The following is a 72,089-nucleotide window of genomic DNA, read 5'->3' as shown; positions in this document are numbered from 1 at the left end:
TGAAGGGTGTTGATCGGGACACCATGGAGAAGGGGGCTCGGATGCTGAGGGACACCACCACTAACACAATGCGACTTTGTGTCACGACGACGGATGATTCAATGACACCTTAAACAGGGCGACACAGTCTTGCTGCTAAAGTATCGGTTGATCCTTTTGGGATGCTTTTATTTCTTGTCTTTTGGTCGTCTCTGTTCCTTGACCCCTGCATGGGCGTGTGATATGTCTCCAACGTGAGGTGCTAGTTTCTGTTTTTTCCACGTTTTGAGTATTGCAGATAAGGAATATTAAACGGAGTCCAAACAAAAGAAAATCTCCAAATTGATTTTTCTTGGACCAGAAGAAACGCAGCACACTTGGAGTAGGGGGAGGGCATCTGCCGGGAGGCCACAAGCCTGCAGGGAGCACCCTTGGGGGAGAGGGGGAGTGGCCGTGCCCCTGGTTTGTGGGCCCCCTACAGGTCTCGTAACCCTATTCTTTGGCCTATAAATTCCCAAATATTTCTGTATCGCCAAAGGGAGACACAAAAATAATTTTATGCCGCTAGGAGCCTTTGTTCCCATGAGATCCAATCCGGGAGCCTTTTCCGATAATCTGCCGGAGAGGGAATTGATCATGGAGGGCATCTACATCAACCCCATTACCCCTCTGATGATGTGTGAGTAGTTCACCACAGGCCTACGGGTCCATAGCTAGTAGCTAGATGGCTTCTTCTCTCTCTTTGATCTTCAATACCATGTTCTTCATGATCTTCATGGAGATCTATCCGATGTAATACTCTTTTGCGGTGTGTTTGTCGAGATCCGATGAATTGTTAGTTTATGTTCAGATTATCTATGAATATTTTTAGAGTCTTCTGAATTCTTGTATGCATGATTTCATATCTTTGCGAATCTCTTCGAATTATTGGTTTGGTTTGGCCAACTAGATTGGTAATTCTTCCAATGGGAGAAGTGCTTAGTTTTGGGTTCAATCTTTTGGTGTCCTTGCCCAATGACATAGTAGGGGTAGCGAGGCACGTATTGTATTGTTGCCATCGCGGGTAAAAAGATGGGGTTTTCATTATATTTCTTGAGTTTATCCCTCTACATCATGTCATCTTACTTAATGTGTTACTCTGTTCTTCATGAACTTCATACTCTAGATGCATGCATGAGTCAGTCGATGTGTGGAGTAATAGTAGTAGATGCAGAATCGTTTCGGTCTACTTGACATGGACGTGATACGTATATGCATAATCATTGCCTTGGATATCTTCATAATTATTCGCTTTTCTATCAATTGCTCGATAGTAATCTGTTCACCCACCATATTATTTTCCTTTGTGAGAGAAGCCTCTAGTGAAACCTATGGCCCCTGGGTCTATTTTCCATATTATATTTTCACATCTATAAACCAAAAATACCAAAAATACTTTGCTGCAATTTATTTACTTTTGTTTCCGCAATCTTTTATATCTATCTCTATGAAATCTCATCCTTGCAAATAACTCTGAAGGGATTGACAACCCCTTTATAGCGTTGGGTGCAAGTGTTTGATTGTTTGTGTAGGTACTACTATTGGGGCTCTGCTTCTTGCTCCTACTGGATTGATACCTTGGTTCTCAACAAACTGAGGGAAATACTTATCTACTTCGCTGCATCACCCTTTCCTCTTCAAGGGAAAACCAATGCAAGCTCAAGAGGTAGCAAGAAAGATTTCTGGCGCCGTTGCCGCGGAGGATACACAGCAAGATCATGCCTACCAAGTACGCATCACAAACTCATCTCTTAAATTTACTTTATTAGCCATTTGCCTCTCGTTTTCCTCTCCCCTGCTTCTAAAACGATCTTCAAAAAATACCAGAAAGATTTGCCTTTTTTTCACCCTTTTTTGTTCGTCTTTTTGTTTGCTTGCTTGTGTGTTAGATCTATCCGTTGCCACCACGTATGAATCTGGGGAGGTTTACATTGAAAAGGATAGTAATAATTTTGAAGAAAATAATGATTCCCATAGAGAACCAACTATCATTCATACAAAAAAAACTCTGCATAGGTAGTGGCAATATCATTGGAAAAGGTGTTATTCAAGATTTCTTTACTTGTTCTAGTACGCTACCTACTTTAGGAGGGTCTATCCTCAATAAAACTAATAGTCTTGCGGACGCCATAACACTACTAATAATTGAACTTGAGAGACAATTTGTTCATATGCATCCTTGCATACAAAGTATATTTCTTGAGTTCTCTAATATTCAGCTTGCTTCTATTAAGCGTTTCGCCACTATATTTCTAGCCCACGAGTTTAGATTCATTATGAAAGAGGCTAGTGAAATTTTTTCTCACTATAAAATTAATGGAGGATGTCCTCCCATTGAGGAGATCCTTTTTAATCAAGAATAAATAATGAGATTGGAGTCCCTAGATTATGTGGTTTATAATGAAAATTTGAGAAAAAGGGTTCTTATTGAGATTTTGGTTGATAAGATTTCTTAACTCAATGATGATTCCGCTATACAAAATAACGCATTAGAGTTTATACTAAGAGATAGAATTATGACCTTTCGCTAAAGGAAAGCCTACAATGATGAATTGAGCATACACTATAGAGGGCCGAAGGAGGAACCTATTCCTCCCGCACTTGATCTTAATGATCCTTATCCTATTCAATTCATCCCATTTGATTACTTTTGCTTGCCACAAAGGAAACTTTCTGCTGAAAGAAGGGAGTATTAGAAGAGCATTGATAATCTCCTTTACTACTATGACAATACCTAGATCTATTGCATTATGCCTAGCTAGGGGCGTTAAACAATAATGCTTGTTGGGAGGCAACCCAATTTTATTTGTTTTGCTTTTGTTTTTTCTTTATTTTTGATTGATGCACACATTATTACCTCTGTAATAATTGTGTTTTCTTGTTTTAATTAGTTTTATTTGTTTGCAAGTTGATTTTGCTGTAAAAGAGAAACTTTCGCTCTCAGTCCAGGAATTTTACAAATTCACTAGACGTTCTTTTAATATGAATTGTTTACACAAGATTGGTTTACACATTTCCCAGATTATCTTAATTTTTCAGAAGTTTTGGAGTTACAAAAGTATTCGAAGTAAACAGATTACTACAGACTGTTCTGTTTTTGACAGATTCTGTTTTCTTTGTGTTGTTTGCTTATTTTAATGAATCTATGGGTTGTATCGAGGGGTATGAACAATGGAGAAGTTGGAATACAGTAAATATAACATCAATATAAATAAATAATGGGTTCACAACAGTACCTAAAGTGGGGATTTATTTTTCGTATACTAACGGATCTCATCAGTTTTCTAGTTGAGTTTTGTGTTGTGAAGTTTCCAAGTTTTGGGTAAAGATTAGATGGACTATGGAATAACAAGTGGCAGGAGCCTAAGCTTGGGGATGTCCAAGGCACCCCAAGCCATATTCAAGGATACCAAAGAGCCTAAGCTTGGGGATGCCCTGGAAGGCATCCCCTCTTTCGTCTTCAATCGATCGGTAAATTTACTTGAGGCTATATTTTTATTCACCACATGATATGTGTTTTGCTTGGAGCGTCTTGTATGATACGAGTCTTTATTTTTAGTTTGCCACAATCATCCTTGCTGCACACATATTTTTAGAGAGACACGCTGAATCATGAATTTGTTAGAATACTCTTTGTGCTTCACTTATATCTTTTGAGCTAGGCAATGTTGCTCTAGTGCTTCACTTATATCCTTTAGAGCACGACGGTGTGGTGTTTTATGGAAATTTAAACTCTCGTACCTCACTTATATTTTCTGAGAGTTCTTTAAACAGCATGGTAATTGGTTTAGGTTATGAATTTAGTCCCTATATAATAGGCATCCAAGAGGGATATAATAAAAACTTTCATATTAAGTGCATTGAATATGATGAGAAGTTTGATTCCTTGCATATAGTTTTGAGATATGAAGATTGTAATATGAGAGTCATGCTAGTAAGTAATTGTGAATTAGAAAAAATACTTGTGTTAAAGCTTGTGATTCCCGTAGCATGCACGTATGGTGAACCGTTATGTGATGAAGTCGGAGCATGATTTGTTTAATGATTATCAACCTTTCTGTGGAGGTCGGGATCGCTCGATGGTTAACTCCTAGCAAACCTTCCCTTAGGAGCTTGCGTCTAATACTTTGCTTCGAAAACTAATAGGATTTTGCAATAAGTATGTGAGTTATTTATGACTAATGTTGAGTTCATGGATTATACGCACTCTCACCCTTCCACCTTTGCTAGCCTCTCTAGTACCGCACAACTTTCGCCGGTACATTAAACCCACCTTCCTCAAAACAACAACCATATATTTTCCTCAAAACAGACACCATATCTACCTATTATGGCATTTTCATAGCCATTACAAGATATATTTCCATGCAACACCACCGTCCCGTTTTTATGACATGACCATCACTTCCATATTGCTTATAGAGTCATACTTCGTTCTAAGTTATCGAGTTGTAATCCTTGAGTTGTGAGTAAATAAAAGTTTGATGATTTGCATTATTAGAGCATTGTCCCGTGTGAGAAAAAGGATGATGGAAGCTATGATTCCCTCACAAGTTGGGATGAGTCTCCGGACTTTACAAAAAAAAAATAAAAGGGGCCAGCGAAGCCCACAAAAAATAAAAGAGGTCAAAGAAGCCCATTCAAAAAAAAGAGAAAAAATGAGAGAAAGAGAGAAGGGACAAAGCTACTATCTTTTTCCACACTTGTGATCCAAAGTAGCACCATGTTCTTCATAGAGAGTCTCCTATTTTGTCACTTTCATATAACTAGTGGAATTACATCTTTTGCACAACCACTTAGTTTCCTTTTTTAGCTTTCATACACTTATAACTCTAGTGCATTTGTTGCATGGAAATCCCTACTCACTCACATTAATATCTATTGATGGGCATCTCCATAGCCCGTTGATATGCCTAGTTGATTTGAGACTATCTTCTCCTTTTTTTGCAACCTCCACTACACTCTATTCCACCTATAGTGCTATATCCATGGCTCACGCTCATGTATTGCGTGAGAGTTGAAAAGATTTAAGAACATAAAAAGTGTGAAACAATTGCTTGATTTTCATTGGAGTTGTAAATGATTTAGATACCTTGTGTGGTGAAGATGGAGCATAGCCAGACCATATGATTTTGTAGGGATAACTTTCTAACACCATGTTATTTCGAAGAAATTACCTTCTTAGTATGCTTGAAGTATTATTGTTTTTATGTTAATATTATACTTTTGTTTTGAATCTTATGGATCTGAATATTCATGCCACAATAGAGAATATTACATGGATAAATATGTTAGGTAGCATTCTGATGACCCACAAGTATAGGGGATCTATCGTAGTCCTTTCGATAAGTAAGAGTGTCGAACCCAACGAGGAGCAGAAGGATCTGACAAGTGGTTTTCAGCACTGAAATTATCGGTAATAGATAGTTGTGTGACAAGATGATTCGTAGAAAGTAGCAAGTAACAATAGTAACAATGGTGTACCAAGATGGCCCAATCCTTTTTGTAGCTAGGGACAAGCCTAGACAAACTCTTATAGGAGGTAAAACACTCCCGAGGACACATGGGAATTTTTGTCAAGCTAGTTTTCATCATGTTCATATGATTCACGTTCGCTACTTTGATAGTTTGATATGTGGGTGGACCGGCGCTTGGGTAGTGCCCTTACTTGGACAAGCATCCCACTTATGATTAACCCCTCTTGCAAGCATCCGCAACTAAGAAAGAAGAATTAAGACAAAGTCTAACCATAGCATTAAACTAGTGGATCCGAATCAGCCCCTTGCGAAGCAACGCATAAACTAGGGTTTAAGCTTCTGTCACTCTAGCAACCCATCATCTACTTACTACTTCCCAATTCCTTCCTCTAGGCCCAAACAATGGTGAAGTGTTATGTAGTCGGCGTTCACATAACACCACTAGAGGAGACCCAACATACAACACATCAAAATATCGAACGAACACCAAATTCACATGACTACTTATAACATGACTTATCCCATGTCCTCAGGAACAAAAGTAACTACTCACAAAGCATAATAATATTCATGACCAGAGAGGTATTGAATAGCATCAAGGACCTGAACATATAATCTTCCACGAAGTAATCCAACTAGGATCAACTACAAAGAGTAATTAACACTACTAGCAACCTTACAAGTACCAATCGGAGTCGCGAGACGGAGATTGGTTACAAGAGATGAACTAGGGTTTGGAGATGAGATGGTGCTGATGAAGATGTTGATGGTGATGAGTCCCCTCCTATGAGAGGAGTGTTGGTGATGACGATGGCGACGATTTCCCCCTCCGGGAGGGAAATTTTCCCCGGCAGGACGACCCTGCCGGAGCTCTAGATTGGTTCTGCTCAAGTTCCGCCTCGTGGCGGCGGCGATTTCTCCCGAAAGCCTCCTCTTGATTTTTTCTGGAACGAAACCCTTCTTATAGCAAAAGAGGGGGCCAGAGGGCCAACAGGGAGCCCACAAGCCCCCTAGGCGCGACCAGGGGGGTAGGCCGCGCCTAGCAGGCTTGTGGCCTCCTGCTGGCTCCCCTCTGGTACTTCTTCAGCCCAGTATTTTTTATAAATTCCAAAATAATTCCTTGTTTATTTTCACGGCTTTTAGAGTTGTGCAGAATAGGTATCTCAAACTTGCTCCTTTTTCAGGCTAGAATTCTAGCTGCCGGCATTCTCCCTCTTCATGTAAACCTTGCAAAATAAGAGAGAAGAGTTATAAGTATTGTACCATGAAGTGTAAGAACAGCCCATAAAGCGATAAATATCAACATAAAAGCGTGAAGCAAAGTGGACGTATCAACTCCCCCAAGCTTAGACCTCGCTTGTCCTCAAGCGGAAGCCGAGATCAATAAATATGCCCACATGTTTAGAGAGAGAGGTGTCGACAAAACAAGATACGGACATGCATGCATCATGATCATAGTCAGAACAGCAATATCATCATATCATCTCTCACGCTAAACTGATAATTCCTTCACAAAGTAAAGTAAGGATCAAGAACCTTATTGAGAATTAACAACCAATAGCCTTTAGTCATTGAAGCAATTGCAATTTATCATAACATCGGAAAGAGTCAAATAAGAGCTTGTAAAGCAAATCCACATACTCAATCGTCCTTTTGTCTTCTACAATTGCTACAACTCGTGTGGTACTCATGAGAACAAAGTTTCAGTCGGACACAGAGAAAGGTAGGGGCTTATAGTTTCGCCTCCCAACTACTTACCTCAAGGGTAATGTCAACAATAATAATTCATGAATACTTACTTCCAAGTTGACATATGAATATAGATCTTCCCCTAGCATATGACGTTAGCCAAGATAAAGGCAAAATAAGGAATTGGTGTAGATCACCATGACTCTTTTAGGGACAAAAAGTAAAGGTACAAGATAGGCCCTTCGTAGAGGGAAGCAGAGGTTGTCATGCGCTTTTGAGTTTGGATGTGTGTCCTCTTAGTGTGAAGGAATGTCACTTTATATTGCCTCGTGTGATAAAGAACTTTATTATGCAGTCTGTTGCTTTTATGTCTTCCTCATCACAGGTTCATACAAAGCTTATTTTCTACACACTAATAGATCATACATAATTAGGGAGCAATTTTTATTGCTTGCACCGATGACAACTTACTTGAGGGATCTTATTCAATCCAGAGGTAGGTATGGTGGACTCTCATGGCAAAACTGGGTTGAAGGTTTATGGATGCACAAGTAGTATCTCTACTTAGTGCGGGAGTTTTGGCTGATATGGGTGGAAGCAATCGTCACATGCTAAGGGATATCTTGTCATATAATCATTATTCTGAACCAAGCAAGCATAATTCGTTATATTATCTTCCTTGTTCAACATGTACTTCTATGCATGTAATAGTTTAATGAGTGTTCACAATCATAGATGGTGTCAAAGATGATATATTTATATGTGAACCTCTCCTTCTTTATCACTTCCTATTAATTGCAACAATGACGAAGGTCTGCGTTTGTCTATCCTCAACAAGTTTCAATCAACATTCTTTTTATATGTGAAGCCATCACTTTCCATAAGATCATTACATGATCTTTCATGCTTTTGTTCTTTTATCATTCTTTTCTTTCAGATCATGGCATGAATCAAGGCCCTTAACTAAGACACTCTTTATTATATGGCTCACGAGCTCGAATACATCGGGGGTGACACAAAGCACAACTCAAGCCTAAAACACTAAGAACTTTATCCTACTAGAGAAAGATAAAACCAAAAAGGAACGAACTAAGAAAAGGTAAAGGCAAAAGATGTGATGGTGATACGATACCGGGGCAACTCCCCCAAGCTTGGCACAAGCCAAGGGGATTGCGCATACCCATGCTTAATTATCTTCCTTCGATGGTGATGGTGGTGGAGTTGTGGCAACATGGGTTTGATCCTCCATCTTCCAAGGCATAGGTGCTCCATCATGGAAAGATGACCGAGTCTCCGGAATCCTCAAATCTGCAGCCAACCGTATTGATTTAAATCTATACTCATACTCACAGTTTTGGTTTTGCAGGTCATAGATCTGGGCATGGAGGTGATCAATTCTGTCATAGAGCCTGGAGAGGTGCTTCTCGATGTCATTGGCATCGATCTTGTGCTTGTTGGTGAACTCTGTGATCATCATGTGGTTGGCGTTGAGTCCATGCTCCACCATCCCTTGGCACTTGAAGACTTGTTGCTCCATTGCTTTGAGCCTCGCCTCCATGCTTCCGGTCTTCTTGGGCCCCTCAACATCACGGATGTGCAGCATCCCCTCACGCATCTCGATAGATTGAAGGTCTTGCAGCACCCCCGCGAGGTAGGGATTGATGACCTTCTCAAAGGTCTTGTCCTTCGGAGCTTTTGGGGACGTCATAGCAATCTAGATCTGCAGCAGAAACAGGCTCGAAACGAAAACAGAGGAAATTTGCGTGATACAAGGGTCAGACCTTACGGGAGAATATATAATGATTTTTTTCCGACTAGAAGGAGTACTCCGCAAGAAAACGGAGTCCGGGAGGCACACGAGGTGGTCACAAGCCCCCCAGGCATGGCCAGGGGGGTGACCCGCGCCTGGCAGGCTTGTCGCCTCCTCGTGCGCTTTCCGGACTGCTTTAAATTTTTCTATTTTTTCAAAAATTCCAAAACGGAGAAAAATTCCTACTAGAAAAGTTTTGGAGTCGGTTTACTTACCGAATCACATACCTCTTTGTTTTCGGAGTCTCAAATAGGCTGATAAATATCCCTCATGTACTCCTTCGGAGTTATGGTATTGATAATATTGCTTTCAACATTTATGGGAGTACCTGAGATATAATGCTTGATTCTCTGCCCATTTACCACTCTCGGAAAATTACCTTCCGTGTTGTTGATCTTGATGGGACCGGAACGATATACTTCCTCAACAATGTAATGACCTTCCCATTTAGAGAGAAGCTTGACTGCAAAAAAATCTTTAACGAGAATTATATAGCAAGAAATAATCACCTACATTGAACTCACGTTTTTGTATCCGTTTATCATGCCACCTCTTAACCTTTTCTTTGAACAACTTGGCATTTTCATATGCCCGAGCTCTCCATTCATCAAGTGAGATAATATCAAATAACCTCTTCTCACCAGCAAGTTTGAAATCAAAGTTGAGCTCTTTGATTGCCCAATAAGCCTTATGCTCTAGCTCAAGAGGTAAATGACATGCTTTACCGTAAACCATTTTTTACGGAGACATGCCCATGGGATTCTTATAAGCAGTTCTATAAGCCCACACTGCATCATCGAGCTTCTTAGACCAATTCTTTCTAGACCTATTGACAGTCTTTTACAAAATTAGTTTAATCTCTCTATTACTTAGCTCTACTTGACCACTGGACCGAGGGTGATAGGGAGATGCAATTCTATGATTGACATCGTACTTAGCAAGCGTTTTACGGGAAGCACCATGAATGATATGTGAACCACCGTCAGTCATTAGATATCTAGGGACTCCAAATCTAGGGAAAATAACTTCTTTAAGCATCCCGATAGAGGTGTTGTGATCAACACTACTAGTCGGGATAGCTTCTACCCAATTAGTAACGTAATCAGCAACAACCAGGATATGAGTATACCCGTTGGATTTTGGAAAAGGTCCCATATAATCAAAAGCCCAAACATCAAATTGTTCAATGACAAGTGAATAATTCATAGGCATTTCCCGACGTTTACCGATATTACCTATTCTTTGACATCCGTCACAAGATAAGACAAACTTACGGGCATCCTTGAAGAGAGCAGGCCAATAGAAACCTGATTGCAATACCTTGTGTGCAGTTCTATCTCCCGCATGGTGTCCTCCATAAGCCTTGGAGTGACACTTCCGTAGGATCTGTCCCTGTTCATGTTCAGGTACACAACGTCTAATAACACCATCTACTCCTTCCTTATAAAGGTGAGGATCATCCCAAAAGTAATGTCTCAAATCAAAGAAGAATTTCTGCTTTTGCTGGTATGTGAAACTAGGTGGTATGTATTTGGCAACGATATAGTTTGCATAATCAACATACCACGGTGTACTACATGAAGTATTGACGACACTCAATAGGTTGTGGGTCATCAAGAACATTCTCCAACCTAGACAAGTTATCTCCTACTGCGTTATCAACACCCTTCCAGTCGACAACATGCAAATCAAATTCTTGTAGCAAGAGAACCCATCTGATAAGTTTAGGTTTAGCGTCTTTATTTTCCATGAGGTACTTGATAGCAGCATGATCAGTGTGAATAGTAACTTTGGAATCAACTATGTAAGATCTGAACTTTTCACACGCAAACACGACAGCTAAAAATTCCTTTTCAGTAGTAGCATAATTTATTTGGGCACTGTCTAGAGTTTTACTAGCATAGTGAATAACATTCAACTTCTTATCAACTCGTTGTCCTAGGACAACACCAACACCATAATCACTAGCATCACACATGATTTCAAAAGGTAAGTTCCAATCAGATGGTTGAACAATAGTCGCAGTTATCAAGCCCTTTTTAAGTATTTCGAAGGCTTCCTCAAAATCATTGTCAAAAACCAAAGGAATATCCTTTTGCAAGAGATTGTAAGAGGCCTAGAAATCTTAGAAAAGTCCTTAATGAACCTTCTATAGAAACCAACATGACCAGGGAAACTTCTTATACCTTTGATATCTATGGGGCATGGCATTTTGTCCATCGCATCAACTTAGCCTTATCGACTTCAATACCTCTTTCATAAATTTTATGTCCTAAGACGATGCCTTCATTAACCATAAAGTGGCACTTCTCTCAATTCAAGACAAGGTTGGTGTCTTTACATCTCTGCAAAACTCGATCAAGGTTGCTGAGGCAATCATCAAAAGAAGACCCGTAAACGGAGAAGTCATCCATGAAAACATCAACAATCTTTTCACAAAAGTCAGAGAATATAGCCATCATACATCTTCGAAAGGTAGCAGGTGCATTACATAAGCCAAAAGGCATACGTCTGTAAGCAAAGGTACCGAAAGGGCAGGGAAAGTGGTTTTCTCCTGATCACATTGTGCAACTGGTATTTGGGAGAAACCAGAATAACCATCTAGAAAGCAGAAGTGTGTGTGTTTAGACAGTCTTTCTAGCATTTGGTCGATAAAAGGCAAAGGGTAATGATCTTTCCTAGTGGCTTTATTCAATTTCCTAAAATCGGTCACCATACTATAGCCAGTAATAATCCTCTGTGGGATCAATTCATCCTTATCATTAGGGACAACGGTAATACCTCCCTTCTTAGGGACGCAGTGCACCGGACTCACCCAATCACTATGAGCAACAGGATAGATAATACCTGCTTCCAGGAGCTTTAGTATTTCTTTTCTTACTACCTCTTTCATCTTAGGATTTAATCTCCTTTGATCATCAGCAACTGGTTTGGAATCAGGATCGGTTTTAATCTTGTGCTGGCATAGAGTGGGACTAATTCCCTTAAGATCATCAAGAGTATATCCAATAGCAGCACGGTGCTTCCTCAGGGTTTTTAGTAACTTCTTTTCTTCATGCTCTGAGAGGCTAGCAGTAATAATAACATGATATATCTATTTTTCATCTAGATAAGCATACTTAAGAGTATCAGGCAACTGTTTAAGCTCGAACACAGGATCACCCTTTGGTGGGGGTGGATCTCCAGGCAGTTCAACAGGCAAGCTATTCTTAAGGATAGGATATTGTTCAAAGATAACTCTATCTATCTCATTCCTTTCATCCATATGCATATCATTTTCATGCTCAAGCAAGTATTTCTCTAAAGGATCAGTAGGAGGCACAACAATATAAGCTAGAGAAATAATTTCATCCTTACTAGACAACTCTTTTTCATGAGGTTGTCTACCAAACTTGGAGAAATTGAACTCATGTGACACACCTTCAAAGCCAACAGTGACAGTTTGCTTCTCACAGTCAATATGAGCATTGCCGGTATTGAGAAAAGGTCTGCCAAATATGATGGGACAAAAGCTATCTTGTGTGGTAGAAAGAATGAGGAAATCAGCAGGATACTTCATTTTACCACACAAGACATCAACATATCTAACAATTCCCACATGGCAGATAGTATCTCTATTGACAAGATGAATAGTGACATCAATAGGTTCCATCTCAACAGGTGCAATCTCGTCTTTAATTTCATCATATAAGGATTGAGGTATTGCACTAACACTAGCACCCACGTCACATAGACCATGATAACAATGATCTCCTATCTTAACACAAACAACAGGCATGCCAAAAACATGCCTATGTTTGTCTCTAGCATGTGGTTTAGCAATTCTAGCAGCATCTTCACAGAAGTGAATATCATGGCCATCAACATTGTCGGACAGGAGATCTTTGATAATAGCAATACTAGGTTCAACTCTAATTTGCTCAGGGGGTGTAGGTGTTCTAATGTATCCCCTACGTATCACAGTTGAAACTTTAGAACGATCCTTTGTCTTAACAGGGAAAGGTGGTTTCTCAATGTAAGCACTGGGAACAATAGGATCATTATAAGCAATGACTTTCTCTTCAACTAGATTGGGTTTAACTACATTGACTTCTAAGGGAGGATGATATTTAAACCACTTCTCTTTAGGGATATCAATATGAGCAGCAAATGATTCACACAATGAAGCTACTATCTCAGAGTCAAGTCCATACTTAGCGCTAAATCACAAAAAGTATTTGTTTCAGCAAAGGATTTAACGCAATCAAACTTGAAATTCATACCTGACTCCTTACCTTCATCAAACTCCCAATATTCAGAGTTCCATTTAATTCTTTCCAATAAATTCCATTTTAAGTCAATATCTCTCTTCATAAAAGAACCGGTACAAGAAGTGTCAAGCATGGTGCGATCATCATGAGAAAGTCGAGCATAGAAGTTCTGAATGATAATTTCTCTCGAGAGCTCATGGTTGGGGCATGAATATAACATTGATTTAAGCCTCCCCAAGCTTGAGCGATGCTTTCTCTGTCACGAGGCTAAAAATTATAATTATAATTCCGATCACAATGTACTAGATGCATAGGATAAAACTTTTGATGAAATTCCAATTTCAACCGGTTGTAGTTCCATGATCCAGTATCATCGCATAGCCTATACCATGTCAATGCTTTATCCCTCAAAGATAAGGGAAAGACCTTCTTCTTGTCCTCATCCTCGGGCAAACCTGCAAGCTTCAATAAACCACAAACTTCATCTACATAGATTAGATGCAAGTTGGGATGTGATGTTCCATCTCTTGTAAAAGGATTAGCCAGCAATTTCTCAAGCATACCCGAAGGAAATTCATAGCAAATATTTTCAGTAGGTGCAGCAGGTTTAGGAGCAACTCCTTGTGCTTCCGTTCGAGGTGAAGATACCCCGAACAAGCTCTTCAAAGGATTAGTTTCCATAGTGACAAGTGACAGTAAATTTCAGCACACTATATAAATGTTTCCTTACCAAATTCCACTTACCAAAGGCGCTTCACTCCCCGGCAACGGTGCCAGAAAATAGTATTGATGACCCACAAGTATAGGGGATCTATCGTAGTCCTTTTGATAAGTAAGAGTGTCGAACCCAACGAGGAGAAGAAGGATCTTACAAGTGGTTTTCAGCAAGGTATTCTCTGCAAGCACTGAAATTATCGGTAACAGATAGTTGTGTGACAAGATGATTCGTAGCAAGTAGCAAGTAACAATAGTAACAACGATGGAGCAAGATGGCCCAATCCCTTTTGTAGCTAGGGACAAGCCTGGACAAACTCTTATAGGAGGTAAAACGCTCCCGAGTACACATGGGAATTTTCGTCGAGCTAGTTTTCATCATGTTCAGATGATTCGCGTTCGCTACTTTGATAGTTTGATATGTGGGTGGACCGACACTTGGGTACTGCCCTTACTTGGACAAGCATCCCACTTATGATTAACCCCTCCTGCAAGCATCCGCAACTACGAAAGAAGAATTAAGACAAAGTCTAACCATAGCATTAAACTAGTGGATCCAAATCAGCCCCTTGCGAAGCAACGCATAAACTAGGGTTTACGCTTCTGTCACTCTAGCAACCCATCATCTACTTACTACTTCACAATGCCTTCCTCTAGGCCCAAACAATGGTGAACTATTATGTAGTCGGCGTTCACATAACACCACTAGAGGAGACCCAACATACAACACATCAAAATATCGAACGAATACAAAATACACATGACTACTTATAGCATGACTTATCCCATGTCCTCAGGAACAAAAGTAACTACTCACAAAGCATAATAATATTCATGACCAGAGAGGTATTGAATAGCATCAAGGATCTGAACATATAATCTTCCACCAAGTAATCCAACTAGCATCAACTACAAAGAGTAACTAACACTACTAGCAACCTTACAAGTACCAATCGGAGTCGCGAGACGGAGATTGGTTACAAGAGATGAACTAGGGTTTGAAGACGAGATGGTGCTCATGAAGATGTTGATGGTGATGAGTCCCCTCCGATGAGAGGAGTGTTGATGATGACGATGGCGACGATTTCCCCCTCCGGGAGGGAAGTTTTCCCCGGCAGGACGACCCTGCCGGAGCTCTAGATTGGTTCTGCTCAAGTTCCGCCTCGTGGCGGTGGCGATTTGTCCCGAAAGCCTCCTCTCGATTTTTTTCGGAACAAAACCCTCCTTATAGCAAAAGAGGGGGGCCAGAGGGCCAACAGGGAGCCCACAAGCCCCCTAGGCGCGACCAGGGGGGTAGGCTGAGCCTAGCAGGCTTGTGGCCTCCTGCTGGCTCCCCTCTCGTACTTCTTCGGCAAATATTTTTCATAAATTACAAAATAATTCCACGTTGATTTTCACAGCTTTTGGAGTTGCGCAGAATAGGTATCTCAAACTTGCTCCTTTTTCAGGCCAGAATTCCAGCTGACGGCATTCCCCCTCTTCATGTAAACCTTGCAAAATAAGAGAGAAAAGGCATAAGTATTGTACCAGGAAGTGTAATAACAATCCATAAAGCGATAAATATCAACATAAAAGCATGAAGCAAAATGGACGTATCATATTCCACATCAAAAATTCTGTTTTTATCATTTACCTACTCGAGGACGAGCAGGAATTAAGCTTGGGGATTCTTGATACGTCTCCAACGTATATATAATTTTTGATTGTTCCATGCTATTATATTATCTATTTTGGATGTTTTATATGCATTTATATGTTGTTTTATATTATTTTTTGGGACTAACCTATTAATCTCGACCCCAGTTTTTGTTTTTCCACGTTTTTGAGTATTGTAGGTAAGGAATATTAAACGGAGTCCAAACGAAATAAAATCTCCGAATTGATTTTTCTTGGACCAGAAGAAACGCAACAGACTTGGAGTAGGGGCAGGGCATCTGCCGGGAGACCACAAGCCTGCAGGGCGCGCCCTTGGGGGGGGGGGGTGGCCGTGCCCCCTGGCTTGTGGGCCCCTTGTAGGTCTCCTACCCCTATTCTTTGGCCTATAAATTCCCAAATATTCCCGTATCGCCAAAGGGAGCCACAAAAATACTTTTACGCTGCCAGGAGCCTGTGTTCCCGTGAGATCAAATTTGGGAGCCTTTTCCGGTAATCTACCGGAGAGGGAATTGATCATGGAGGGCATCTACATCAACTCCATTATTGCCCCTCCGATTATATGTGAGTAGTTCACCACAGACCTACGGGTCCATAGCTAGTAGCTAGATGACTTATTCTCTCTCTTTGATCTTCAATACCATGTTCTTCATGATCTTCATGGAGATCTATCCGATGTAATACTCTTTTGCGGTGTGTTTGTGGAGATCCAATGAATTGTGAGTTTATCTTCAGATTATCTATGAATGTTCTTTGAGTCTCTTCTGAATTCTTATATGCATGATTTCATATCTTTGCAAGTCTCTTTGAATTATTGGTTTGGTTTGGCCAACTAGATTGGTAATTCTTGCAATGGGAGAAGTGCTTAGTTCTCGGTTCAATCTTGCGGTGTCCTAACCTAGTGACATAGTACGGGTAGTGAGGCACGTATTGTATTGTTGCCATCGAGGATAAAAACATGGGGTTTTCATCATATTGCTTGAGTGTATCTCTCTACATCATGTCATCTTACTTAATGTGTTACTCTGTTCTTCATGAACTTAATACTCTAGATGCATGCAGGAGTCGGTCGATGTGTAGAGTAATAGTGGTAGATGCAGAATCGTATCGGTCTACTTGACACGGACATGATGCCTATATGCATAATCATTGCCTTGGATATCTTCATAATTATTCGCTTTTCTATCAATTGCTCGATAGTAATTTGTTCACCCACCGTATTATTTTCCTTTATGAGAGAAGCCTCTAGTCAAACCTATGGCCCCGGGGTCTATTTTCCATATTATATTTTCACATCTATGTAGCAAAAATACCAAAAATACTTTCCTGCAATTTATTTACTTTTGTTTCCGCAATCTTTTATATCTATCTCTATTAGATCTCATCCTTGCAAATAACTTTGAAGGGATTGACAACCCCTTTATAGCATTGGGTGCAAGTGTTTGATTTTTTGTGTAGGTACTACTATTGGCGCATTTTTTGTTCCTCCTACTGGATTGATACCTTGGTTCTCAAGAAACTAAGGGAAATACTTATCTACTTTGCTGCATCACACTTTCCTCTTGAAGGGAAAACCAACATAAGCGCAAGAGGTAGCAGGAAGGATTTCTGGCGCCGTTGCCGGGGATGATACATAGCAAGATCACGCCTACCAAGTACCCATCACAAACTCATCTCTTGCCTTTACTTTACTTTCCATTTGCCTCTCGTTTTCCTCTCTCCCACTTCTAAAACAATTTTCAGAAAATACCAAAAATATTTGCCTTTTTATTCGCTCTTTTTCCATTCGTCTTTTTGTTTGCTTGCTTGTGTGCTAGATCTATCCGTTGCCACCATGTCTGAATCTGGGGAGGTTTACATTGAAAAGGATAGTAATAATTTTGAAGAAAATAATGATTCCATAGAGAACCTACTATCATTCATACAAAAAACTCCGCATAGGTAGTGGCAATATCGTTGGAAAAGGTGTTATTCAAGATTTCTTTACTTGTGCTAGTACGCTACCTACTTTAAGGGGTCTATCCTCAATAAAACTAATAGTCTTCCGGATGCCATAACACTACTAATAATTGAACTTGAGAGACAATTTGTTCATATGCATACTTGCATACAAATGATTTTTCTTGAGTTCTCTAATATTCAGCTTGCTTTTGTTAAGCGTTCCGCCACTATATTTCTAGCCCACGAGTTTAGATTCATTATGAAAGAGGCTAGTGAGATTTTTGCTCAATATAAAATAAATGGAGGATGTCCCCCCATTGAGGAGATTGTTTTTAACCAAGAAGAAATAATGAGATTCTGGTCCCCGGATTATGTGGCTTATAATGAAAATTTGAGAAAAAGTGTTCCTATTGAGGTTTTGGTTGATAAGATTTCTGAACTCAATGATGATTTTGCTATACAAAATATATCTCGTGGAGGTGCAATGAAGCCGAAGCTGAAGACACCTCCTCCAGCACTGTGTAATCCGTTGAGGCCACTTGCCGCTCGGATGCGGTGGCTACGACGATGGGGATATGTGATCCCAATTCCGAGGGGGATTGGGTGGAGAACGCCCGGAACAGGTCTGGATCGGAAGGGGAATCAATAACAACACCTCCAGGGCGCCGCGAAAGGTTCCTCCTCTACGTTCGGGGGACCGCATTCTTGCTCAGGTGAACCCAACAATGAATCCTTCCCCTACCTCATTTGCAAGTCCCCAAAACAATGAAAGCTACTGTAAATTAGGTCACGTTGCTTTTGTGTGCATTGAATTTTTTCCATGGGAATGCATTGCCCCGATGTGTGTTTTTCTGCCAAAGGGCAACGGTTCTATTACATTCATGATTCATGCATCACTAAACAAATGAAAGAACGTGATACTAGTGTGGTTATTACCATTGTCGAAGGAAAAACTACTACCAAAGAGATGGAATACGATCTATCGCAGTACATTGCCACTGCATGGAGATGTACTGCCCCTCCCATTGGCCGTGCCATGTACATTGTGATGTTTCCTAATCGACATGATCTTTCCAAAGCCTGCTACAATGGTAGAATGACTCTAAAGCCTACTGGTATGGTAGTGAAAATTGATCCCTCGACTTCGTCTTTGGGAGCCAAAGGTCTTTTGGAAAAATCCTAGATTAAAGTAAGGAATCTTCCTTCGGAGAAAAGAAATGAGCGAAATCTGGCATTTGTCTCCTCTTTGGTTGGTGTGTGCTTAGTCTCGCTAATGCGTTGGTTTTCCTCCAAGCTTAAAGGGTGATGTAGCACAATGACGACAAGTATTTCCCTTAGTTAAGAAACCAAGATACCAATCCATTAGGAATATCCACAAGACTATGTAAGGGGTCCCTGTACACAAATAACAAATCCACGCAACCCAACACGTGGAGGGGTTGTCAATCCCTCATGGGTAAAGAAAGGATATATTGATAGATGCAAATAAGAGTGATAACAAATAGAATGCAGCAAGGTATTTTTGGATTTTTGATAATATAGATCTATAAACAAAAGAGCAAATAAAGTAGAACCGCAAATAGCAAAGCAGAGATTACAAATAGATGATGTGAAGTAGACCCGGGGGCCGTAGGTTTCACTAGTGGCTTCTTTCGAGAAATAGCAAACGGTGGGTAGACAAAGTACTGTTGGGCCATTGATAGAAGAGCAAATAATTATGACAATATTCAAGACAATGATCAGGTATATATGCATCACGTCCAAGATAAGTAGACCGACTTCTGCCTGCATCTACTTCTATTACTACACACATGGACTGCTATCCAGCATGCATCTAGTGTATTGAGTTCATGGAGAAATTGTTGGGGAACGTTGCATGGGAAACAAAAATTGTCCTATGCACATACATGATCTATCCATGGCGATAACCATCTACGAGAGGAGAGATTGAATCTACATACCCTTGTAGACCGCTAAGCGGAAGCGTTCAAGAACATGGTTGATGCAGTGGTACGTCTTCACGATCCAATCACGAACCATCCCGCGAACTCCTGATCAAGTGCCAAACGGACGGCACCTCCGTGTTCAACACACGTAAAGCTTGGTGATGCCTTCACCTCCTCGATCCAACGAGTGATGGTGAAGTAGCAGCCCGAGTCCTCCGACAGCATGATGACATGGTGACATGTTGGTGGTGACAGCTCAGCATGGCTTCGCCATGCGGTATATAGACGTGAGAAACAATGAGGGATAGGAGGAGCAGCATCGTGGCAAGTTGTCGTGTGGCTTCCCTCTCTCTACCTCTCTCTATATATGGGAAGGGAGAGTGGAGGTTACCCTAGGGTTTCCCCTACGGGTCTACGGCCAAGGGGGCGACGACTAGGGTTGGTGGCCCCTCCACTTGGGCGCCTTCTCACCCAAGTTGGGCTGGCGGCGCCCTAGGAGGAGGCCTCCTCCCCTTCGGCCAAAGTGGGAAGGGGTGAGGGGCTGCGACCAACCCCCTCGTGGGCTACGGTTATCACACCCTGTTTTGCACCACCTTGTCACTATTGTTTTCTTTCCAAATTTTGGAATAAACTAAAACTATTAAGAAAGTGCCATGAGTGTCTTGATTGTAATAGCGTGTATGTGTGATTGTGAGTGGATCACTAAAAACAATTTTTATAAAATATTATTTGTGCAAAACCCTTTTTATTATTTTTGTAGCTTCAAACCCCTCCTTTGGGATTTGCACTACAAGTCCCTGATATGATGGAAGTGCTTTTACCCAAAGATTGAATTCTGATTCTATTATTAAAATAACTCTTCAAAACCATACAATAATTATTTTAAAGTCATTTTTCTATTTTACTTATATGCTCTTTTCTAAGGCTAGAAATGGTATTTCTTGGTGGAAAAATATTTTTCTACTTTAGAAAAATCTCATAAAATTTAGGAAGACTTTGAGGGCATATATTTTCCATACATAAGAGTTTCAACCCCTTGTCATGTTCAAAATATTGGTCTGGACCCTTAAAGACCATTTCTGTCTATTTTGACCTTTTCAAATATTTCCAATGAAAATATTCTCAATAAATTCCAGGAAAATTCTAGCATGATCCACATGCTATATTTGGTGAGCATGCCAAGTTTCACCTCCATCCAAGGTGGTTTGGTTCACCAAATAATCCATAAAACCTTTATGTGTAGAACCAAGTTGGAACAACTCTACATTGCCAAGTTTCTCCAGTTGGTCTCAAACTTTGCAGGAATGTTCAATACCCCAAATAAGGAGGGCATGCCAAGAATTTGATTTGTGAGAATTGTTTTGACTACATTTTCTCACAAGATTGCAGATCTGCCCATTTGTGGGTATTTTCAAGTTTACATTGTCAAACTTGCTCAATTGAGCTCAATTTTGGTAAAGACTCCTAACTATGTCCTCCATCCAATCCTGTTAACTATCAAGGCTATTGGAGGAGGTTAACTTCCCCAAACTAGCATCAAACACCTTCTGCCAGTTTAGAAACCCAGCAACTAGCACTCCCAACACTTACTCCCTTCACTCCAAACTTGTGTCACAGGTTGCCTGGGCCTTCCCACAGCTGCAGCCGAGAGCTCCATTACCAGTTCAATGAGAGGGAGCCAAAATCCTCAATTAACCACCTGAATCAATGTTGATAGCATCTATTTAACACCCATCCTTTTGACCAGCTTGATTCCCCTTGTCCCCAAGCATCCCAAGGGCATCTACCACACCCCCAGACTCCCCCAGACATGGCCTAGACGTGCCAGAGTGCGCCAGCATGCCGTGGCATGCCAAAGCTGCGCTCTAGACACGGTACAATGCGCACCCGAGCCCAAGGAGGCTAGCCACGACCAGATCCTGCCCCCTCCCGTTGCCCCTCTTTGACTGCATCATTGACTGAGGACAGGGCAGCGACGGTCCCCTCTCTTACCCTCTCCTCTGCCCCTAGCAACGCGTGCCCGCGAGCGCCAGAACCGTCCAGAAGAACCCCACCACCGCGACGCGCCAAGAGCCTGCCCCCGCTCCTACTCAAGATGCCCCTCGGTCCTAAACCACGTACGCAATACCACGGGCTCACTCCCGAGTCTTTTTCCCGCTCTGGCCCGTGCAGCAGCATCGCCAGTGCACCACCCTTTGGTGTATCATCGTCCGCCTATATAAAGCCGCCAACCCACCTCACACCTCAAGTACCTCTCTCTAGCCTCCAATCGACCACCACCAGTGCCCCCTTGAGCTAAAGGAGCACCGGTGCTCGAGATCGACCGAGGCGCCGCCGCATCGGGGCTCCGTCGATCTTAGGACACAGGCACGCTCCAACGCTCGTTCCACCTCTCCTGAGACCACAAGATCTTCCTACTCCTCCTCCACCTCTTCCCCAACCTTCTCCACCCTCTTAGCATCATCACCAACACCTTCCCGAAAGCCTCTGTCATGGCTTCTTCGTCGCTGGTGACTCATGCCACCACTGACGTTCATTCGACCCTCATCCGAGAGGCGGGAGTGCAAGGAGTCCATTCTTGCACTCGTCCGTCCTCGACATCGCCAGAACTTCCGCCAGTGAGCTCCCCTCCCCTTTGTCCTGAGGTAGGAGACGACCCCGACAGGAGGGCCCCACCTATCGATGGGCGTCTCTCTCCCCCTCTCTCCTATTAGTCGCTGGCCACACGGCCCCATGTGTCAGGTTTAAACCTAACGGCGCACACACTAGGGCTGGCTGACTGGTTGGCTGGCCGGTTGACCATTTGGGCCGACCCAGCTGCTGTCCTAACTTGGCCAGTGAGCTAGCCCTTTTCTTTATTCTTTTTCTGGATTTTCAAAATGAATTTCCATAGGATTAAATATTCATCCAAATTCAAATATTTTTCCACCATAATTCTTGTAAAATTATGTAGTATTTAATATTGCTTGTGCAATTTTTATAGAACTTTTATACACAATTTTAATTTAAAACCTAGTTTAAGTATTTTAGCCTCTGTTAAAAAGACTTTTAAAAATAGTTTTCCACTCCAAAACGAGAAACAAATATTTTTTGAAATAATGTTAGAATTTTACAGAGTAGGTTAACATTTTAGATGTGAGTTTGTGCTCTGTTATTGGTTGTGGTTCTTATTATTGCTATTGTTATGAGTACAATAGATCACCTGTTTGACAAAGGACTTGGACCCGAAGACCTGAAGACCCCGGATACCTAGCTGACCAAGGCAAGCATCCCTTTGACCATGTCTGAGAAAATATTTTATGCTTGCCATGTTGTTTACTTTACTCCGATGCATATGATCATGATCAATCGGTAAACCCTCGGTATGATGTTACCGATGGCTCCTCTGGAGCACTTGCATTTGAGAATGACCTTACCATTTATGAGGGTAACGCTGATGAAAAGTTGACAAGTAGATAGTAGTGCTACGCATAGGATGAGCATATGCATGGTGATGGTGACACAGAGGTGGTTACAAAGACTTTCCGAAAACCCCGTCGGGTGCCACTAATGCCCGAGTGTGATGGTGTTGAGATGGTGACCACTTGAGAAAGAAGTGGTGTACCGGAAAAGGTTTTGTGTCTGTCGTTTCAGAAATGGGATTAGATTTAAGATTTGCTGACCATCCCAACCTTATAAGTGCGACCACGATACCCTTTTATGGGACTATGCTTTGTTGATTACTTTGGTCAGCGTTAGCAAAGAGCCCACATTATTAGTGATGGGAGTGATAAGGTCACTCTCGGAACGGGGTCGTGCCAAAAAGGGCGACTGATGGGGTCATAGTCCTAGGGTAGGGTCATAGGCCTGCCCTATAAGTCCTACCCAAGGACTACCCTTCATAAGGGATAAGGCCCTTAGTCAGTTCCGACTGAATTAAGGACTTCCCATCATCCAGTTGGTGACAAATCCACCATCATCCAGTCGGAGATGAGCATTCGGAGCGTATCAAACTTACCGACTGGATTCCACTTGGTACATCATAACCCCCCTGGAGGGTAACGGACATACGTTTCCATGTGCCTTTATTAGTATTTAAGACATACGTTACCTGTAACGTAGGCATTTATTCGCCACTACTCCACCCCTGTGCACCGAACCGTTGTGAAGGGCAGCGCACTCTATATAAGCCGCCCTTCCCCACTGGTGCAGGGGTTAGCAATTCACTGTAATCTATATTCCACTCGACAACAAGCTCCCAGAGCACCGAGACGTAGGGCTATTACCTCCACCGTAGAGGGGCCTGAACTCATACAACCTCGCCGTAGCTAAGGCTCTACCCATCCTTTCATACCCTACACATCTACTGTCAGACTTATACCAACGACAGTTGGCGCCCACCTTGGGGTAGGCGTCTAAGCGACTTCCGGCGAGTTTGCGACTACATCTTTTCGTCATGTCATCCGGTGGAGATTTGAGCATGGGTCACGAGATCCTCTTCGGCGCTCTCTCCTTCATCGTCGATGATTTGGCATGGCTTCGAGATGCTCCTCTCGACGTCGAGGCGCTCCCCCGTCGCGGGGCTCCGCACTTCCATGCCGGCGCTCGCGGTATTCTTCTTCTCCAGCAGTCGGCTCCGGTGTCAACCTACACCGCCGTCACGCGCCGCAACAAGCGGTCCCGCCGCCCGCGGCTCTAGCATTGGGTGCAACACACCCAGGCGCGCCAGCACGCGTCTTCACAAGTGGCGGTCCTAGAGTCGGTTGTAGTTGCCCCGCCGTCCCAGCGCTCGGACTCTGTTCCGACTGAGTTTCCTTCCGAGTACTTGGGTCGCGGGCCTGCAGCAGAAGTGCACATGGACAACTCCCATGAAAGTCCCCGCCAAACTGGCCGGAACGAGCACGAGATTGGCGAAACATCCGGCGCTCGCCGTCCGCCTCGCCGTTCTGCCAGTCGGCACACTCGGCGGAGCAACATGGAGGTGTTCCGCACACCCATCCTCAACCTGGCTGCCGCCGCCAAGATAGCCGATTCCCTTCAGCCGACTGATTCAGAGGCTGGCAGGGGGATCGAGCAAATCCGCGCCCTGCTGCACACGGCGCAGCAGCAAAATTCGGCGGTCTCCCAGTCGCACAACAGGATCCACAATAGTTATGTTCATGCGAACACGCATCGGTCAGTTCACAGCCCTGGTTCTCATCAGCGACACAGGGGAGGCAACCGTTCCATAAATCCCGAAGATCGTCGCCGTTCACGCACCCCTCCGCGGGGTGGGCCCTACGGGTCTCGACATCATGATGATCGGCGTTCAGTCGGTGACACTTACGATCCAAGGCCCGACGTGAGAGGGCATATCGCCCAGCGGAGGGTCGACAGGGGCCGAGCCCACCGCGATGGTCACGATATGGACCGTCCGAATGGAAGCAGGACCATCGTCTCTGGTCCCGAGTGCTTCAGTCGAGCCATCCGTTCGGCTGACATCCCTCCCAACTTCCGATTGGCGACGGGGATGAGCAAGTTTACACGAGAATCCAAGCCAGAAACGTGGCTGGACGACTATCGAGTGGCTGTCCAGATCGGAGGAGGGGACGACCACGCCGCCATGAAGCACCTCCCTCCGATGCTCGACGGATCGGCGCGAGCGTGGCTGAACCAATTGCCCCCCTCAAGCATCTACAGCTGGGCAGATCTGGCCTGAGTATTCATCAGGACCTTCGAAGGGACGTGCAAACGCCCTCTGGCCTCGTGGAGCTCCAGCACTGCGTCCAGAAGCAGAATGAGCCCCTGCGCGACTTCATTCAGCGTTGGACGACCCTCTACCACACGGTGGAGAATGTCATAGAGCACCAAGCAGTCTGTGCCATCAAGGCAGGTGTGCGGTACAGAGATCTGTACCTGAAGTTCGGTCGAACAGGCGACATCTCCATGAGCAAGATGATGGAGATAGCAGCACGCTATGCAAATGGCGAAGAAGAGGACCGCATCCGAAGCGGCAAGCACAAAACAGTTGCCGATGGAGATGGGAATAACACTTGGAAGCAGAAGCAGAAAGCTCCGTCCACTCCGCAGGCAGAAGCCGCAGCTGTTACCAATGCCAAGTTCAAAGGCAAGGGGAAGGCTCAGTTCACCCCCAAGAAGAAGCAGTTCAGTAACCCCATCCTGGACCAGCCATGTCCGATTCACACGAAGATGGATGAAGAGGGCAACCCCATATATCCAAAGCATACCACTCGGCAATGTCGCCTCCTGACTCAGGGGTTCGGTGAAGGGCAACCGAGTGAAAATGGCAATGAACATGATGAGGAGGACAAGGAGGATCCGTTCCCCCAAGTCCATGCAACACTGATGATTTTTGCTGACGTTGAGAGCAAGAGTCGACTGAAGCTGGTGAACAGGGAGGTGAACATGGCCACGCCGACCAACCCCATGTTCCTCAAATGGTCTCAGACTGCGATCACCTTTGATCAGTCAGATCATCCAACACATGTACCCAGCCCAGGGAGACAGGCTCTGGTCGTCGACCCGGTGGTGGAAGGAGTCCGACTGCGCAAAGTCCTCATGGACGGCGGCAGTGGCTTGAACATCATGTACGCCGACACTCTCAAGGGGATGGGCATTCCGATGTCCAAGCTAAGCGAGAGCAGCATGCAGTTCCATGGAGTCGTCCCTAGACGAAAGGCCAAGTCACTCGGCCAGATCGCGTTGGACGTCGTTTTCGGCTCCGACAAGAACTTCCGCAAGGAAAAGCTGACGTTCGAGGTGGTGGACTTCCAGAGCGCGTACCACACAATTCTGGGCCGCCCGACGTATGCGCGTTTCATGGCCCGTCCATGTTACGTGTACCTGAAGTTGAAGATGCCAAGCCTGAAAGGTGTGATCACTATCACAGGCAATCGACAGCGGGCCGAGGAGTGTTTGCAGCAGGGATCAAGGATCGCTGATCAGCAGGTGGCTGTCCTCGAGCTTGACGAGTACAAGAAAACAGTCGACCCCGCTGACTTGATGCGTTCGAAGAAGCCAGCTTCGGAGTTCGCATTCCAGTCGACGGGAGAGACGAAGAAGGTCAGCATCCACCCGATGGACGACACCGCTGCCCCGACGAACATCTCCACCACCCTCGATCCTAAATAGGAAGCCGAGCTCATCCAATTCCTCCATGAGAACTGGGACATCTTCGCATGGAAGCCCTCTGACATGCCAGGTGTACCCAGGGAGTTGGCTGAGCACCGACTGCATGTGGGTCCCACCGCTCGGCCTGTCCCAGAACGCATGCGTCGGTCCGCTGCGCACAAGAGGAAGGCAATCGGAGAAGAGGTGGCCAAGCTTTTGGCAGCCAACTTCATTTGCGAGGTACACCACTCTGAGTGGCTCGCCAATGTTGTCATGGTGCCCAAGAAGGACAAGTCGCTCCGAATGTGCATCGACTTCAAGCATCTCAATAAGGTCTGTCCGAAAGACCATTTTCCGCTCCCCCACATCGATCAAATTGTCGATTCGACTGCGGGTTGCGAGAGTTTGTCATTTCTTGATGCCTACTCGGGCTATCATCAGATCCGTCTGTATGGCCCCGACGAATTAAAAACAGCCTTCATCACCCCATTCGGGTGCTTCTGCTACATCACTATGCCATTTGGTTTGAAGAATGCAGGAGCAACCTTTATGCGCATGATCCAAAAATGCCTCCTCGACCAGATCGGTCGGAATGTAGAGGCGTATATGGATGATATCATAGTCAAGTCAAGAAAAGGTTCCGACCTGCTGACTGACTTGGCAGAAACATTCGCCAACCTTCGTAGGTACGATATCAAGCTCAACCCAGCCAAGTGTTCATTCGGTGTTCCCAGCGGAAAGTTACTCGGTTTCTTCGTTTCCGAACGAGGGATCGACGTCAACCCCGAAACGATCGGGACCATCGTCCGAATGGAGCGGCCGGTCAGAATACACGATGTTCAAAGGCTCACAGGTTGCCTAGCGGCTTTGAGCAGGTTTATCAGTCGACTCGGCGAGAAGGCGCTTCTTGTGTACCGACTCATGAAGAAATCAGATACTTTCGAGTGGACAGACGAAGCCCAAGTCGCATTCGACGACCTCAAAGCCCTACTTTCCACCGAGCCGGTTCTTACTGCTCCGCTCCGTAAAGTGCCCCTTCTTCTGTACATCGCGGCTACAAATCAAGTCGTTAGCACTGTTCTCACAGTTGAACGAGAAGAAGGCAAAGCATACAAAGTTCAGCGGCCAGTGTATTACGTCTCCGAAGTCCTGACTCCTTCCAAGCACAGGTATCCCCACTATCAAAAACTTATCTACGGGATTTACATGACTGCGAAGAAGGTGGCTCATTATTTCCAAGACCACTCGGTGTCTGTCGTTTCTGATGCTCCATTATCGGAAATCCTCCACAATCGGGACGCATCGGGTCGAGTGGCGAAGTGGGCAATGGAGATGTTATACTGCGACATCAAGTTCGAGGCCAAGAAAGCTATAAAGTCTCAAGCTCTGGCTGACTTCATAGCAGAATGGGTAGAACAACAGCAACCGACCCACATCTACTCGGATCATTGGACAATGTTCTTCGATGGGTCCAAGATGTTGAATGGCTCCGGCGCTGGCGTTGTGATCGTATCGCCAAAGGGCGACAAACTCAAGTATGTGCTGCAGATACACTTTGATTCCTCCAACAATGAGGCAGAGTATGAAGCTCTCCTTTATGGACTGCGCATGGCCATCGCACTCGGCGTCCGTCGCCTGATGGTCTATGGCGATTCGGATTTGGTTGTTAATCAAGTGATGAAGGAGTGGGACGTCAGGAACCCCACCATGACCACATACTGCAATGCAGTGAGGAAGCTCGAGAAAAAGTTTGAAGGTCTAGAACTCCACCATGTTCCGCGACTGAAGAACCAAGCAGCTGATGAGTTAGCAAAACTCGGATCCACTAGGAGACCAGTCCCGAGTGACGTCTGCCTCGAGCACCTCCACCTTCCCTCAGTTAAAGAAGATCCTTTCACAGAGGAACCAGTACAACCAAAGAGCTCGACTGATCCGACTGAAGTCGACGTACCTACTGTGGTTGATTTGATCATGGATATTCTTGCTGTCATCCCTGATTGGACTGTGCCAATCATTGCATACATCCCGAGGCAAGAATTACCAGAAGACGAAGTCCAAGCCAGACAGGTCATCCGCAGGTCAAAGTCGTTCACTGTCATCGATGGCCAGTTGTACAACGAAAGCGTTTCAGGCGTCCTTCAACGATGCATCTCCCCTGAGGAGGGGCAGTTAATCCTGGAAGAAATTCACTCGGGAACCTGCAGTCATCACGCCTCTTCAAGAGCAATTGTCGCCAAAGCATTCAGAGCTCGCTTCTTCTGGCTCATGCAAATGAAATGGCGAAAGCTATGGTCAACCGATGTGAAGGCTGTCAGTTCTACTCTAACAAGTCCCACAAGCCAACATCTGCATTGAAGACAATCCCTCTTGATTGGCCGTTTGCAGTATGGGGATTAGATACAGTCGGTCCATTAAAGATAGGCCAAGGGGGATTCACACATCTGTTGGTGGCAGTCAACAAGTTCACGAAATGGATCGAAGCCAAGCCCATCAAGAAGCTCGACGCCCTAAAGGCCATCAAGTTTGTCAGGGACATCATCTACAGATTCGGGGTACCTCACAGCATAATCACTGACAACGGAACAAACTTTGACTCGGACAGATTCAAAGGTTTCTGTACAGGCCAAGGTATCCGAGTGGATTTTGCATCTGTGGCGCATCCCCAAACAAACAGGCAAGCAGAGCGGACGAATGGACTTATTCTGCAAGGTTTGAAGCCTCGACTCCTTCGAGAGGTGGGACATGCCGCTGGTGCATGGGTCACCGAGCTACCTTCGGTGCTTTGGGGTCTCCGCACAACCCCAAATAGATCTACAGGGCGATCCCCATTCTTCCTCGTTTACGGAGCAGAGGCAGTCCTTCCGAGTGACTTGCTTCACAACGCTCCACGAGTTGAACTCTTCTCCGAAGCTGAAGCAGAACAAGCAAGGCAAGACGGAGTGGATCTTCTAGAGCAGGAGCTCAAGATGGCACTGACTCGCTCAACCATTTATCAACAAGATCTGCGGCGCTTTCACGCGCGACACGTCAGGAGTCATACATTCCAAGCAGGCGACCTGGTGCTCTGAGTGGATCAGCAGAGACCTCAGAAGTTGGCTCCCGCCTGGGAAGGACCCTTCATCGTCTCCAAGGTGCTGAACAACGGAGCATACCGACTCTAAAACATCGACAGGGAAACAGACGAGCCACGAGCATGGAACGGAGATCTCCTGAAGCGCTTCTACACGTGACCGTCGACTGAAGCAATGTAAAGAACAAGTATCGGTGAAATAATACAAAGCAGATTGAGTTTTTGCAGATTCAAAATTCTTCCGCGGTGGCAGACTCCGGTCTCAAAAAAAAAATCTTAGCTGCGATCCAGAATCGCCGAAGTACTAACTTTCTCCAAGTGTGCACTAAACGTCGCAGTCGGGGACTTAGTTGCGATCCAGAATCGCCTAAGTATTAACTTTCTCCAAGTGTGCACTTAACGTCGCACTCGGGGACTTAGCTGCGATCAAGAATCGCCTAAGTACAAACTATCTCTGAGTGTGCACTAAACGTCACACCCGGGAACTTAGCTGCGATCAAGAATCGCCTAAGTACAAACTATCTCCGAGTGTGCACTAAACGTCGCACTCGGGGACTTAGCTGCGATCAAGAATCGCCTAAGTATTAACTTTCTCCGAGTGTGCACTTAACGTCGTACTCAGGGACGTAGCTACGATCAAGAATCGCCTAAGTACAAACTATCTCCGAGTGTGCACTAAACGTCACACTCGGGGACTTAGCTGCGATCAAGAATCACCTAAGTACAAACTATCTCCGACTGTGCACTAAACATCGCACTCGGGGACTTAGCTACGATCAAGAATCGCCTAAGTATTAACTTTCTCCGAGTGTGCAGTTAACGTCGCACTCGGGGACTTAGCTGCGATCAAGAATCGCCTAAGTACAAACTATCTCCGAGTGTGCACTGAACGTCGCACTCGGGGACTTAGCTGCGATCCAGAATCGCCTAAGTACAAACTTTCTCCAAGTGTGCACTAACCGTCGCACTCGGGGACTTAGTTGCGATCACGAATCGCCTAACTACACACTTTCTCCGAGTATGCACTTAACGTCGCACACGAGGACTTGTCTGCGATCAAGAATCGCTTAAATAGAAAGCTTCCTTCGAGTGTATCTCACAGATCCACTCGGAGGCTTAGCAGACCCTCATTGAGGCTCATGTAGATGTCAAGACCACTGACAATTACATGAGTAGCAGAACCTCATTGAGGCTCATGTAGATGTCAAGACCACTGACAATTACATGAGTAGCAGACCCTCATTGAGGCTCATGTAGATGTCAAGACCACTGACAATTACATGAGTAACAACTTGCTCCGAGCACGACCTTACAGTCGCACTCGAAGACTTAGCCGCGATCACGAATCGCCTAAGTACTCAATTGCCTTTGAGTGTATCCCACAGATCCACTCGGAGACTCAACAGACCCTCAGTGAGGCTCATGTCGATGTCAAGACAACTGACAATTACATGAGGAGCAGAACCTCATTGAGGCTCATGTAGATGTCAAGACAACTGACAATTACATGAGTAGCAACTCGCTCCGAGTACGACCTTACAGTCGCACTCGAAGACTTAGCCGCGATCACGAATCGCCTAAGTACTCAATTGCCTTCGACTGTATCCTACAGATCCACTCGGAGACTCAGCAGACCATCAGTGAGGCTCATGCAGATGTCAAGACAACTGACAATTACATGCTCCGCATGTTTTCCATTGGCTTCACCAAGAAATGCCAAACAAAAACCATGAGCCAAAATCGTGTCAACAACTCTTTGGCAATGGAAGAGCAAAAGATTCGATTCAAATTCAAAGTTCGCCTAAAGATAGTTGGTTCGGTGTAGATCAAGCTTATCCACACTGAACCACGAATGTGACGGCCAACAGTAGTGGCCAAAGTTTATTACAACCAACACTCGGCATACCGAGGTAAAAGTTTTCTTAGACGTCGCCAGGACTGGCACTGGGACTGGCAGGCTCCACAAATGTGTCGAGGTCGATCCCGTCCGCGATGCGAGTGGCGCTCTCAAGAAAGGTCTCCATGAAATCTTCGAATCGAAGCTTTTTGGTGTTGGCGACTTGCAACGCCTTCAGCTTCTCTTCGCGAGCCTCCTTGCAGTGCACTCGGACAAGCGACAGAGCGACGTCCGCACCACAGCGAGCCGTAGATTTCTTCCACGCCTGCACTCGGTTCGGGACCTCCTCCAGCCGAGTCATCAAGCCTTCCATCTCGTGCCGAGACTCATCTTCAGGCCAAAGCTCCTTGTCGATTCGGCCGACGACCTCTCTCAGTCGACCGATGAAAGGTCCCACTTTGCCCAGGCGAATGTGCGCTCGGAGCATATCTCGATTGGCGTCCTCGCCGAGTGGAACGTTTGCAAGAATTGACCGCTCAACGTCAGCTGTTTCAACCTCAGCGTCCATTTAAAAATTTGCAAAGACAGGACAAGCAAACAGTAAGCACAGAATGAAGTGCACAGTCCACAAGCACTCGGAAAAATCGAAGTTACCACCGAGAAGTGCTATCATCTTCTGGGCCCAGTCACTGACGTAATTTTCTTGTGCTATGCACTGCCTGTTCAACACTTTCATCTGTCCCATCAGCTCGGTCCTTTGTTTCCCCATTTTCTCCACTTCAGCCGCCAATGCCTTGTTTGCCTCATGGGCCTCCTCCAAGGACTTTTCTCGTTCAGCCAGAACATCCTTCATACCAGCCAAGGCAACCATTGCTGCATCCAGTTCCCCAGCAAACTGAACCTTTTCAGCCCTCAAAGTCTCGTACGCTACTCCCATCTCGCAAGTTTTCTGCAAGTCAGCGCCAAGAGACGATCAGACAAATTCAACAAGGACAACAATAAAAATTCTAAGTTCCTCAGACCCCTGCCGACGCAAGCAGTCGATAGCGGTCTCGGGGACTACACCCAGTGGGTTCACTAAGAGTGACCCCACTGGCATGAAGCTCAAACAAGTCCGCCCTATTGAGGTACATGACAACAAACAAGCCTATGAGGTTACTACTACCCGACCTGAGTAAAATTACTCTCGGGGACTCATCCAGTAGGTGCACTCAGAGTGCCCCCACTGGTAACATTCGAACAGATTAGTTTTTGATCTGATCAAGTTAAAGAAAATGTGTATAAAGACAACTGCCGGTGCAAGCACTCGACAGAAGTCTCGGGGACTACACCCACTGGGTTCACTAAGAGTGAACCCACTGCAAAATAATCATACTGTATCCGAGTGGATTGCTCAAACACCAAGTGGGTTACAAGAGGAAAGTAAATACTTACTAGCCCACTTACTCGGATATCGTCCCGCAGTTCCAAGCTTCGCTTGTACACGGACGCGATGGAGTCGTACGCGCTCTTGGCCTCTCCCGCCATCAGCTCCGCCTGCACCATGGCCCCCTTGGCAGCTCCCACCCGATCTTCCGGGAGGCGCTTGACATTGTACTGGACAGTCGACGGACCTGGCATCGTAGGAGACTCCTTGGGCATCCCTAGGCCTGCTCCAGTCGGTTCAGCAACGATCAGCGCCATTTCAGTCGGCGGCATCGTCTTAGTCGGCGGCGCGTCGATGGCGAGAGTAGTAACCGGCGGAACAGCCTCAAGGACAGGCACCGCAGCTTGTTCGGACCTCCTCTGGTCGCCCTCCTCCACATAAATCGCCCCTGAGGGAAACCCAACCGAACGGCGTGAGACCACAGGAAAAAGGCAAGGCCAAAGACAGAGTTCGTGATGTAATAACGTAAACTCTCGGAATTGCCACGACGCACCTGGCTGGGATGTGACAACATTGTCCATGTCCATGGGATCGTCCCCCTGGCGTGCTGGAGAGGTGGCAACTCTGTCGAGTAAAATTCATTCTACCAATAAGCAGGAGTTCAATCGAATACTGGAAGAAGATAGAAGAACAAAGCACTTACATTGAGGTGACGGGAACTGTGACCCTCATCCGCGGCAAAGCCTTCCGAGGCTTAGATCCACTCGGTTTGGCCACCTTAGAGGGCTGACCCGCAGACTCAGCAGCAGCGTCGTTGGTCCTCTTTGTGCTCCGAGCACTCGGAACCGCGGGACGTTTGGCGAGGCGCTCGAAACCACAGGGGCAGCTGGCGGGGCACTCGAGGATGCTGGAGGGGCCGAAGGAGCCTCGGGTTCATGACGATGTTTAGTTCGAAGCTCTGGTGCTGGGGGTGGCGAGTTCTGCTCCTCATCTTCCTCCTCTTCTTCTTCGGACTCCTCCTCCGTCTCCCCACTGTCGGAGACATACTCGACGCTCTCCACGCTGCCCTCCTAGCTACCTTCCTCTTCCTCGGCCGGATTCCCGTTCGAGACAGGAGAAAACCAGTTGGTCCATGCCTGCACGAGCTACAGTCGACAACATCAGACGTCAGACAGAGATTCAAGAAAGCAATAAATCTAAGACAATTGTGTGCACTCGACAAGGTATACTCACTTCGTTCGGAGGAGGGTTGTCCGCGCGGAAGGCCTTCACTCGCCGGACCCTCTAGGGTTTTCGTAGGCGCCTGTGATGTTGAGGACCCACGACGCCACCGTCTCCCCGGACACGCACTCGACGTTGGTCCGAGTGGAGTCTTCAGGCCCCGTGTAGTGCCACATGGCGTGGTGTCGAGCTTGCAGAGGTTGGATACGCCGACCCAGAAAAACCTCCAGCAGATCTATGCCGGTGACTCCCCTTCGGATGACATCTACAAGCGCATCTACCAGACGCTGGATCTGAATCTTCTCGGCCTTCGTGAGCGCGAGCTGCTTAGGCGGAGCCGGTCGGTCTAAGCTAAAAGGAGGCAGCCCAGTTGTGGCATTCGGGCATGCAACGTCCTGGCAGTAGAACCATGTCGACTGCCAGTTCCTAACAGATTCACACAACTGAAGAGCGGGATAGCTACTTTTACTCTTCTTTTGGAAGCCTAAGCCTTCACAGAGTTGGAGGAGGTGAGTTTTATCATCCGACTGGTTAAGTCGTTTGATGGTTTGGGATCTAGCACAGAAGATGTGTTTGAAAAGACCCCAATGGGGAGGACAGCCGATGAAACACTCGCACAACACGACGAAGGCAGAGAGATGAGCTATGACATTTGGGGGAAAATGGTGGAGCTGCGCCCCGAAGTGGTTCATTATACCTTTGAAGAAGGGATGAGGAGGCAGAGAGAAACCTCGGTGCACGTGGCTGAGCAGCAAGACGCGCTCCCCCTCCCGAGGCGCCGGCTCGGTCTCGCCCTCCGCCGGCAACCTCCACGACTTGTGCGCAATCATTCCGTGCTCCACCAACTCCAGCAAGTCCTCCTCCATCACCGTGGAGGGGAGGAAATCCCCCTGGATCCACCCCGCCGGTAGCGCTCGCTGCCGCCGCTGAGCAGGAGCCGCCGCCTTCCCCTTCTTCTTCCGCGCCTCTAGCTTGCTAGTATGCCCCTTTGTCATGGCGGAGGCTGCAGATCCACGAGGGAGAAGGAGAAGGAAGGAGCTTGGGATGCGCAGGAGATGGCGAGAGAAGCGGGACAAGTGCAAGCTATCCGGCGAGTGTAACGAAAAACCCTCGCCGTAGAAGTTTAAATAAGGTTCCGACTAGGTCACTAGCAAGTGGCCCCGAAATCTTATCCCCCGACCGGTTGCTGCGATATTAGTGGAGAAGATGAAGGCGCAGGAATCGAGGCGTCAGGTACTACTCGATTACGATGTCGTCATCCCCGCTGAGCGCGTGGCAACCGAAATTTGGGGATCCCAGAAAATCCGCCGCTGTCAGCTGACTGGTCATGTCAAAAGATGCCACGGAAGCACTCGCTCCCTGATGGTTCGTTTCACAAATACATCCACTCGGATCATCGATCAAAAAAGATAAAATGGATCGAGGCAAACAACGCCAAAGTCGCATCCGTACTCCAAGCATCGCTTCGTCGTTCCAACCCCAATCCATTCGGGGACTAATGATGGGGTCATAGTCCTAGGGTAGGGTCATATGCCTGCCCTATAAGTCCTACCCAAGGACTACCCTTCATAAGGGATAAGGCCCTTAGTCAGTTCTGACTGAATTAAGGACTTCCCATCATCCAGTCGGTGACGAATCCACCACCATCCAGTCGGAGATGAGCATTCGGAGCGTATCAAACTTACCGACTGGATTCCACTCTGTACATCGTAACCCCCCTGGAGGTAACGGTCATACGTTTCCATGTGCCTTTATTAGTATTTAATACATACGTTACTTGTAACGTAGGCATTTATTCGCCACTACTCCACCCCTGTGCACCGAACCGTTGTGAAGGGCAGCGCACTCTATATAAGCCGCCCTTCCCCACTGGTGCAGGGGTTAGCAATTCACTGTAATCTATATTTCACTCGACAACAAGCTCCCAGAGCACTGAGACGTAGGGCTATTACCTCCACCGTAGAGGGGCCTGAACTCATACAACCTCGCTGTAGCTAAGGCTCTGCCCATCCTTTCATACCCTACACATCTACTGTCAGACTTATACCCACGACAGCGACTATGCTGTTTTTACAGGTTCCGGGCACACCGTTGGTCCTTGCATGGATGATACGGTCTAGAGTTGGTGCTCGTAAGACATACATCATGTGGGTTGGGTACCAGTCGAGTGGACTCTCTGTCTAGTGTCGCCAGGGAAAAGGCATTGTTCGGGTACTTACCTCGGGTATGTTACATACCGTGAATCGTGGATGACCCAGAAGTTTCGCGGATCTCGTGGGTACAATGTGCAACCTATGCAGAGTGTAAAACTATTCGAATAGCCGTGTCGACGATCAAGGACATTTGGGTAATCTGCTTAAACTACGTCCAATTGTTTCCGCATAAACCGAGTGTGAGTGGGTGTGTGGTTGAGAATGATGGTGCTTGTCAAGTCGGATGACTTGGCATGAAGGGTGAACAAGGGATGTTTAGCCCTGAGAAGATATGTTGATATCTATAACCTGTCCTTATGATTACCATCTACATTGTGATGCATGGATATACCTACACTTGACCATGTTACTGCATTAAGGAAAAATCTGCTTTCCGCAAAGGCTGCATACTAAGATATATCATGCTGCATTATTGCCTTGTTCCACATCATGGATTGCTTGCGAGTACATTCAAAGTACTCATTGGCTTGCCAATGGTTATTTTATTTGACCAGGCATGGAAGAACCGGAGTATGGAGAGGAATTCGTCGTCGAAGACGGACACGCGAACTAGGACACTTCCTAGTCGGAATGCGTGTTGGCTAATGCTAATGGCATGGGTTCACGTATTCTACCAAGATTTCTGCTATTAGTTGAGTTGGTGTGATTGGCCTCTAAGGCCCTATCTATGTATGACTTGATCATGATGATCATTATCTGTATCAGACGTTATTTATGGAAGTAAGACTCTAGTTATTCAGTACCTGTGTGTTCAGTGAGCATTCATCTTTGGGATCACTGTACACGTTCATTCGGCGGTCTTGACTCATAAGTCGGGTCTTCCACAGCGGAGGCCCCCACTCCTTGGCCCATGAGCCCCCAACAATTTTCGGGGCCTCCAAAAACCCCTTTCAGCACTCCGTCATTTTCTCGATGCACCCCGGAAAACTTTGAGACTCCGATGACCTTCATGCTATATATCAATCTTGACTTCCAGACCATTCTGAATTTCCTCGTCACGTCCGGAATCTCATCCACGACTCCAAGAAATCTTTGGTCATCAATACAATGACTAAATTATGCTTATGTCGTCACTCAACCTTAAGTGTAAAGACCCTGCGGGTTCGAGAACTATGCAGACATGACCGAGTCACTCTCCGGTCAATAACCAATAGCGGGACCTGGATGCCCATATTGGCTCCTATACACTCTTAGAATATCTTTACCGGTCTAACCTCGATGTCAAGGATTCAATCAATCCCGTATGTTATTCCCTTTGTCCATCGGTATGTTACTTGCCCGAGATTCGATCATCGGTATCTCCATACCTAGTTCAATCTCGTCAACGACAAGTCTCTTTACTCGTTCCGTAATACAAGATACCGTGACTAACTCCTTAGTCACATTTCTTGCAAGCTCATTGTGATGTTGTATTACCGAGTGGGCCCATAGATACCTCTTCGTCATACAAAGTGAAAAATCGCAATCCTGATTCACGCCAACCCAACAGACACCCTCGAAGTTACCTGTATAGCCCCTTTACAATCACCTAGTTACGTTGTGGCGTTTGATACACATAAGGCATTCTTCTGGTATACACGAGTTGTATGATCTCATGGTCATAGGAACAGATACTTGACATGTAGAAAAAGTAGTAGTAAACTGGCACTATCATATGCTATGTTTATAGTTTGGGTCTTGTCCATCACATCATTCTACAAATGATATGATCCCATTATCAAATGACAGCTCATGTCTATGGCCAGGAAACCTTGACCATCTTTGATCAACGAGCTAGTCCTATAAAGGCTCACTAGGGACAATGTATTGTCTATGTATCTACACATGTATTTGAGTTTCCAATCAATACAATTCTAGCATGGATAATAAATGATTATCATGAACAAGGAAATATAATAATAACCACTTTATTATTGCCTCTAGGGAATATTTCCAATAGTCTCCCACTTGCACTTGAGTCAATAATCTAGCTCACATGACTATGTGATTTACATTGTAATGAATCTAACACCAATACAGTTCTGGTGTTGATCATGTTTCGCTCGTGGAAGAAGCTTAGTCAACGGGTCTGCAACATTCAGATCCATGTGTACTTTGCAAATACTTATGTCCTCCTCCTTGATATAATCATGCATGGAATTGAAGCATCGCTTTATATGTTTGGTCCTCTAGTGAAACCTTGGTTCCTTAGCTAGAGCAATGGCACCAGTGTTGTCACAGAACATAGTCATTGGATCCAGTGCACTGGGCACAACTCCAAGATCTGTCATGAACTCCTTCATCCACACACCTTCTTTAGCCGCCTCCGAGGGAGCTATGTACTCCGTTTCGCATGTAGAATCAGCTACCACGCTTTGCTTGGAACTACACGAGCTTACCGCACCCCCATTAAGAATAAATACGTATCTGTTTTGAGACTTAGAGTCATCCAGATCAGTCTCAAAGCTTGCATCAACGTAACCCTTTACGACGAGTTCTTGATCACCTCCATGCACGAGAAACATTTCTTTAGTCCTTTTCATGTATTTCAGAATATTCTTGACCATTGTCCAGTGTTCCATTCCTAGATCACTTTGAAACCTTCCTGCCATATTTATTGCAAGGCCGACATCAGGTCTTGTACAGAACATTGCATACATGATAGAGCCTATGGCTGAAGCATAGGGGATGACACTCATCTTTTCTCTATATTCTGCAGTTACCGAGCATTTAGTCTTACTCAACTTCACACCTTGTAATACAGGCAAGAACCCTTTCCTGGACTGATCCATTTTGAACTTCTTCAAAACTTGGTCAAGGTATGTGCTTTGTGAAAGTCCTATTAAGCGTCTAGATCTATCTCTATAGATCTTGATGCCTAATATGTAAGCAGCTTCTCCTAGGTCCTTCATTGAAAAACTCTTATTCAAATAATCCTTTATGCTTCCCAAAAACTATATATTGTTTCCAATCAGCAATATGTCATCCACATATAATATTAGAAACGCTATAGAGCTCCCACTCACTTTCTTGTAAATACAAGCTTCTCCATAGCCTTGTATAAACCCACATGCCTTGATCACCTCATCAAAATGTTGATTCCAACTCCGAGATGCTTACACCAGTCCATAAATGGATCGCTGGAGCTTGCACACTTTGTTAGCATTCTATGGATCGACAAACGTTCCGGTTGCATCATATACAACTCTTCCTTAAGGAAACCGTTAAGGAATGCTGTTTTGACACCCATCTGCCAAATTCATAATCGAAAAATGCATCTATTTCTAACATGATTCTTATGGACATAAGCATCGCTCCGGGTGAGAAAGTCTCGTCATAGTCAAATTCTTGAACTTGTAAAAAACCCTTTTCCGCAAGTCGAGCTTTATAGACTGTGACATTGTCGTCCGTGTCCGTCTTCTTCTTAAAGATCCATTTATTCTGAATGGCCTTTCACCCTTCAGTTAATACCTACAAAGTGCACAATTTGTTTTCATACATGGATACTATCTCGGATTTCATGGCCTCTAACCACCTGTTGGAATTCGGGCCCACCATTCCTTCTCCATAGTTCGTAGGTTCATCGTTGTCCAATAACATGATTGATAAGATAGGGTTACCGTACCACTCAAGAGCAGTACGTGCCCTTCTCGACCTACGTGGTTCGATAGTAACTTGATCCGAAGCTTCATGATCACCATCATTGGCTTCCTCTTCAATTGGTGTATGCTCCACAGAAACATCTTTCTACTGCCCTACTCTCTAGTTGAAGTAAAGGTTCTACAACCTCATCAAGTTCTATCTTCCTCCCACTCAATTCTTTCGAGATAAACTCTTTCTCAAGAAATGTTCTGTTTTTAGCGACAAACACTTTGCCTTAGGATCTGAGATAGAAGGTGTACCCAACTGTCTCTTATGGGTATCCTATGAAGACACATTTCTCTGCTTTCGGTTCTAGCTTTTCTGGCTGAAGCTTTTTGACATAAGCATCACATCCCCAAACTTTAAGAAACGACAACTTTGGTTTCTCGCCAAACCACAGTTCACATGGCGCCGTCTCAACGGATTTTGATGCTGCCCTATTTAAAGTGAATGCATCTATCTCTAATGCATAACTCCAAAATATAATGACAAATCGGCAAGAGACATCATAGAATGCACCACATCCAGTAAAGTACAATTACGACGTTCGGACACACCATTACGCTGTGGTATTCCATGCGGTGTTAAGTTGTGAAACAATTCCACATCGTTTTAAGTGAGTGCCAAACTCATACTCTGATATTATCCTCCTCGATAAGATCGTAGGAATTTGATCTTCTTGTTATGATGATTCTCCACTTCACTCTGAAAATGCTTGAACTTTTCAAACGTTTCAGACTTGTGTTTCATTAAGTAAATATAACCATATCTACTTAAGTCATCGCTAAAGGTGAGAAAATAACGATATCCACCGCACGCCTCAATGCTCATCGGATTGCACACATCAGTATGTATGATTTACAATAAGTCACTTGCTTGCTCCATTGTTCCCGAGAATGTAGTTTTTGTCATCTTGCCCATGAGGCATGGTTCACATGTGTCAATTGATTCATAATCAAGTGACTCCAAAAGTCCATCAGCATGGAGTTTGTCCATGCGGTTTACATCAATGTGACCTAAGCGGCAGTGCCACAAGAAAGTGGTACTATCATTATCAACTCTACACATTTTGGCATCAATGTTATGAACATGTGTGTCATTACTATCGAGATTCAATAAGAATAAACCCCTCACACTGGGTGCATGACCATAAAAGATATTACTCATATAAATAGAATAACCATTATTCTCTGATTTAAATGAGTATCCGTCTCGCAATAAACAAGATCCAGATATAATGCTCATGCTTAACGAAGGCACTAAATAACAATTATTCAGGTTCATCACTAATCCCGATGGTAATTGAAGTGAGAGCGTGCCGACGGCAATCACATCAACCTTGTAACCATTTCCCATGCGCATCGTCACTTCGTCCTTCGCCAACCTCCTTCTATTCCACAGTTCCTGTTTTGAGTTGCAAATGTGAGCAACTGAACCGGTATCAAATACCGAGGCACTACAATGATAGTTGGTGAGGTACACATCAATAACATGTATATCACATATACCTTGTTTGGCGTTGGACGCATTCTTGTCGGCCAGATACTTGGGGCAGTTCTTCTTCTAGTGACCAGTCCCCTTGCAATGATACCACTCAGTTTATGGCTTGGGTCCAGTCTTGGGTTTCTTCATGGGAGGGGCAACAGCTTTGCCACCCTTCTTGAAGTTACCTTTCTTGCCCTTGCCATTTTTCTTGAAACTGGTGGTTTTATTGACCATCAACACTTGATTTTCCTTCTGAATTTCTGACTCAGTGACTTTCAGCATCGCAAACAGCTTGGCGACTGATTTATTCATCCCTTGCATGTTGTAGTTCATCCCAAAGCTTTTGTAGCTAGGTGGCAGTAATTGAATAACTGTGTGAGTGAGCACCTCTGGCGGCAGAACGATTCCCAACTCAGCCAGACGGTTGGAGTACCCACACATTTTGAGTATGTGCTCACTGAAAGACCCGTTCTCCTCCATCTTGCAAGCATAGAACTTATCGGAGGTCTCATACCTCTCGATTCTAGCATTTTCCTCAAAGATAAACTTCAATTCCTGGAACATCTCATATGCTCCACGACGTTCAAAACGTCTTTGAAATCTCGGTTCTAAGCCATACAAAATCGCACACTAAACTAGTGAGTAGTCATCTAGACGCGACTGCAAGACGTTCGTAACATCTTCAACCATTGGGAAGGGGGGGAAATCACCAAGCGGTGTATCAAGGACATAACTCTTCTGGGAAACCGTGGGGACAAGCCTCAAATTACAAGTCCAGTCTACAAAGTTGCTCCCATCATCTTTCAGCTTGCCTTTCTCTAGGAACCCATTAAAATTCAGGGGTGCTACTGCGCGAGCCATTGATCTACAACATAAGTTATAAAAGATTACTTAGACCATTTTTCAAGACAATGAGTTTAGTTAATCCTATTACTAGAAACTCCCACTCAAATTGACGTCCCTCTAGTCATTCGAGTGATACGTGATCCAAATCCACCAACCCAAGTCCGATCATCACGTGAGATGAGCTGGTTTTAATGGTGAACATATTCATGTTGATCATATCTACTATATGACTCATGTTCGACCTTTCGGTTTCTTCTGTTCCGAGGCCATGTATGTACATGATAGGCTCGTCAAGTTTAACCCGAGTGTTCCGCGTGTGCAAAACTGTCTTGCATCCGTTGTATGTGAACGTAGAGTCTATCACACCCGATCATCACTTGGTGTCTAGAAATGCCGAACTTTCACAACGGTTCACACTCGGGGAGAACACAATTTTATCTTGAAATTTAAGTGAGGGGTCACTTTATAATGCTACCATCATCCTAAGCAAAACAAGGTGCATAAAAAGTATCAACATGACATGCAAATCATAAGTGACATGATATGGCCATGATCTTCTGCTTTTGTTCTCCATCTCGAAAGCACCGGCATGATCTCCATCGTCACCAGCACCACACCATGATCTCCATCATCATGATCTCCATCATTGTGTTGCCATAGATGTTGTCGCGCAAACCTAGCTTGTACTACTATTGCTAGCATTTAGCGATAAATTAAAGCATTACATAGCGCTTAATGAGTGACACGAAGGTCATACAATAAATAAATACAACCCTATGGCTCCTGCCGGTTACCGTAGCATCGACATGCAAGTCGATATAAACTATTACAACATGATCATATCATACATCAAATATATATCATAATGTCTTTGGCCATATCATATCACAACATACCCTGCAAAATCAAGTTAGGCACCTCTAATTTGTTGTTGCATGTTTTACGTGGCTGATATGGGTATCTAGCAAGAACACTTCTTACCTATGCAAAAACCACAACGGTGATATGCAATTTGCTATTTAACATTCTACAAGGACCGCCTGTGTCAAATTCGATTCAACTAAAGTAGGAGAGACAGACACCCGCCATCCATCTTTATGCAACAAGTTGCATGTGAGTCGATGGAACCGGTCTCTCCTACATGGATGAGTAAAGTTGGTCTGGGCCGCTTCATTCCACAATATCTGTGAATAAAGAAGAGACTAAAGAGGGAAGCAATCTGAATATCAACACCGACAAACTCCTTTGTGTTCTACTCGAGATGTCATCTACGCATAGACCTAGCTCATGATGCCATTGTTGAGGAACGCTGCATGGGAATTTTTTCCTACGCACATACAAGATCTATCCATGGTGATGACCATCTATGGGAGGAGAGATTGAACCTACATACCCTTGTAGATCGCTAAGAGGAAGCGTTCAAGAACGTGGTTCATGTAGTGGTATGTCTTCGCGATCCAATGACGAATCGTCCCGCGAACTTCCGATCAAGTGCCGAACAGACGCCTCCGCGTTCAACACATGTACAGCTTGGTGACGCCTTCACCTCCTTCATCCAGCAAGTGATGGTGAAGTAGCTGCCCGAGTCCTCTGACAACACGACGACGTGGTGCGGTGTTGGTGGTGACAGCTCAGCAGGGCTTCGTCGTGCGGTATTTAGAGGAGAGAAACTACGAGGGAGAGGAGGAGTAGCGCAGCAGCAAGTTGTCGTGTGGCTGCACTCTCTCTACCTCTCTCTATATAGGGGGAAGGGAGAGAGGAGGGTGTCCTAGGGTTTCCCCTAGGGGCCGACGGCCAAGGGGGCGGCATCTAGGGTTGGTGGCCCCTCCACTTGGGTGCCTTGCCACCCAAGTTGGGCTGGCGGTGCCCTAGGAGGAGGCCTCCTCCCCTTCGGCCGAAGTGGGCAGAGGTGAGGGGCTGCGTCCAACCCCCTGGTGGGCTGTGGTGCCCCCTCTCCTTGTCCCATTAGCCCCCCAACAATTGTCGGGGCCTCCCGAAACCCCTTTCGGCACTCCCTGATTCCCGCAGTGCACCCGAAAACAGTTCCGGACTCCGATGACCTTCATGCTATATATCAATCTTCACCTCTGGACCATTCCGGAGTTCCTCGTCACATCCGGGATCTCATCCGGGGCTCCGAACGACCTTCAGTCATCAACACAATGACTCAATTCTACTTATATCATCACCGAACCTTAAGTGTGTAGACCCTGCGGGTTCGAGAACTATGCTGACATGACCAAGACACTCTCTGGTCAATAACCAATAGAGGAACCTGTATGCCCATATTAGCTCCTTCATATTCTATGAAGATCTTTATCGGTCAAACTTTGATGCCAAGGATTCAATCAACACCGTATGTTGTTCCCTTTGTCCATCGGTATGTTACATGCCCGAGAATCAATCGTCGATATCTCCATACGTAGTTCAATCTCGTTACCGACAAGTATCTATACTCATTCGATAGTACAAGATCCCGTGACTAACTCCTTAGTCACATTGCTTGCAAGTTCATTGCGGTGTTGTATTACCAAGTGGGTTCACAAATACCTCTCTGTCATACGGAGTGACAAATCCTAGTCTGGATTCACGCCAACCCAACACATACCCTCGGAGATACGTGTAGAGCACCTTTATAGTCACCGAGTTACGTTGTGATGTTTGATACACACAAGGCATTCCTCCTGTATTTGGGAGTTGCATCATCTCATGGTCATAGGAACAAATACTTGACATGTAGAAAACAATAGCAGTAAATTGATACGATCATATGTTATGTTTATAGTTTGGGTCTTGTCCATCACATCATTCTCCTAATGATGTGATCCCATTATCAAATGACAACTCATGCCTATGGCCAGGAAACCTTGACAATTTTTGATCAACAAGCTAGTCCTACAAAGGCCCACTAGGGACACTGTGGTGTCTATGTATGTACACATGTATTTGAGTTTCCAATCAATACAATTCTAGCATGGATAATAAACGATTACCATGAACAAGTTAATATAATAATAACCACTTTATTATTTCCTCTAGGGCATATTTCCAAGAGAAATTGAGTAATGCCTTAAGAACGTTGACATGATGTAGAGAAGATCTATTCATGTAGGAATAGAGCCCATCATTTTATCCTTGATAGCAATGATACATGCGTGTCATGTCTCTTTCTGTCACTCAGATTGAGCACTTCAAGATCGAACCCATCACAAAGCACCTATTCCCATTGCAAGATAAAAGATCAAGTTGTCCAGACCAAAACCAAATATCGGAGAAGAAATACGAGGCTATAATATTCAAGCATGAATATGTTTTCATAGATCTGATCATAAAATCACAATTCATTGGATCCCAACAAACACAACGCAAAAGAAAGAGTTACATCATATGGATCTCCAAGAGAGCATTGTATTGAGAAACAAAACAAGAGAGACATCCATATAGCTACCGCTGATGGACCCGTACACTACTGGAAAACTGTAATTTGCCATCAGCCAGTTCTTTGCCGTCTGCTGGCTGATGGCAAAGACCCTCTTTGCCGTCAGCTGACCTAAAGCGGACGGTAAAGGGCTCACTGATGATAAAAATATTATTTGCCATCTGCCAGGGCTTTGCCGTCTGCCTGCGGACGGCAAAGAGATCTAGGGCAGACGGCAAAGAGGGCAGATGGGTCCCACTAGACCTTGGGCCTGGCCAGGTCCAACGGATGGGCTCTTTGCCGTCAGCCTGGCCTTTGCCATCTGTCGTTGGGCCCTTTGCCATCCGGGGGCAGACGGCAAAGTTGACGGCCGTTATCCCCTACCCCCCGCTCCACTTCCCCACTCCCCGCTCTGTCTCTCCTTCAAACCGTCGTGCGCGCCTCCCTCCTGCACCACCGGCGGCCGGCCACCCCTGTGCTGCCCCCTACGCCAACCCCTGCGCCACCCCCTGCGCCGCCCCCTCACCTGCCCCCCACCGCCGCCACCACTACCCCCGCCGCCGCACAGCACCCCACCGCCGCCACCACTGCCCCCCGCCGCCACCACTGCCCCCCGTCGCCGCACTGCCCCCGGCGACACCCCACTGCCCCATCGCACCCGTCCTCCTCGCCGCCCCGACGCCCCTGCCGCCCCCGCCGATGAGTCCCCCCATTTTTTTGTTTTTCCTTATTTTTATTTATGTTAAATTAGTTAGGTTATTTTTTTAGTTTATTAGGTTAGTTAGGCTAGTTAGTTAGGTTGTTAAATTAGTTTAGTTTAGGTTCAGTTTTAGTTTAGGTTTAGTTAGGTTAGTTTCCTGTTTAGTAAAGGAGAAAAGGAGAAGAAGAAGAAGGAGAAAGGAGAAGAAGAAGAAGGAGAAAGGAGAAAAAGAAGAAGGGGAAAGGAGAAGAAGAAGAAGGAGGAAGGATAAGAAGAAGAAGAAGGAGAAAGGAGAAGAAAAAAAAATAAGAAGAAGAAGGAAAAGAAGAAGGAAAAGGAAGGGAAGGAGAAGAAAGAAGAAGAAGAAGAAGAAGAAGAAGAAGAAGAAGGAAAAGGAAGGGAAGGAGAAGAAGAAGAAGAAGAAGAAGAAGAAGAAGAAGAAGGAAAAGGAAGGGAAGGAGAAGAAAGAAGAAGGAGAAGAAGAAGGAGAAAGAAGAAGAAGAAGAAGGAGAAAGGAGAAGAAAAAAAATAAGAAGAAGAAGGAAAAGGAAGGGAAGGAGAGTTTGTTGGTGTAGCAGCAATGGGGCGGCTAGGGAAGGGAAGAGGCTTGCCTTACCTTAGAGCAGCAATGGAGATGGGGCGGCTAGGGCAGATGCGTCGGCTAGGGCAGCTGCGGCGGAGGCGAGGCGCAGCTGCGCTTGGGGCGGCTAGGTCAGGGAGGGGAACGAGCATAGAACGGGAGCAGCTTCTGCCCAGCTCGTGTGACTTATACTAGATGAAGGAGGGCAGTTTTTCATTTCAGAAAATAATTAGACTAGTCGGTGCTATTATTTGCTTAATGTAGAGCTAATCAACTCAAAGGGGGCCATTAGCAACATCGTTAGCACAACTGGGGGGTTAAAAGGGAGCGAGGCAAACATGGGGCTTATGTTGTGGTGGTGCACAAACATGGGGGGTTAAAGGGAAAAGGAAAGGAAGGAGAAGAAAGAAGAAGAAGAAGAAGAAGAAGAAGGAAAAGGAAGGGAAGGAGAAGAAGAAGAAGAAGAAGAAGAAGAAGGAAAAGGAAGGGAAGGAGAAGAAAGAAGAAGAAGGAGAAAGAAGAAGAAGAAGAGGGAGAAAGGAGAAGAAAAAAAATAAGAAGAAGAAGGAAAAGAAGAAGAAGGAAAAGGAAGGGAAGGAGACTTTGTTGGTGTAGCAGCAATGGGGCGGCTAGGGAAGGGAAGAGGCTTGCCTTACCTTAGAGCAGCAATGCAGATGGGGCGGCTGGGGCAGATGCGTCGGCTGGGGCAGCTGCGGCGGAGGCGAGGCGCAGCTGCGCTTGGGGCGGCTAGGTCAGGGAGGGGAACGAGCACAGAACGGGAGCAGCTTCTGGCCAGCTCGTGTGACTTATACTAGATGAAGGAGGGCAGTTTTGTCATTTCAGAAAATAATGAGACTAGTCGGTGCTATTATTTGCTTAATGTAGAGCTAATCAACTCAAAGGGGGCCATTAGCAACATCATTAGCACAACTGGGGGGTTAAAAAGGGAGCCAGGCAAACATGGGGCTTATGTTGTGGTGCTGCACAAACATGGGGGGTTAAAGGGAAAAGGAAGGGAAGGAGAAGAAAGAAGAAGAAGAAGAAGAAGAAGAAGGAAAAGGAAGCGAAGGAGAAGAAGAAGAAGAAGAAGAAGGAAAAGGAAGGGAAGGAGAAGAAAGAAGAAGGAGAAGAAGAAGAAGGAGAAAGAAGAAGAAGAAGAAGGAGAAAGGAGAAGAAAAAAAAAGAAGAAGAAGGAAAAGAAGAGAAGAAGGAGAAGGAGGAGGAGGAGGAGGAGGAGGGGAAGGCCAAGGTCCTTCTAGTCCTTCTCCTCCTCCTCCTTCTCCTCCTTTTTGATTTCTTCTTGTTCTCCTCCTCCTCCTCTTTCTTATCCTCTTTCATATTATCCTTGCTTTAATTAACCCAACAATGACATAATTAGCCCATTTAGCTCCAAAATACCATAATAAGCTCAAAATGGCATAAGAACCTTGGTTAGATCATGAATATTATATACTTAGCTTGTTTTTCTCTAAAACTGGATAATTAGACCATTTAGCTCCAAAAAGACAAAATTAGGTAATTTAGCTCCAACAAGAGGAGAAGAGGAGAAGAAATAGGCAAAATGAAAAGAAAGAAGAAGAAGAAGAAGAAGAAGAAGAGAAGAAGGAGAAGGAGGAGGAGAAGGAGAAGGCCAAGGACCTTCTAGTCCTTCTCCTCCTCCTCCTTCTCCTCCTTCTCCTCCTTCTTCTTGATTTCTTCTTCTTCTCCTCCTCCTCTTTCTTATCCTCTTTCATATTATCCTTGCTTTAATTAACCCAACAATGACATAATTAGCCCATTTAGCTCCAAAATACCATAATAAGCTCAAAATGGCATAAGAACCTTGGTTAGCTCATGAATATTATATACTTAGCATGTTTTCCTCTAAAATGGGATAATTAGGCCATATAGCTCCAAAAAGGCATAATTATGTAATTTAGCTCCAACAAGAGGAGAAGAGGAGAAGAAATAGGCAAAATGAAAAGAAAGAAGAAGAAGAAGAAGAAGAAGAGAAGAAGGAGAAGGAGGAGGAGGAGGAGAAGGAGAAGGCCAAGGACCTTCTAGTCCTTCTCCTCCTCCTCCTTCTCCTCCTTCTCCTCCTTCTTCTTGATTTCTTCTTCTTCTCCTCCTCCTCTTTCTTCTCCTCTTTCATATTATCCTTGCTTTAATTAACCCAACAATGACATAATTAGCCCATTTAGCTCCAAAATACCATAATAAGCTCAAAATTGCATAAGAACCTTGGTTAGCTCATGAATATTATATACTTAGCTTGTTTTCCTCTAAAATGGGATAATTATCCCATTTAGCTCCAAAAAGACATAATTAGGTAATTTGGCTCCAACAAGAGGAGAAGAGGAGAAGAAATAGGCAAAATGAAAAGAAAGAAGAAGAAGAAGAAGAAGAAGATAAGGAGAAGGAGGAGGAGGAGGAGGAGGAGAAGGAGAAGGCCAAGGACCTTCTAGTCCTTCTCCTCCTCCTCCTTCTCCTCCTTCTCCTCCTTATGCTTGATTTCTTCTTCTTATCCTCCTCCTCCTCTTTCTTCTACTCTTTCATATTATCCTTGCTTTAATTAACCCAACAATGACATAATTAGCCCATTTAGCTCCAAAATACCATAATAAGCTCAAAATGGCATAAGAACCTTGGTTAGCTCATGAATATTATGTACTTACCTTGTTTTCCTCTAAAATGGGATAATTAACCCATTTAGCTCCAAAAATACATAATTAGGTAATTTAGCTCCAACAAGAGGAGAAGAGGAGAAGAAATAGGCAAAATGAAAAGAAAGAAGAAGAAGAAGAAGAAGAAGAAGAGAAGGAGAAGGCCAAGGACCTTCTAGTCCTTCTCCTCCTCCTCCTTCTCCTCCTTCTTCTTGATTTATTCTTCTTCTCCTCCTCCTCCTCTTTCTTCTCCTCTTTCATATTATCCTTGCTTTAATTTCCCTAACAATGACATAATTATCCCATTTAGCTCCAAAATGCCATAATAACCTCAAAATGGCATAAGAACCTTGGTTAGCTCGTGAATATTATATACTTAGCTTGTTTTCCTATAAAATGAGATAATTGGAATACTTGTGTTGATCGGGTGGATTTACATGTGATAGTTGTCTCGTTGCTGTGAGGTCTGCTGTGCGAAGACCTGCCCGTGCGTTGTACGAGCTCCGCCCCTGCATTCGTGGGTCAGTACAAATTTCATCTCCTCCCCGCCCCTTCATTTACTGTGGCTCGGTTTTCGGATGAAACTTTCTAGATTTAGGTAATTCAATTAATTTATCAGTATGTGTGACCAGTATGCGTCTCCCGTTCGAAAGGGCGACATCTATAAATATGCATGTCTTTGCATATTTATAACCGCCATCCTTTCGAATTGTCCAACATTATCCATGGACAACCCGAGTATGGTTAGATTGGGTTTGTTTTCCCGTATGCTATGCTCTGGATCCGATGCGGAATTTCTCCGGATGCACATCCTCTCTGTTTATTGCGGAGACGTGTATCAGGAGAACAGCGGGGAGGTGCTGCCGAAATTTTGCGTTGGATCCGGAGCAGAGCATGGGAAAACGAACCCAATCTACACATACTCGGGTGGGATTAGGACCTATCTTTACCTATTAGCGTGTAGGTTGCCTGGACATAATAAAAATGGCGAACCTGATTAACCGATGAATATAAATGCTAAATTATATATAAATATATTTTTTTCTGTCTTTAGTAGCTACGCAAGATGAGTGATCGTGCGTGGATGTATACCGGTCAACCTAGTTAGAAAGAGATGACGAAAGAATGGTTTGTAAAAACAAAGGAATTTGTGAAAGCCGCATTCGCAAATGACCAGGAAAGAAACTATTGCCCCTGTCCTGGATGCAACAACTATAAAAAGACGACAGAGGCTATAATGATTAAACACCAGCAGAGGAGGGGTTTTAAGCCTAATTATACGGTGTGGACATTTCATGGTGAGTCTATACAACGCAGAAGAGCTGAGGTGGTCCGTCGTCGCACGGACAGGCATGGTACCGGGATCGAAGACATGGTGCAAGACTTTGATGATGCTCGGGATTCGGAAGATGAGATGGAGGAATCTGCAAAGGCCTTTTATGAAATGTTGGAGTCTTCAAAACGTCCTCTCCATGAGCACAATGAGCTCTGTCAGCTGGACGCAATTGCACAAGTAATGGCTCTGAAGGCTCACTTCAACTTGGGAAGAGAATGCTACAACGCGATGATGACACTATTTGGACGTTTCCTACCCAAAGGCCATGTCATGCTTGCAAACCTGTACCAGTCGAACAAAATACTTCGTGTACTTAAGATGCCCTATGAGAAGATAGATGCATGTGAGAAAGGATGTGTCTTATCTAGGAAGGAGTATGCACACTTGGACTATTGTCCCAATTGCGAGTCTTGCAGGTATCTTGTGGTAGACAACGGTATGGGGGAGAAGAGGCAGCCAAAATCGCAGTTAGTGTTCTTCGGTATATGCCAATCGTACCAAGACTTCAACGTCTTTTCATGGTCGAAGAGATAACCAGACAGATGACATGGCACAAATTGGGCAAAAGAACCGAACTAGATGCGGATGGGAATAAGATGATGGTACACACATCGGATGGGGAAGCATGGAAACATTTCGATTGATTGCATCAGGATAAAGCGGCAGATCCAAGGAATCCTCGAGTCTGCGCCGCCACGGATGGTTTTAATCCCTTCGGCATGACGGCAACCCAATACAGTTGTTGGCCTGTATTTGTCATTCCACTCAATCTCCCCCCGGGCAGATTATGCAAAGAAAGAACATATTTCTGACATTGATAATTCCAGGGCCTAATTATCCGGGGAAGAATATGAATGTTGTTGGGGGCATAGTTTATGCCTAAGTAATTTTGGTGATTGATTACAAATACCGCAAAGGACTAATTGTGTGTGTTAAGATTTCAGATAACACACGTCAACGGCACAAGACGACTCGCCCCCTCTTTCGTGGAACAGAAGCACGGTTCTCTACGATTCTCTTTATTTGAGTCATAGGAAAGCCGTACTATTAAGAGGGGAACCGTAGTGGAAAGGTTTGGGTGGAATCAATCTTGCACGCGCACACTTCATCTCTTTTCTCCCTTGCCGGCAACTTTGGAGTGGCTCCCGCCTTGGTGTTTCTTTCGTCTTTGCAAATGGTCCCCCAGCGGTAGTACCGCTGGGCCTAGCGGTGGTACCGCTAGCCCTAGCGGTAGTACCGCTGCAGTGCTAGCGGTAGTACCGCTGCAGCCGGCGGTAGTACTGCTAGCTGGCGGTAGGACCGCCCCTGGTCAGCGGTAGTACCGCTCCAGGAGCTTAGAACCGCCTGCCTAGCGGTTGTACATGGACGAACCTTTCTGTGAAGACTTTCTTGGCGGTGGTAGGGCTTTTGGACTACCAGGGGCCCAGCGTAGTACCGCTGCAGCCAGCGGTAGTACCGCTGGAGTGCCAGCGGTAGTACCGCTGCAGCCAGCGGTAGTACCGCTCAAGTGCTAGCGGTAGTACCGCTGCATCCAGCGGTAGTACCGCCAGGCATGAGTTGTGAGTGGGAAAACGGTTGGATTCCCCCCCCCACTATATAAGGGGTTCTTCTAGCTGTGGAACCCTATCTCTTACCCTCCCAAGTTCCATTGTTGCTCCCTAAGCTAAGAAGTGCCCGATCTCTCTCCCTAGCCAATCAAACTTGTTGATTCTTTAGGGATTGGTTGAGAAGGCCTAGATCCACACTTCCACCAAGAGAAAAGTTGATTCCCCACCAATCCCTTGCGGATCTTGTTACTCTTGGGTGTTTGAGCATCCTAGACGGTTGAGGTCACCTCGAAGCCACATTCCATTGTGGTGAAGCTTCATGATCTTGTTGGGAGCCTCCAAGCTTTGTGTGGAGTTTGCCCCAACCTTGTTTGTAAAGGTTCGGTCGCCGTCTTCAAGGGCACCTATAGTAGAATCACGGTACCTTGCATCGTGCGAGGGCGTGAGGAGAATACGGTGGCCTTAGTGGCTTATTGGGGAGCATTGTGCCTCCACACCGCTCCAACAGAGACGTACTTCCTGTCAAAGGGAAGGAACTTCGGTAACAAATCCTCGTCTTCATTGGTTCCACTTGTGGTTATCTCTAACCTTTACTTTGTGTATGCTTATGTTGTTGTCTTTCTCTTACTTGTCTTAGTAGCTCTCGTTGTTAGCTTCATTACGGTTCACCCCATTGTTGTTATATTTGTGAACCCGTATGTTGTTTACCCTAACTTGCTAAGATTATTTAAAAAGTGGTCATTGCCGATTCACCCCCTCTAGTCAACCATATCGATCCTTTCAATTGGTATCAGAGCCACGTCTCTTTATTAAGGGTTTCATCACCCGAAGAGTATGGAAGGCGAAGAGGGAATTAACCATGGGCAACCCAAGGCCATGGACTTGACTTCGGTCACAAGGGACGACTTGAATACGGCTATGGCCGCCCTCAAGACGTCCTTGACGAACAAAGTCAAGACCATGCTTAAAGAGTTAATTGAGGGATTTAAAAGTCCACCCGAACCGGCGTTAGTGGTTAAACCCACCATCACCGATTCGGAGGCCAATTCCTCTAAGGAAGCGGCTAAAGGTATGCGACCTTCCTCATCTCACGAAAAGGATGGGACTGGAACATATGCCTCAGTTCCACCCCCATTGTCTATGGAGGATCCGTTCCCACACCGCGTCTTAATCCTGTTGGTCCTCCTCCTAAGCTTGTGAAAGGTGACTTTTCTAACTGGGTATTTTCTATTAAGTCTAATTTGAATCACAGCTCAACAAACTTGTGGAGAATCATCAAGCAAGGATATTATCCCCATGATCCAAGCAACCTCACTCCAAGAGAAGATGCAGACAATCAATACAATCACTGTGCCTTGTTTATTCTCCAGTCCGTAGTGCCACCTGAAGATCTTCCTCACTTGCGTCCCTTCACTTTGGCCAAGGATTGTTGGGAGCATATTATGGTGTTGTACAAGGGAAGCTCAAGCATTCAACGATCCAACTATGAAGTGATACTTGATAAGGCCGATGAGTTTGTGATGAAGGAAGACGAGGACCCTCGTGATCTCTATCAGAGGGTGACTGCTATTGCTGTGGCACTCAAGGATCATGGGAGCAAGGATGTGGATGATACATGGGTCAAGCGCAAGTTTCTCAAAGCCATCATGCCTTTCAACAAAGCCATGTCATATGTCATTCGTCAGTGGCCAGACTTCCACTCCTTGTCTTCCAGTGAGGTGTTGGATGAATTTATTGCAATGTCAATCATGAACAAAACAGCCGACAATGCACTTGCTCGTGTTCTCTCAAAGGCAACTTCACCCAACCTTGCATTAAAAGCAAAGGCAATGTTTGAAGAAGAAGAAGAGGATGAGGAAGAGGAGAGCTGCCCTGAAGACACAAAGTATGCCTATCATGAGCACATGGCTCTTGTGTCAAGGCAATTCTGGGACAACAAGAGGAACTCAAGACCCACCTTCACCAAGAACAACTCGAGTGGATTCAAACCCAAGCAACGAGTGAGGACATGTTATAACTGTGGTAACGTGAGCCACTTCGTGGCCGAATGTCCCTATGAGAAAAGGGAAGACAACGGAGGCAAGCTCATTCGCCAAGACAAAACCAAATCATTTCCAATCAAGAACAACTTTGTGAAGAAACCCCACCCAAAAGGAATGGTGGCCCTTGAAGTGTACCCTTCCGATGATGATGATGATGATACAGTGGCAACGACAATTGTTGCTATTGCCACTACCTCTCCCCAGAAGGTGTCTCTCTTCAACGCCCCCAACGAGAACCACATCACCAAGTGCCTCATGGGAAAAGGTATCAATCAGGTAACTCCAATCATTAAGACCAACATCGCTACTGCTCCTTCATTGTTAAATTGTGTTGATGATAGTGATGTTGGGGAACTTAATGAGCATGATCTTGACAAGTTTCTGTGCACTATTAAGGGAGAATCCAAGAAGCACTTTGTTTCTCTCTTGGAACAACTGGGTGAGGCCAATGACCTCATTGAGTCTCATGAGGAGACCATCTCCGAGCTTCAGGGACATAGTCGTGACTATGCCGATGAAATTGCTGAATTATCTATTGCTCTAGAAAAGGAGCGCACTCTTCGTTTGGCTCTTGAGGAGTCATATAACGATGACTGCGCTAAAATGCAAAAGAAACTAGATCATGATGTTGTTCTTACTCGTATGCTTAAGTCTCAAAAGTATGCTCTTGGGGTTGGCCATGACAGACTCAAAGTGGATTTTGACACACTTGACAAGGCCCACAAGGTCTTGAAAGGTGTTCATTTCTCTCTGAAAGAGTCTCATGATCAACTCCAAGCAAAGCTTACCAAGGAGATCTCTACTTGTCCTCCCTTTGTGTTAATTGATAATGCTTGTGCAACTAATCCCTGTTGTGAGCATGTACATCTTGTGGAGGAAAATGCCAAGTTAAAGGAGAAACTTGAGAAGGGCCTTGTGGCATGCATACAAGGTGAGAAGAGCCTGAACGATCTCTTGAGCACTCAAAAAGGTGTTGTAGGAAAGGAGGGACTTGGACTTACCTCCAAGTCAAAAGGTAAAATGAGGAACAGGAACAAACGATCTCCTACCCTCATGGACATCTTTGTCAAAGAGGGTGAGGGGACTCAGAAGGTGAACATGAACAAGGTGGACTATGGAAACCTCAAGAAGGGAAAAACCATTCCTACTAACACAGCCGACAAACTCAATTCTTCTTATGTCTTATGTCGTGCTAGTGATGGGCATGTTTATGGCAGATTTGTTGGTTCCTACGATGAGTACATTGAATGGGCTATCTGGGTTCCTAAGACCCTTGTCTCTAACATGAAAGGACCAATTAAAAAATGGGTACCTAAAACCAAGCCTTGATCTATTACAGAAGTTTGCTTCGGGTGGGGTGTCATGGTTGCTCGATAGCGGAGCAACAAATCATATGATCGGAAGCAAGGACTTAGTGGTGGATGTGCATCCTTCTCCATCTATGCCCACCCCTGTCCACTTCGCCGATGCATCCTCGTCAAAGGTATTGGGATTTGGTAAGGTGGTCGTCTCTCAAAAGGTATCTATTGAGAAGGTCATGCTTGTTGAGTCACTTGCCTACAATTTACTTTCGGTTCGTGAACTTGCAATTATGGGCTTTTCCACATTCTTTAATCTTGATACTATGGTCCTCTTGTGGAGCAAGACTCTTAAAGTAGCCTATGTTGGATATGTTGAAAATGGTCTCTATGTGGTGAACTTCTCAAAGCGACCCACTAAGACCGCGACGTGTTTAATGGCTAAAGTTGATGTGGGCTGGCTTTGGCATCACCGTTTAGCTCATGTCAATATGAGATCTTTGCAAAGTCTTCTAACAGGGGACCATATTCGTGGACTAAAAAATGTGAGTTTTGCTAAAGATCGTGTTTGCAGTGCCTGCATTGAAGGAAAGATTCATGAAACTGCTCATCGTCCAATGACTCTCATCTACACTAAGAGGCCATTGGAGCTCCTCCATATGGATCTGTTTGGCCCTCCATCATTTGATAGTCTTGGAGGCAGAAAGTACTGCTTGGTGATTGTTGACGACTACTCAAGATACATCTGGGTATATTTCTTCAAAAGTAAGAGTGAAACTCAACAAACTGTCATCAGCTTTGCTAATGAAGCTCAACGTCAGCATGAAGCAAAGATCTTGATGATTAGAAGTGACAACGACACCGAGTTCAAGAACTACACCTTGGATGAGTTTCTAGGTGATGAGGGAATAAAACATCAATATTCAGCACCATATACCCCTCAACAAAACGGCATGGCAGAAAGGAAGAACCGGACCTTGATAGACGCAGCAAGAACAATGATGGCGGAATTCAAATCTCCATATAACTTTTGGGCAGAGGCCATCAACACAGCATGTCATGCGTCCAATCGGCTCTATATCCGCAAAGGCTTGAACAAGACTCCGTATGAGATTCTAACTGGAAACAAACCCAATCTCAAGTACTTCCGGGTATTCGGTTGTAAGTGTTTCATTCTCAAGAAAGGTGCACGTTTAGCTAAATTTGATTCTAGAGCACATGAGGGCATCTTTGTTGGTTATGCTACAAACTCTCATGCTTACCGTGTCCTCAAAAGTCCACCGGACTCATTGAGGAGACGTGTAACGTGGAGTTTGATGAAAATAATGGCTCCCAAGTGGAGCAAAGTGGTCTTTGTGATGTAGGTGATGAAATTCCTCCCCAAGCCATAAGAATAATGGGGATTGGTCAAATACTCCCCATTGAGGAACCCCTTGTGGCGGAAGGAGAAGGACAATGCTCTACTCAAATGGAGCCATCACCTCCACAAGACCCACACGCTTCCGATGAACAAAGAGAAGACTCTCAACAAAACGATCAAGCTCAAGGTCAAGATAAATTTCCCAACAATGATGATGTGTTCCATGATATACAAGCACTCACCCAAGGCTCCGAACCTGCTCATGATCAAGATCAAATGCAACCACAAGATCCAGACCAAGTTGAAGCACAAGATCAAGATCAAGAGCAACCACAAATACAAGAACAAACAAGTGAACCTGCTCAAGTCGAAAGTCAAGATGATCAGGATACTGTCTCACAATTCCCTTCTGCAGCACCAACAGCCGGTGCCAAGGGAGGCTCAAGACTCAAGGGCAAGCAAAGTAAACAAGTCGATGCTCCCCAGTTATCTAATGAAGAACTCTTGGAGCGTCGAGCAGCCAAGATTGCGAACAAGCTGAGAGTCAAGTCACATCTTATGAAGAATGTACTTGGCAGTTTAAAAAGGGGAGTATCCACCCGTCAACAGATTTGGAATTATTGTGAGCATCACGCGTTTGTTTCGTATTGTGAACCTCAACAGGTACAGGAAGCGCTCGATGATGAGGATTGGCTTATGGCCATGCATGAAGAACTTAACAACTTCGAGCGCAACCAAGTCTGGGATTTAGTGCCAAGGCCAACGGGAGAACATAATGTCATCGGGACCAAATGGATATTCAAGAACAAGCAAGATGCCAATGGGATTGTGATTGGAAACAAGGCAAGATTGGTGGCTCAAGGCTACTCCCAAGTCGAGGGTATCGACGACGGTCAAACCTTTGCCCCTGTTGCTCGTCTAGAATCTATTCGCATATTGCTTGCATTTGCTTCTCATCATAACTTCAAGTTATAACAAATGGATGTGAAAAGTGCCTTTCTTAATGGTCCTTTAAATGAGTTGGTCTATGTTAAACAACCCCCGGGATTCGAACATCCCAAGCTCCCCAATCATGTGCACAAACTAAATAAGGCACTCTATGGCCTTAAACAAGCCCCACGTGCGTGGTATGAGTATCTTACTGAGTTGTTACAAGATCGTGGGTTTGAAATTGGGAAGATAGATCCCACTCTTTTTACTAAGAGGGTTAAAGGGGATTTGTTCATATGCCAACTATATGTTGATGATATTATCTTTGGCTCTCCTAACATTTCTTTCAATGAAGAATTTGCCGCACTAATGACTAAGAAATTTGAGATGTCCATGATGGGAGAGTTGAAGTTCTTCCTCGGGTTCGAGATTAAACAAGGCCTAGAAGGGACCTTCATCAAACAAGCCAAGTACACTCAAGACATGCTCAAACGGTTCGAGCTTGAAGATTTCAAACCGGTCAAGTTCCCCATGCCAACAAGATGCAAGCTTGACAGTGATCCCAATGGTAAAGCAGTGGATCAAAAGGTATATCGCTCCATGATTGGATCCCTCCTTTACCTTTGTGCATCTAGACGAGATATTATGTTGAGTGTAGGGATATGTGCACGGTTTCAATCCGCACCAAAAGAAAGTCATTATATGGCTGTTAAGCGAATCTTTCGATATTTGGCTCATACTCCAAACTTTGGCCTATGGTATCCCAAAGGAGGAAACTTCAACCTAGTTGGCTATTCTGACTCAGATTGGGCAGGAGATTGTGTGGAGAGGAAGTCAACTTCTGGAGGATGCCAATTCCTTGGTCGCTCACTGGTAAGTTGGTCGTCAAAGAAGCAGAATTGTGTCTCTCTATCATCCACCGAAGCTGAGTATGTGGCAGCTGTAAGTTGTTGTGCACAATTGCTATGGATGAGGCAAACTTTAAAGGATTACGGTGTCACTTGTGACAAAGTGCCTCTTCTATGTGACAATCAAAGTGCTATCAAGATTTCCCTCAACCCAGTGCAACATAGCAAAACCAAGCATATTGATATTCGCCATCACTTCATTCGTGAACATATCAAGCTAGGTGATATTGAGGTCCACTTCATCCACATTGAAGAGCAACTTGCGAATATCTTCACTAAGCCCCTAGATGAAGCAAGATTCCGGGAGTTAAGGCATGAGCTAAATATCATTGATTCAAATAATGTGGATTGAAGCTAGGCACATTGCACCTTACTATGCATTCTATCTCGTTCTAGATGTAGGCATGGACATAGGGGGAGTATTGTTCTCTCAATGAACTCTTCCTCCCCCCCCATTATGCATAAATCGACTAGTCTTTCACTTTAGCCATTGTCAAATGGCACTTGTGCTTCAAAGACGAGCGTTGGTCATGCACCCAAGGATAATTCTTCGCGGTGTCATACCTTTGTCTCAAACGTAGGTGGCCTCGGGCACCGCCCCCACCTTTCTCTCATATAGAAGAAAGGATATAAAATGACAAGTCAGTATATCTTGCTGGTGCTATCTTCTTTTTCACTAACTTGTCATTTGCCCACGTTCTTCTCTTCTCCTAGGTCCCGTTGTGACATTTGCAGCGGTACTACCGCCAGGACCCCAGCAGTACTACCGCCAGGGGTAGTGGTACTACCGCCAGGACCCCCGCGGTACTACCGCTAGGGATAGCGGTACTACCGCCAGGACCCCAATCTACCACTAACTAGGACATTTTTAGTGTTGTCTCAGGGGGAGCGGTACTACCGCCAGGGGGAGCGGTACTACCGCCAGGACCCCAGCGGTACTACCACTGCAGCCAGCGGTACTACCGCCAGGACCACAACGGTACTACCGCTGGCCCGTACCCCTTGGGCTATATAAAGGAGGGGGAGCCCATTTTTTTCCTCCCTCTTTCTTCTTCCTCGCAGCTCCTCCCTCCCCAACCCCGAACTCACCCTATTTGGATCTCTATTCGTGGAGCTCCTTCTCTCCGTTGAGTTAGAGGGTTTGCTCCACTTCTCCTTCCTCCTACAAGTGCCATGGACCCCGATAAAGCTCCTCCCCTTCTTCTCTTGGTTGATGTTCTTGTTCTAGGGTTAGGAGCATTGGTGGTTTCGATCCATGTCTTTGATATTGTGCCTTGTTCTTGGATGGCATGAAGGAGGTATTCAAGGGGAGTGTAGGTCCTATGAATCTTTGCTTTTATATTGCCATACCCTAGGATTTACATGTTTTAGATCAAGCACTTGGACTATGTTTGGATTAGATCTAAAACTTGCATTCTCTTGACTAGGCATGTCCTTATTTAGATGGTACTTGTGATCCTCATGTGATTCGGGCTGTGGTGGAATCTTTAGTGGTTATACACAGCCCATGGCCCTCGTAAAATCCATGTAGCCATCTCTATTCATATTCATATTCATATTCAGATCTGAAAATCAAACCCCAGCGGTACTACCGCCAGGGATAGCGGTACTACCGCTAGGACCCCAGCGGTACTACCGCCATGGGTAGCGGTACTACCGCCAGGACCCCAGCGGTACTACCGCCAGGGGTAGCGGTACTACCGCCAGGACCCGAGCGGTACTACCGCCAGGGGTAGCGGTATTACCGCCAGGACCCCAACGGTACTACAGCCAGGGGTAGCGGTACTACCACCAGGAGGATTCTCTGTGTATTCTTTTCATTTGCTTGGCAATGAGTGTTTACTTTCCTGCTTTCTCTTGTTCATTGCCTTGACTCCTTTTGTCGCTCTTTTTCGGTGTGTGTTTTGTGTCATAGGTGGTGCTTGCCGCTCGAACCCCCCACGGGACACGCAGTCAAAGCACTATCGCAACCCAGAGGCTCCAGAGGGCTCCGCCACTTCAGGTCTGCAACCCAAAAAGCAGGTCTTCAAGAAGACCGCTCACAAGGACAAGGGTGTCAACGTTCGCACCATGCCCCCCAAGGATTTTCTGCGGTTCCGCAACCAAAACCACTATCTCCAAGAGAGGGCTGTGATCAAGAATGTCGAGCATGTTTGGGCAAAGGATCACTGCAGGATCTACTGTGCTATCATCAACCATTTCAAGAAGAGTTTTTTCCAGTTCGGTGGATTGACCTGGCTCACCTTCAGTGGAACCTGGATTATTTTGGTGACGCTCTCTCTCTGATTGACAAGCTGGGCATTAAGGAGATCATCTCCTTCAAGATAGACTTTGATCCCAATGTTGTTGCCCAGTTCTATGTCACGGTTCACTTCTCGCCTGATGACGAGCGCTCCCTGGTTTGGATGACTGGGACTCAGAAGATGATAGGGTCCTGGCGTGAATTCATGGCATTCCTCAAGGTTGATTTTCAGGGAGCTGACACTCCACTTGGGTCGTGTCCTCATGCTGCAGCTCCCACTGATATGGCCTCCGCCAAGGACCGGTTGCAGCAACTCTATGTGAAGAAGGGTGTGCCCCCCAGGCATCTGGACATCATGCATCGGATCTTCCGCAACACCCTCTTTCCTCGCATTGGCAACTTCGACGAGGTACATGGCTCTCTGGCTGAGATGCTACTGCTTTGTGAGGAGGCTATGACTGAGGAGTCTGCCCCTCTTGATATTTCTGATGTGATGTTCACTGAGCTTTGGAACTGCATCATGATGCGCAAGGTTCCCATCTACGGGCCCTACTTGTTTGCTTATATCCGTCAAAAGTGGCAAGACACCTATCCGCAGGAGGAGTTATACATTCAGGTTGACTACTTTGTGCACGATCCTGTCAAGCTTCGCGTCAAGGACAAATGGGCCAACCCATCAACTTCATCTCAGCACATGGACACTAACATAGAGACCGCTGCTGACAGAGGAACTGCTTCTCAGTCCCGCTCTTCTCCCATGCCATCTTGGGCCATGAAACTGCAGGATAAGATGAAGACTCTCTTGTGTATGCAGGCTAAGGGCTAGTATCAGACGCACGTGGCTCAGAAGGAGAACCGTCAGAGGCACAAGCGTGTCCTGAGGACACTTGACGTTGACATCTCCAGCGGATCAGAGGATGACATCACTCCAGAGTCTGCGTGGATGCAGGCTCAAGGTTACCAGCGGTCTGGTGCAGAGGAGGAGGAGGACAATGAAGAGGAGCAAGACGATCCGGATGCTACGGACGAGTCTGGCGATGATGAGGATGAGGAGTGACCACCTGTGGCGTTAGGTGTGCCCCTTTGTGGTGTCTTGTGCCAAAGGGGGAGAGAGTCTAGGAGCTGGATTTGCTTGGAGAGTTGAACTTTGCTTTGCTTTGCTTATCGTTCATGTTTTGCTAAGAACTTGGTTTGCTTCTATTTTCCTATCTTTGCTTTGTGTGTCGTGAGACATGAACTTGTGTGAGATTTATTTCCATCATATGCTGTGAGTCATATGCTCCTTATTCTCATATATCTCTATCTTTTTGTTCTCATATTATTCACTGTGCAAATCCGGTATTGTCATCAATCCACCAAAAAGGGGGAGATTGTTGGGGCATAGTTTATGCCTAAGTAATTTTGGTGATTGACGACAGTACCGCAAAGGACTAACCGTGTGTGTTAAGATTTCAAATAACACACGTCAACGGCACAAGACGACTCGCCCCCTCTTTCGTGGAACAGAAGCACGATGTTCTCTACGATTCTCTTTATTTGAGTCATAGGAAAGCCGTACTATTAAGAGGCGAACCGTAGTGGAAAGGTTTGGGTGGAATCAATCTTGCACGCGCACACTTCATCTCTTTCCCCCCTTGCCAGCAACTTTGGAGTGGCTCCCGCCTTGGTGTTTCTTTCATCTTTGCAAATGGTCCCCCAGCGGTAGTACCGCTGGGCCTAGTGGTGGTATCGTTGTGCCTAGCGGTAGTACCGCTAGCCCTAGCGGTAGTACCGCTGCAGCCAGCGGTAGTACCGCTAGCTGGCGGTAGTACCGCCCCTGGTTAGCGGTAGTACCGCTCCAGGAGCTAAGTACCGCCTGCCTAGCGGTTGTACATGGACGGACCTTTTTGCGAAGAGTTTCTTGGCGGTGGTAGGGCTTTTGCACTACCAGGGGCCCAGGGGTAGTATCGCTGCAGCGAGCGGTAGTACCGCCTTGTGCCAGCGGTAGTACCGCTGCAGCCAGCGGTAGTACCGCCGGAGTGCTAGCGGTAGTACCGCTGCGTCGAGCGGTAGTACCGCCAGGCACGGGCTGTGAGTGGGAAAACGGTTGGATTCACCCCCCACTATATACGGGGTTCTTCTAGCTGTGGAACCCTATCTCTTACCCTCCCAAGCTCCATTGTTGCTCCCTAAGCTCAAAAGTGCCCAATCTCTCTCCCTAGCCAATCAAACTTGTTGATTCTTTAGGGATTTGTTGAGAAGGCCTAGATCCACACTTCCACCAAGAGAAAAGTTGATTCCCCCACCAATCCCTTGCGGATCTTGTTACTCTTGGGTGTTTGAGCATCCTAGACGGTAGAGGTCACCTCGAAGCCACATTCCATTGTGGTGAAGCTTCGTGGTCTTGTTGGGAGCCTCCAAGCTTTGTGTGGAGTTTTCCCCAACCTTGTTTGTAAAGGTTCGGTCGCCGCCTTCAAGGGCACCTATAGTGGAATCACGGTACCTTGCATCATGGGAGGGCATGAGGAGAATACGGTGGCCTTAGTTGCTTATTGGGGAGCATTGTGCCTCCACACCGCTCCAACGGAGACGTACTTCCTGTCAAAGGGAAGGAACTTTGGTAATACATCCTCGTCTTCATTGGTTCCACTTATGGTTATCTCTAACCTTTACTTTGTGTATGCTTATGTTGTTGTCTTTCTCTTACTTGTCTTAGTAGCACTCGTTGTTAGCTTCATTACGGTTCACCCCATTGTTGTTATATTTGTGAACCCGTATGTTGTTTACCCTAACTCGCTAAGATTATTTAAAAAGTGGTCATTGCCTATTCACCCCCCCTCTAGTCAACGATATCGATCCTTTCAAATGTGTACCTGCAACCGCTTAAGGATGAATTGGAAGAAGCTTGGGAAAATGGGGTCAAGACATACGATGCCGCTAGAAAAGAAAACTTCAAAATGCATGTGTGGTACATGTACTCTATGCATGACTTGCCAGCGTATGCGCTATTCTCTGGATGGTGTGTGCATGGAAGGTTCCCGTGCCCCCAATGCAAGGCAGCTCTTCAGTTTATTGGTTGCAGGAGGGTCGGAAGTATTCTTGCTTTGACTTGCATCGACAGTTCCTGGATCCTAACCATCAGTTCAGAAAAGACTAGAAGAACTTTACCAAAGGTAAAGTTGTCAAAAACTTGGCACCACCTGCGTTCACAGGCCAACAGATCCTGGATCAGTTAAACGCCCTCGAGCCTGATCCAGAGCGTCCAGGGTATTTCAAGGGGTATAATTCAAAACATGCCTGGACTCACCAGCCATGCTTCTGGGATCTGCCTTACTTCAAAGACCTCCTTCTTCCACACAATATCGACATGATGCACACTGAAAAGAATATCGGAGAGGCTATTTTTGGTACATTGTTAGACATAGATGGGAAGACAAAGGATAATATTAAGGCTAGAGTCGATCAAGAGACACTATGTCATAGACTGTTACAAAACATGCGAGAAGGCAAAGGAAAGCAGAAGTGGTCGAAGCCAAAGGCCTGGTTCAATCTTGGAAGGCCAGCTACAAGGGAAATTATCTTGTGGGTCAAAATGCACTTGATGTTCCCCGATGGGTATGCAGCGAATCTGAAGAGGGGAGAGAGTCTTGAAAAATTAAAAATCTTTGGTCTCAAGAGTCATGATTGGCACATATGGCTAGAGCGGGTAATGTCGGTGATGTTACGTGGCTTTATTCCTGAGGATGAATGGCTAGTACTGGCGGAGCTGAGCTATTTCTTCCGTGTTCTTTGTGCGAAAGAATTGTCGCCTGGCGTGGTAGAAGACATGGAGGAGTTTGCACCGGAGTTGTTGTGCAAGTTAGAGAAGATCTTTCCACCGGGCTTCTTTAATCCAATGCAGCATTTGATTTTACATCTACCGACCGAGGCAAGATTGGGTGGGCCCGTGCAAGATCGTTGGTGCTATGCAACTGAGAGGATGCAGAAGACCCTTCGAGCTAAATGTAAAAATAAGCATAGAATTGAAACATCGATGGCTGAGGCATTCATTACTGAGGAGGTGGCAAACTTTGTGACAGCACACTACGAAGCCAAAAATCATCATTTGCATAATCCGAAGCCTCGGCACAATGATGCAGACCCTAAAAAAGGTGGGTCCAACCTCAGCCTATTCAAAGGGAAGCTCGCACCAGCCGGTGCTTCGAAACCAATAACGTTAGATGTCAAAGAATGGCGGAACATTTCGTTGTATATCTTCAACAACCTAACAGAAGTGCGGCCGTACATCGAGTGAGTTCTCGGCACATTTTCCCGTAACTTATAATTCATTTGAACTGCTCTTATTCCCGGATATTTCAAACAACCGTTACGTCGTCAAATTCTCGGATGGAGCGGTGATCGAAAATGATTCCGTCGAAGAGTATGAGATTCTGTCAAAGACAGGAGGCGGCTATCCCGGTTTCATGTCTTGGTTCAAACAAACGATAATTATCAATAATGGACCATTTCATTCTTGGTCTAACTTGCGGCTAATGCAACAACCGTTTCGTATTAAACTTGTAGGGTAATTCAGAGTCTATGGACGCCGAATTGAGACAAGTCGCTAATGGTTTTGACTATAAGGTCCATCCATTTGAGAAATACAACATCAACGGGTATCTCTTTCGTACCTTTGGCAAAGAGCTATCTATGCCCGACCGGAAATCTACAAATTGTGGTGTCTCTGCTATCGGCGAAGGTGTTATCGAGTATTATGGAAGAGTTGAAGCAATTTATGAACTTCAATTCTATGGTGAAAACCCACCGAACGTCGTAGTCTTCAAATGTTATTGGTTCCAGCCAAAAAAGACTAGAAGGACTCATGAACATATAGGACTAGTCGAAATCAATCCAAACACCCATTTAGATGTTCCCGATGTCTATATTACGGCTCAACAGGCGACCCAAGTTTTCTATCTACTGTGGGCATGCCAAACGGATAAGAATCTGGAAGGTTGGTATGTTGTTTATGAAGTGCCGCCACATGTCAGACCACCTCTCCCAAATGAACAGGATTATGAACCTCACATTAACCCAGACACATATGATGGAGAATTCTTCCAAGAAACACGTCTTTCCAAGAAACATTTCAAGAACCGCCGTGCTTCACCCAAGAACATGGAAGTAGACAGCGACAATGAATCCGACTCCAGCCCTGAGCCGGAACCAGAAGACCTGGAACTTGTAGAGGTTACTGATGCGGATGACCTGTCAATGCTTCAACGATTAAAGGAAGGCCTTTCACAACTTCACGCCGTTGAACTCGACGAGCACGTCATTCATGAAGACATGCGTGATAGTGATGATGATGATGCATTTATTGATGATGATTATTAGTTTGTAAGATTCACAACTTAAATTATATATATTTTAATCTTTATTATTCATGTACATATTATTATTCATGTCAGTTATTCATTTTTTTTATGTTGTACTAATTTCTTTTAATCTTTATCATGGCAGGTCACCAGGTGTGGAAAGATGGTGGGCGCTGGTCCAGAGTGCTCGACGGGTTCTTTCCAGGCGCCCCGCACGAGGGGTGGTACTTCCCTTCCACCCCTATCTCTTCGTAGAGCCTTGGCAGACAGTCTGTCGACACCACCCGTGGGTTCTTCTTCGTCGGCGGCATTGCCCACTGGGAGACGTGCTGGTCGGGTAGGGAAGAAGGGGAAGGGTACAGGGAGAGGTGGTGGCCGCGGAAGATCCAGGAGGACTGTTGAGCCGTCCTCGCCACCACCACCAGCTCATTCACCCGAGCATAGGACTAGTATGGTCGACCCGTTTGCGGAGGAGGCTACGGGGACTCCGGTCCAGGAGCCTGGTGTTGACGGGCATTCGTCCCATGAGAATCCGGTCCAGGAGCAGCCTCGGGTCGAGGTGCATTCGGACGAGGAGAAACCGGAGCAGACTACGGTTCCGGAGGCTTCATCCGATGTGGAGAGGCCTGGATGGGAGACCTGGCCGGATCGTACCGAGTTGCCGGATTGGACCGAGGGTCCGGGTGGCTCAGGGGGCGGGGATGGCAGGGATGAGCTTACAGATAGTGAGGGTGATGTGCAGGTGGACGGGGCCACCGTGTACAAGCGTGGTAGTACACGTCTCCCGGTCGCCCCGGCTACCCGTGAGCAGAGGCCGGTGATTAAACCTGATGGAGATAGGTAAGTAAATTTACCCTTTTTTTAGCTTTTGCCTTCAAGTTTGTTCAAATATCTAATGCGTTGACCTTATCATACTGCAGGGGATGGGTACACCCTCTTGGAGTCCGCAGGCCGAACTCCATCCTTGGTGTGCTTTGCCGGACAAATTTCCCGGGGTTTGTCACGTTGCCTGGTGAGGGTCAGGTTCCTACACTAGGATTTACCTCGGAGCACTACCAGGCTGCGTAGGCCCCGCCGGAGGAGATTATAGATGGTGTCTTGTGCCACACGAGGGACGAGATGGTGATCAAGAGCTTTTGGGTAAATTATCCTTTTACAGAATCTAAAATTAATAATATAGCTAATTATTGTACTAATCGGTGTTTTCACGTTTGATTGCAGACCTTCTATAGGTGCGAGGATGGATATGAGGAGGAGGCGGCCAGGGTTCTCGAGGCCGAGTGTGGGCGGTTACTACAGAACTTGCGCCACGAGGCTCGGCCGCAGGCTATTCGAGATTACTACGCCACGCGTGGTATTAAGAAGCAGAAGAAGGATTGCCCAGGAAAGTTTCTGAATAAGGAGCAATACATGAAGGTAATTACCTATTCTTAAGTCCTTCTACGTAGTTTTCTTGATTTCATTCATAGGCATAGCGCTGAAAATTCTTTGTAATAACTTATAGGTGCCCCCGAGATGGTGTGCGAATAAGATGTATTCTTGGGAGGCGTTGGTTGATGAGTGGTGCACAGGCAGCTGGCGAGCTGTCCACGAGAATGCGAAGGATCGACGTAGCCAAATGGTTGGTGTGCCACACCATCAAGGCAGCGCCAACTTACTTCAGTTTGGATAAAACTGGGTATGTGATTTGCTTCATGATTCATGCAATTCACTCTTGATGCTAATATTTTGTTCCTCTCTTTTAGGCACATCACAATAAGACTGAGATGCCACACTTGTACGACCTTTATGGCATGGCCCATACTGCCTCGTACAAGAAGGCGAAGGCATTCTCTGAGTCTGACCTGGATGATCCCAATAACTTCACCAACATATCATCCCACCAGAAGCTCGTGGCATACAGGGATGCGGGGAAGGCTACGAAAGGGGATGACTTTAACCCTAGCCAGGAACCTTTGGATCCAGAGCTGGTGATGATATCTGGTGGCGGGAGGCCCCATGGCTCGATAGCCATTGGATATGGGATAATTCGTTGTCCACTCACTCTTCGGGAGATCAAGGCGCGCCAGTCGAGCAGTTGTCCTGAGATAACGTGTCCTCCACGGCCAGTCGAACTTGCCATCGAGGTTAGTTGTACGGACTTAGAACACTTGCATCCATTTCATCACTTTCGTCGCCCCCAGGCCTTCCCCGAGCCGTCTAAGCCCTGCTCTGCACTTCCTGTGAGCATGCGGTCGTTTCCCCGTAGTTTTTCCCGTCGATCCCCTCCTCTAGCTCTACTTTCACCGGAGCCCGACGAGGACCGCCGCTGCCGCTCGTCGCCGGTAGCCCTCCGATGATCAGCTCGTCCTTCCGAGGGCACCAGCAGCTTCAGGTTGACGCGTAGATGCTGTAGCAGCTAAGAACCGAGCGTAGTTTCCTCTGAATCAAGGACCCCGATGACGCCCAAGCCTTGGCCGCCACCAAGCTCGTCGCCGGCGTCATCTCCGGCCAGATCAGCCCCGGCTAAGTGCAGAAATGAAGCTGCGGGAGATGTGTCGTTCCTCTGGTGCTCTCCGCGCAGCATTTGGCCCCCTGTGCGCCGTTTCCGAGCCCCTCCGCCGTGCTCTGGCAAGTTTAAAACTAATAAAAATAAATCAAATAAGTTAATCAGTCACTGACATGTGGGTCCAGCAAGGTTAATCAGTTAATTAAGTTAATCTTAATCAAAAAAATTGACCAGTGGGTCCCACTGGTCAGGTTTGACTTTCAACGGCCAGATGGACCTCCTGATGTCATGCTGATGCAATAAAAGTATTTCCAGTATAAAACTAATTTAGGAAATTGCTAAAACTTGTAAAAATCATAGAAATTAATCTGTAACTCCAATGAAAATAATTCATATATGAAAAAGTATCAGAAAAATTCAAGTATTCTGAATATGCTATTTTCAACTATGTTTGAAAAAGTTACAGAACCCTAAATTGTGGAATAAGGAATAATGCAATTCTTATAATTACTTTTTAAAATGGAATTTGGAAAAATATTCAAATTTCATTATGAATGCAATGATCACACACTGTCCTAGATACAAATCAGTACCATAACATGACATTTCATGCATGTTAACATCAGGTTGATCTGAGCATCAGGTCGAATCAATTAAACCGGTATCCGAGAATACCCGTTTGAATTGCTATTCGAATGTGATTCAAATCAACTCTAACCTAATACATGTTGAAAATAATAACTTATCACCTTGCATTCTCATGCCATGCTCATGCATCATTTTGAGTGCATATGATTGTTATTGAATGTTGCCATTCATTCGGTAGGCTCCGCACCCCCGGATTCCACCGAATATCCCTCCGACGGATATCGTTCCTCCTCTGAGCAACAAGGCAAGCAACCCTTTTGATCATCCCGATAATTCCCATGCTCTTGCTCCTACACTTATTTATTGCATTAGGATCAAATGCTTCAACTGCTTTTGCCACGATAGTTGAACCCACTTCCTTTGCATGACCTAACATTGTCACAGTAAATAGCCGAACCTTGCAACCTAGCATACCTGGTAGTTTCTTGAGCTATGATGTGCCTTATCCTGTTATGCATGCTATGCTTAGAGTTGTGTATGGTCTGTCATCTGGGAGATGAACATAATTGTGGAATGTGTTTGGTGAGCAAAGGTTATGTGTTGAACTTGATTTGGTAAAGGTACCGGTGAAAGGCTGTGTAGGAGTACATGGTGGGTTGTTTCATTGGAACCGTCCTTAGGAACTGAGTTCCGTGTATGTATTCCAAGACTAGTTACTACCACATGCTGGGCCGTGAAATATGACCCCGCTCGGCCTATTAATCGCGTAGTACTCAGTCCAGGAGTTGCAAGTAGTTTCTGGTGTTTATAGTAATGCTGGAGGCCGTGCATGGTGCTGACCTGAGAGGTGGACCGTGATGCGGTAGGCAGTGGCACGGTGTACCAAGTGGCACCCGGATGGTGGGCTTGGGAACCCTGCGCACATCGTTTGAGGCCGTGGCGGAAACTTCAGCCGGACTTCCGTATGGGTTACTCTCAGATAGGCGATAAACCTGGACTAGGTACTAGTGTGGTTAATGGTCGTGACTGACTCCGTCGCTGGGCTTCTGCTTGAAGGTTGCCGAGGTGCATGACGTGCACATGGCGATAAGTGGCGAGAGCGTGTGTGACGAAGTACACCCCTACAGGGTTATGATCTATTCGAATAGCCGCGTCCGCGGATATGGACTACTTGGAGACATATGTTGTTCATAGATAACTTCAATGGCTACTCATAAAATTGCCAAGATAAGCGTGAGTGTCGTGGACGGCATTTCCGTACGGATACGGAATGATTCCACGATAGTGTATTGTTGTGGTGTTAGTGGACTCGTGTGCAAGAAATCAAGTTGTCAAAATTATTTAAAAATGCAAGTTGTCTAGCCACGAGTCATATGCTGGCTTCCCGCATGAAACCCCACAATACCTTTTGATACCTTGCATGAGTAGTTAGTTCTCCTAAAGTCTTGCTGAGTACCTTCGTACTCATGTTTGCTTAATAAATGTTGCAGAGGTTGCTAATGACCCTAATGGAGGGTTCTTTGTAGACATCGACGACGACGAGTAGCTGGTGTCCCAGCTACGATCTGGCCCTAAGTCAGCTCTGTAGTATAGTCAGGCCATGTGCCTTGTAGTTGCCCTGTCTGTACCCAGACAGTTTATAATTCTTCCGCTGGCTTGTAATTGTATGACTACTATTATGGGTCGTGAGACCCTTAATGTGTAATATTATGTGTGTGGCTCTTCCGAGCCTCTTAAATAAAGCTTGTATGTTTATGGTTATGTTGTGATGCCATCGATGTATCTATACATATCGGTATGCCATGCGTACGTGTGTCTTACTTGATATGTATGGGGTTCGAATACCTAGTTGTGAACTTTAGTAGCACTCCTTACAAGGAAATGCCCCTTTGTGATCCAACGAGCCTTGGTAGTTCGCTACTGCTCCGAACATATTGGTTGACCGGCATGTGTCCTTCTTAGCTGCTGTGTCTGTCCCCTTTGGGGAAATGTCACGCGACGTAATGGAGCCCTTGTAGCTTGCTGATGACCGACACCTGCTTTGTTGGGTCATGTATGCATGTCCTTGTGCGGTACTGCCACTTTGGTTTATGACTAGACATGTCGATCCGGGTTCTTTGAGATTGGATTGCTAGCGACACTATCGCATACGTGAGTCAAAAGACACAAACGGTCCCGGCTAAGGTAAGGCTGCAGCCATGGAGTTAACCGTGCGTGAGACCACAAAGGGATGCGATGTGTTACAGGCTAGATTCCTATGGCTTAGGATCGGGGTACCGACAGCGTTGGTATCAGAGCCTGACTGACTGTAGGATTACTAAGCCAAACTGGTCGAAGTTGAGTCTAGAATTGCTTTAGTTATATATAAGGGAATTGTTTGTGGAAGGGAACGTAAGACTCTTGTTCTCTTCTCAAGTTATTCTATTCT

Source organism: Hordeum vulgare, chromosome 5H (assembly GCF_904849725.1).
Source record: "Hordeum vulgare subsp. vulgare chromosome 5H, MorexV3_pseudomolecules_assembly, whole genome shotgun sequence".
NCBI lineage: Eukaryota > Viridiplantae > Streptophyta > Magnoliopsida > Poales > Poaceae > Hordeum > Hordeum vulgare.
Note: the sequence above shows the minus strand (reverse complement) of the source record.